Here is a 72089-nt window from a genome sequence, read left to right on the forward strand (position 1 = left end):
GTATATACACCTGAATCTGAATCCTAATTTTGAACTCAGACAACCAATGGCAGGATCAGGACAGAACTAAAGAAAGCAGAGTTACTGCACTGCAGCTGAAGCGAAACTAGAAAACCAAGACTATGGGGAAAGAAAATGAATGATCTCAACATTCTGCTGTTTAATAAAATAAAATGAAAAATGCAACAGCCAACTCTCCATCCTCCTCAAAGCTGAATGTTTTGGTATCCACAGGCCACAGTTCATTCACTGGGTAGAAAAAGTTGTAATTAGGCATTCAGTAAAAAATAGTAGGAGCATTCTAGATGGTAGAGAAAATGTGGTCTTAGTCATGCCCCAAAGAAATTACAGAGTTTGTAATAATCATACAGCAACTGGAAAATGAAAAATGCACTATCTGGGAAACTGGAAAACTGAGGGTCCCAGTCATAAACTCACATGATTAGTCAGTGCTGCTACCTCTGAATACAGAAAATCAGGGTGTTACAGTAGTTTACCATCGTGCAGATGCACTGTTACAGAATTCTGATAATAATTTTAGATTTCCAACACCGCTTTTATTCTCTATATTGAAGAAAATCACAACTCACATAACCCCTATTTACTGACTATATAAATATACACATGCACAGTCTAGTGACCTACACTGTTTCCCTACAAGAGTCTGTAACTTTTGCAACAGAAGGGATGGAGGTTACACATGAACACTGTTTAAAAGGGAACTGACTTCAACCTATATTAAATGTGGCATGAAGACATTGTTTCTGACCATGTATTGAAAACTCCACAAGTGTGGCCACCAGTCTTGTTTAAGACTGGCCCAGGAGTGTCCCACTGCAGAGCTGTGGTTCAAGGCTTCACATTCAACAGCAACTATTTCCAACGGTCTGATCCTCACCTGCCATAAAGAGGTACTGAAGTAAATAGTGATGTGTTGATTTAAAAGAGATGTAGATTTTTTTCTTGTCAGTGAAATATTTTACATAAAAGTTAACATAATAATAAGCAAAATCTGTAAGGTTGCTATTAAATATGCTTTTAAAATATTTTATACAAGTTTATAGACAAAAAAAAGATAATGACCAAAATTATAAATGTTGACTTTTTTGCAGGGGTTTGTTTTTTGGTTGTTTTGGGGTTTTTTTTGCATAGCATAGCATGCTGCTAAGATGCTATCTGCATTGAGGATAATTTTAACTTGGCTATGCGACAAGTTCAGTACACAATATGCTCATGCTTTGCACAAATGACTATATAATGTTTCATTAAGGACTGTAAATACCCATCAACCTAATCACAGAAATGCTGTTTCAGTGATTTTAGGGCCATTTAATCTGGGCTATGATGACAGGGATGAATAGCTTTATTTTATTAACAGTTGCCGTTGCAATTACACTGAGAAAAATATTTTTGTGGAAAAATTAAGCAGCCTTTCCTTTTGCCCTGATGCTTTTGAGCAATATGAGTATCTTTCTATAAAGAGTCCTTGCAACTATCATAGGAGTGCTTTCCTTCAGATAGCTTTCTATATCAGTTTTCTGATCTGATCAAGAAAACAAGATCAGTTCCAACCATGTCATGCTGTTTTTTCACCTCTTGTTTGTATCTCTTCTTGCCTTTTTTGTGATGACCAAATTCCCTTCCCAAGACTATTCTCTGTCATGGGATTAGTTCATTCTGGCATTACCAGTCAAAGACAAACTTGGCTAGTCCTTAATCATCTTGGAAGAATGGACAAATTGAGGCTGCAGGTAGGTTAATTATTTTGACACCTGAGATTTCTTATCTCTCTTAGAAATGTTGCCATTTCGATCAACTCTGTCACTCATATAAAACCATTGTTCATCATACAAATCCTTGTGGGAAACATGCTGAAGCAGGAAAAATGAAATTTTGCTTTTGAATAAAAAAAGAAGAAAAAAATCATACTAGGAATAACTTCCAGGCACAACATCCTCCACAGATTAGAACATGCATATGAACAACAGAAAGGTGAATGGAGAAGGGTGCATCATCAAAGGAGATCAGGCACCCTTGGACATTTTTGGTTACACTTTCTGCACACATGGTCCTGACTTTGGCTTTTAAGGAGATTTTTATCATTTCCAAAGAATGATACATTTAGGTCTGAATTTCAATCCTACAACAATTCTAAAAATGGCCACAAAATATGTTTTGAGAGGTTTAATTTGAAAATTAGGAGAAAGGAATCATTATCAGGGTGCATTAGCTTTGGAACAGGCTTTCAAGAGAGGTGTGAAATTTATGTCCTTGGAAGTTCTCACAAATTGCCCAGACAAACCTATGACTGACAAGTCTAGTGTTGGCAATAGTTGTACTTCAAATGGCAGGCTGCATTAGATGGTATCTGGAAGTTCCTTGGAACCTACATTTCTACGATTCCATGCCCTAAGTCCTTTCTTTGTAGCTTGTATCCATATTTAGTAGGACAAATTCAACTCTTATTTGAAAACATTACTTAGCATTTGATGTAGCTCTTCTGTTTTTAACAGAACTGTGGCATTGAACTTGGTAACAAAGTATAGGGTTTTAAATAATTTCAATAATAATCATAGTTATTAAAAAGTAGAGTTGGAAGAAACCTCATGCAAGCATCCAAATATCAATTGCCCATCCACTAAGGATGTTATATACCTATAACACTCATGACATTTTTTTTTTCCTAGCCTTATCTCCTTTAAATCTCCTTTAATCTCAAATTCTCCTTCAAAAGGAAAAGAGCTTGGTGTTTTATGTGCTCTCTTTGCAGAAGAGGGAATAAATTGCCTAATGAAGTGTTTAGGTCCAATGACATAGCATCATGTAGAATAAACTCCTTCAGCACCACTTTAAAAAATATCTCCTTGTTCTGATATTCATTGAATTCATAGGGAGTTTTTTAGGCTGATTTCAATAGGTAATGGATGTGGTTATGAATGTCTTGAACATATGCACAGCTCTAATTACCCTAAAGTTTGGTATCAGACATATGTTGATTTAGAAATACAAAGTGCTTTTAAAATAATTACTCTATAAAACTACAGTAATTCTTATACTGCACAGATAGGAAGATATTAATGTACACACACAATGTTAACAAAAAACTATATGGTGGCTAAGAATATGGGACTAAGAAGTTTTTTGAAAATACAATCGGACCTAAGAATATGATACTGACACTTTATCCTTTAAAGAAGACAAGTTTAAAGACTTGTGACCACAAGTGGTATTACTGATAACTTTGGCTGCATTTTTAATAAAGACAAATCTGTATATGGCAGTGTAATCAAAGCAAAGGGATACAGCATATTGATCTTACTTTGAAAGAGCTAATGGAGACAAGTAATGCCAAGAGTGAAAATGTCCCAAGAAGCAGTGGGGCAACTCTGTATCATATTAACAAGAAAACCCTTACACAGTCACACATCTTGGGTACATCAGGGAAATGTTCATACACATTGAATGAAATCTCTTGGGAGGGTAATAAATCCTACACAACAAATTATATACTAACAGGTTCCTAGGGGAATTGAAATAAATCCTCACAACCGCTTAGTGGGTAACCTACAGATCAGATTCCCATTCCTCTTTAGAGGAAAATAATATATTGCTTCTTATACTCTCTGCCAGCCAAATGCTATATATCAAAGATATGAATGTAGTCGAAATATTGATCGTGAGCCAAAGCAAAACTAAAGGAAAGTTTAATACATCCGCCTATTAAAAAAAAAAACAAACCACAAACCAAAACCAAAACAAAAACCAACCAAACCCACCCCAAACTGAGGCAGAAAATACTAAAAGTATAACTTCTGGTCAAAGGAAATCTAGACAAAAATGGAAATTAAAATAGGAAACAGGGTACACCCCTTGCCACTTATATTCCTGCAAGGTGGAGAATAAAAGCTAAGAGCTTGATTATTCTACATAAACAGCAATAACAAGAACTAAAAGATGCAGAAAAGATTGTTGCAAGGGTGAGAAATTCAATGTTGTACACAAATGTGTTTAACAAAGAATTCTTTGAAAAGGAAAGTAGGAGACTCACATTAACTGGCTGCAATACAAGTTGGCAAACACAATAACTGGAGAGAAGGGCAGTACTGACTCTTGAAGGCAAGCTCAGAAAGTGAAAAGTTATACACAAGAATGATGTTTTGCTGCATAAAGCTTGTTAACTCATTCAAAGAGAAAGGTTTCCCTGTTGGAGGTATTGCAGCAGCCATCCAACAAAAATTGGATGTTCTAATGAAAACCATCACACAAATACCAAGTGCAAGTTCTAGACAAGACTTGACTAATTAGCTAGCTTGGCATACTGGCTTAGAGATTTAGGTCAGGTTCTCACCAGCATCATTCCCTGGATAAGGATAACAGAGGCAAACGTGGTGATAAGTTATGTTCAACCTCTCCATGTAGGTCGGCCCTTGATTTATTTCAAGTTTTATCTTATGCTTCCCCTGATGGCCTGCAAGGTTTTGTAAAGAGAGTGCTACTGTGCAGTGCTCTTTGGTGATAGCCCTAGGCTGGTGGTAGGGAGCAGAAGTATTTTAACCTTTGGGTTAGCTTTATGTTACACATGGGGTATTCTCTGAGGGCAAATTAAGCCTGTTCTTAGATTTCAAAATAGAATAAAAAAGTCTTAGAGTTACTGAAAAGCAAGGCCAAAATATCCACAAAAAAACATTGTCTTGCCAGGAGACTAAATACTACATGATAAAAGTGCATGTTTTAAAGTTGAGCATTAACAGCTTTTAAAAGCAAACAGCTGTTTCACCATTCTGCAGCAAAACTGCTGTCAGTGTGTCTGTCTCTGTGGGGTTAACTGGAAACAAAACAAGTTGTCGCAGTAACAGAGCTTGTGCTTGGGAAAGGAGAGCATGCATCTTTCCCCCATGCTGTACAAAGTTTTTCACTTTAGAGAAAACTGCTGATCTGTTCTCATGCAAAGAATTATGGTGGAAATAAAGGACTTGCCTACAGCAGAAAAGAATTAAGAAATGGATTTCAAAGGGAATAAATAAGATTCAGTATGAGTGAGGGAACCCTCTGTGATATCTTAGCACTTTGCTTACTAACAAGAAGGGAAGTTTCTAAAGATGCTGAAGGGTAAAATGAAAGTAGGATAATCCCCTAATTGAACTATAGGATAAAAGAGGAAAGAAGGAAGGAAGGAAGGAAGGAAGGAAGGAAGGAAGGAAGGAAGGAAGGAAGGAAGGAAGGAAGGAAGGAAGGAAGGAAGGAAGGAAGGAAGGAAGGAAGGAAGGAAGGAAGGAAGGAAGGAAAGAGAGAAAGAGAGAAAGAGAGAAAGAGAGAAAGAAAGAAAGAAAGAAAGAAAGAAAGAGAGAAAGAAAGAAAGAAAGAAAGAAAGAAAGAGAGAAAGAAAGAAAGAGAGAAAGAAAGAAAGAAAGAAAGAAAGAAAGAAAGAAAGAAAGAAAGAAAGAAAGAAAGAAAGAAAGAAAGAAAGAAAGAAAGAAAGAAAGAAAGAAAGAAAGAAAGAAAGAAAGAAAGAAAGGAAGAAATACATGAGCATGAATCACAACCCTTCAGGAAATTTGGAATCAAAATATTGCTCAAATAGTGCATACTTTAGGCTCTCCAGAGAGGAACTGAGCAGAGCCACAGTTTGAAAACTTCTATGTATGAATAGGACTTTGGGCTTTGGATTTAATCTGGCCAACCAAATCAGAAGCTACAGAGCAAAGGGGGGCAGAAATTAGCCCCAGAGTCTGGGAGAAATTTAGCTCCAGAAGCTTATTATTACCTAACTTATTTTTGGGTGATTTTCAGGAAGGTGATTTAAGTTCATATATGAAAGGAAGGAAAGTTTTGTGGAAATATTTTGAGGCTAAATAGTGCAAGATTTCTTGTCACTGAAGAATTTTTAAAGAAAATATAGAAACAACAATGAAAAGAAAGTTAGGCAGTAGAAAGCCTGTTTCTATAATGTGAAAATAAATAGAAATAATCTTGTCATCAGCATCTTTTAGAGGGCCAGGAGATTCACGGGGAAGAAAATTTTCAAATTTGGTTCAGTGTGTAATGGAAAGAGTAAATGCTGGATTAGAACCTTGATTGTGGTACAGACTTCCTCTAAGTCATTTCAGTCCAGCTAACATGATTCATAGCCTCAAGTTAACTAAAAGATGACAGGGGTGTTGGTGATGCCCAGATGTTTATTTAGCAAGCCAAGAAGACCTCTCAGCTGTCACCCATAACTTTAATCCCACTAGTCCTAAAAAACTGCAGTGGAGGAATCTGATAGAGACAGAATTGGCTTTCTGCAGTTGTGAAGACAATAGTTGTCATCATAGTGATTCTCAGAAGTCCAGTAAAAGATGATTTACTCCTATTTCTAATGTCTGCAGCTACTGTTTCCAATGGGCAGCAAAAGGGTGACAGATTAATATATTTAAGTCCCTTTCTCTGCCCTTATAATTCTACTGGCCTTTGACAGACCAAATATAAAAATAATTCAGAAATAGTTTTCATTTGGATAGTTTACTTGAGGCTCTGGATAGGTCTGTGTGTTGTAATTTCTATAATGTATTCATTTCCTACTATCTAGCTTTTTCAAAAGTTTATTCACATCAACCTTCAAACTACCTTTATGGACAATTATTGCAGTGTTATCTCAGTTGAGAGAATTTAAAGTACTCCTCTGTCAGCTTAACTCTGAAGACCTACAGTTCTAAGAGATTAATACATTTTAGAAAATCAAATTTTCCTATTTTCTTTCTTTCCTCTTCTTAGATGGTCATGATATACAAATAAGAATAATAGCACTAATTTTCTTTTCTGTTCATCTAGGTAAAATTTAAGAGTTAGAATCATTCAGTTACTGGGGATAGGTAGTCATAAACCACATCTGGAGTATTATGGAGTTTCATGTTACTCTTAAAAATGTTCTAGAATTCCAGGCCTTTTAAACCAAGGAGTCTGGGGGTTTTTGGATTTGGCAGGTTTTTGTATATAAGGGGTTGAGTGCGCACATCTGTATTGTGTGTTATCTACATATGTAGGTAAAAGAATTGTGCTGTTGTTCACTTGTAAGTCATTATTATCCATCCTTTTTCTGCCTCTTTAATTTCTGTTCCTTACATTCACTAATGAATCATGTTCATAACTCCTTCAGTGTCTCACCTAGCCATTCTCCCTAAGCAAAAAGAGAGAATAATGACAGATGATCTGAATGCACATCAACCCTTCGTCATGGTTTAATCCTGGCCGGCACCACCCAGCAGGATGGGTGAGAGAATTGGAATGGGTAAATGTGAGATAACTCATGGGTTGAGATAAAGACAGTTTAATATGCTTAATAGGTTTAATAAAAGCTGTGTATGCTAGCAAAGCAAAATAAGGAATTCATTCACTACTTCCATCAGCAGGCAGGTGTTCAGCCATCTCCAGGAAAGCAGGCCTCCATCAAGCATAATGATTACTTGGGAAAAGAAATGCCATAACTCCAAACATCTCCCCCTTCCTCCTTCTTCCCCCATATTTATATGCTGAGCATGATGTAATCTGGTATGGAATATCCCTTGGGTCAGTTGGGGTCAGCTGTCCCAGCTGTGTCCCCTCCCAAATTCTTGTGCACCCCTAGCCTACTCACTGGCGGGGTGGGCTGAGAAGCAGAAAAGGCCGTTGACTCTGTGTAAGCACTGCTCAGCAGTAACGAAAACATGGGTGTGTTATCAACACTGTTTTCAGCACAAATCCAAAACATAGCTCCATACAAGCTACTATGAAGAATTTCAGCTCTATCCTGGCCAAAACCAGTACACCCTTCTGAAGAGATCCCTGGTGCAACAGAGTTCAGTTGTTATGACAGTAACACAATGAAAGTGAAAATTTTATATTTTTTAACAAATGGGGGTCGACCAGGACTCACAGAAGAGTAGCAAAAGCAAATCCTGAAGATGCATTCTCCACTGTCAGAATTAGATGAGAGTACCAAAATAATGCTACAAAAATTGCCTCACCAGTCTTTGCATTGCTGCTGTGACTTATTCAGTTCAAAATAGAGCTGAAGATAAGTCTCTCGAGATTTCTAGTTGGCAAAAATAACATTGGTGAGACTAAATACATGACTATTCAGCAACAATTTGTTATGGTCTGCCCTCTAATGGCTACAAGCCTGAAATGGGCAGTAGGCAGTGAAATCATGACTGCAAGCTACTAAAGTTGTGGAACTAAAATTGTGGAAGCACCCTTTGGTTCAAATACCCAAATGCAGCACTCATGGAGTAACTGGACTCCAAAGAGAGAAAAAATGCTGATATAAGACTTGCAACCCAAAGCAATGGGTTACTGATCATGGCAGTTTAAAGTGCTGTATCTTTGTTAAGAAATGTAAAGTACTTGCATAAGCTCAGTTCCATGATATCATTGTTCCCTGGGCAGAATTTTCTGCCTTTTTGCAAACTGTGTGTTCTTTGATCCAGTCGTAGATTTAAAAAGTCTAGTCAAGTGAGTGAAACCCTTTTAAGGTCCCTGAGTGCATCCGACGGCAGTCTGAAGGACCTCTTGTCAGATATAAGGCTCTTCTTAGTTGTGAAAGGAGCTGAAACAGCCTCAGGCTGCCCCAAAACTGGATTGTGTGTATAAAAAGCTGTCATATCATCACCTTTTGCCCTCCTCGACTCATCCCCTGAAGAAATAAATGTTTAACCACAGAAAGAATCTAGCCTACTGCATAGTCCTTTTTGATGTCTCTTATGAACATGAAGGCAATGCTAGAAGGAAAGCTTATGCTATCCTAGTCAGAGAAAAGTCTATGAAAAAATACCTTTTGCCATGAATTAACTGCTTTAAATGATTCTTTCTTACTTCACTAAACAAAAGGTAGAAAATGGCCATCCAGATGAGTATCAGTAAACTGATACATTTCCTACAAGTGGCCTTATCTGAAAAAATAGTGAATGTCTGTAGAAGCTCAAAAATCCCCCCAAAAACCCAAGATGAAACACATATGTATAAGCAAGATTTTTCTCTGTGACCAGAAAAGGTAAGAACAAATGTTAGCAGCCTAAGAAACCAAAGATCAGACAGACTTTCCTGATTATTGTCAAGGCAAACAGGATGTAGACAAAAGGTGTGGCATTTTTCATTCCAAACTGAGACAATTCAAAGGATACGAACAGCATCATAGACAATGCACAGACTAGAGAAATTTTACGTGATGATCTAAAGAAGGGATGCCTGCTTGTACTTTGCTGAAAGCAGATGCATTTCCAGGAGCCTTAATTACACTGAAAATATTTTAAGTAGGTTGTTTATTTTTATTTCTATTAATTACTATTTTTTGAAATTATATTATAGCAAACTGACATGTGTCATCAAAATTCAGAGACATGCAAGAAGTGAAGGTTCACACCATTTGATATCACATAATACATACATACAAATATATGCATATATACATACATATACATGTAGCATTTTACCCTGAAATTAGCTTTAATAAAGATGCACTAACAGTGACAAATACCATGATTATGTAATCAAAAGGAAACCCTATCACAAAAATATAATTTGTGTTGTTGCATTCTAGAGAACTCAATCTTGTTGGTGGTCATGAAATTTTACACTGGTATCTTATTCCTGTTTTGGCTTGCATCAGACTAGAAGGGTAGTATCTTTGTGGAAGGAAATTAAACATAAGTCATTTCACACCATACACACTGACACAGGATACTGCAAAAACCTGAATTTAGAAGAAGTCAGCTTAAGGCAAATCATGAATTTTCCATCTTGCCTTTTTTTGTAACAAGTACTGTGGCAAATTACAAGCACTGGAGATTTCTAAGATCAAGAAAACTTTAAGATAAGTAGAGGGGAGTGAGTGACAGGAGTAAAGTGATATACTGGAAAAAATAAATTCAAGGTACACTTTTTACAGTGGCTTATTTAGGCTGAAATTTTGTGGTTTTGGTTATGAAAATAATGTGCATTTGGATTTTTAATGCATATTTGTTTTTCTGATCATGACAAACACACAGTGAAAACTCATCTCCATGCACATGTTTCTGTAGAGGATCCAGACATTTTCTGCTAACTCTGAACCCTTTTATTCTTGGTCAACCATTTAGCTGAAAATTATTTAGAAATCTTGGTGTCCACGTAGGAAGTAGATAGCCAAGTAACATAGTAAGACTCACAGCTACAGGTAGCTGTTCTGTTTTGTATTGGGGTTTGGAGGGGACACACTTTTACAGGAGTCACTCCTTTAGGCAAAAACTTACGGTGCTAAAGACCCTGGAATACCTTTGGCATTAGGCAGGGATGAACTGGATTGTATGTTCCTGACAAATATATTTGTCTCAGATCATCATCTATAAAAGAGAGATAAAATAAAAGATATATTTGGCAAGCACATTATGTGGATAAATGAATATCAGTTGTGGTATTAATATGCAAACTGTCATCACAGAAATATTAAAGCCAAAATGGACTACTGTGATTGTAGTCTGAGCTTCTGCATGACACATGCCATTGGACTTTTATGATTTAATTTCTCCTTTCAGCTCAGTAATTCTGTTTGAATCAGAGTAAACACTTTAGAAAAGTGTTCGCATTTGATTTTAAATTCCCCAGTGAGGCTCTCCCACCTTCCACAATGAGTCGCTGCCACCAATAGCTAATTAACCTTTTGGCAGAAGTTTGCAGTTTATTTCTTGCTCTAGTTCAAAGTACTTACAAATTATGCTTTTGTTATCCTTGAAATTCTCTATAATTTACTGAACAAAGTGGACTGCTTCATGACCTTACTATAAGGCACGTTTTCTCTTCCTGTGACCATTCTCAAGGCTCTTCTGTGCAGCAGCATTCACATCAGAAGAAAGCAAAGACAGTTCTCTACTCCTTCTCTGGGTTCCTCTTCTAAGGACCACATACATCTCTCTACCACTGTTTCAAACTAGGAATTTATGTTAAGCTGGCTAGCTCCCACAGCCCCCAAGTCCTTTTTTTGACTAACAGCTTTCCACGAAGGAGTCCTGCATTCAGGGGATATGAACTCTGTTTACTGTTTTAATACAACATTATGTTTGCATATACAGAAATGCATATAATTTGTTTATGCTGTCTAACAAGCAAGTATCGATGATATCTTCTCTGTTATTTGCCACTTAACCTAATTTTGTGTCAGCTACGGTTGCTGCTGATGAGGACTTTATGGTTTGTTACATGTCACCGGTTAAAAAAAATATGCTTAATAATAAAAAAGAGTAGGGTCAAAAACTAATTAGTCTGCAAATTGCAAAAACACACCAGTATGATAACTCCCTATTGTGTGGCTGGTTAGCAATTAATCCATATGGTTTACAAATAGCTTATGTTGATTTAGTATTGTTCTGGTTTCCTTGTGCAGCACTATATCCAAAGACTTGCAGAAGCTTGACAGCATCCTATCAACCAAAGCTGAATCTTTCCAATATCTTATTTGAAGCCCTTTTGGTGAGATCTGCTTTCCATAGATATATATTGATTGGCACTGATTGCATTGAAGTACTGCAAAGATGAATGCAAAGGGCTATTAGAAAATTCTGTGTTCAGGGTAGCTGGTTGATAATGAGATCACATCGCCTGGTGGTGTTGGTATTCCCCTATTGACAAAGAAACCAGAACAAAACTAAGTCAACATATTTGCAAATGTAAATGTGGTTTCTTTTCATGATCCTACATGAAGCTGTGAAATTCACTTTCCTCATACCAGCACAGATGTGTTGTAAAGCTGGAAAGTGACAATGAATAAGATATAAACACAGCCAGAATAAAGTCATTACAGTGTGAGCAAATCATCTGAAACAAGATGCAAGACCTGACAAGGCTAGACAAGCTCTCTGTAAAACTGCTGTCACTTCACATTCCCAATTGCAAACTGAAATGCTGAACCAGATTTTGAGATGCTGAAATTTGGTGCAACTCCACTGAAGCCATCCAATTTAGGACAGAAGTGCTAACTCAAAGACAATACAGAACCTTTTCCAGTTGTAACGCAGCCTTTACGACAGTCATAATCAGATCTGAGAATACAAAGTTGGGAGAAAGAACAGAAACCTTCCTCATACAGAACAGAAAATATTGTTGTCATGTTTTCTAGTCAAGGATACAGAAGAATTAAGAGCAATTCTTGTTTCCAATGAAGTAGAAGAATATTTATTAAATAGTTTGGAAGGAAAATAGAAAAAAAATTAAAAGAAGTTAGATGTAGATAGCCAACCAACCAAAATTTTTATTTGTATTAAAGGAGAGTGACAATAAATTAGAAATAAAGGAACAAGTTCTTCAAATAATTAAAGCTGTGGTCTCCTTTCTCTTGGTTCAATGAGAGCTCTTGCTCCTCAGCACGAGTAGGGTGCTGTAACTGCTGAGACGTGTCCTTCTTGCTTTTTTGTCTGCCTTTGGCCCTTGGTGATCCATCTTAATAAGAGAGTTTGAGTGTATTGCTCCCTTTGCTCCTTTTCAGTTCTTCCCCACACCTTCTTTATAATCTGGTAGTGAGGGTATTCTTTTATAAAGTGGTAAACAGAAGTCTGATCCATCTCAGACTGAAGAGGAAATTGAGCTGTGGTCTAAAATAGCCTGGACAAGTACAAAGTCTATTAAGCCAAAGATAGGCAGCAAAAACTTCTCCAGCAAATGGGTTTTTTAAAACAGGATGAGTCCACACTTGGTAGGCTGCCTAAGTTGGACTAGGAATGGGAAGAAGCACCACATAAGTGGTCTTGAATCAAGTATCTCCGCTTTAAAGACAGGCTGAAGCTTGGCATGACACGCATTTCTGATTGACAGCTTTAAGAAACCTCTGCTCACCATCTACATTTTCCAGATTGTTTTTGATTGGACTTACCCCTTTCCACTGACTCTGAAGGGATGTGTAAGTATTTTAGATGTTCTGAGTCAACTTTCTGGGACTGAATTTTTGAGTATTGAGATTTCTAAGTTCAGGGTGCTAAAGCACAGATTATGATTATTTTCCTTTGGGCTGAAATAACTTCTGCATCTGGCATTTAGGTATTTAAACCATTTGAAATGATATTCATTAACTAAAATCATGGGTTTGAAATAGATTCTTTTAAAAATACCTATGAGTAAATTTTTTTGTAACTTCTTGTCTTCTAAAATACTTTTCCCATGATGGAGTTCAAAGTTGTTAGAGCAGCAAAATGAGCAAGATTTTCCTATTGCATGGGATCCAGTTCACTGGCCCAGCAGCTAGCAGGCCTGATGAAATCAACTTCTGCTATGTGCTGTTGCTTAGAGTGTTTATCAATATAGGACAAAGGATATAATTTCTGAAGAGCCTCAGTTGCTCTTAAACTATTTATTTTACAGTTAATGTCAAAATAATTAGTTTCTTTAAAGTCTTTGGTGACATCATGCATGTAAGGAAAAAGTGATTACAGTTGAGAGACAGTCCTTTGGAAAAATATCAAGGAGCGTTTCTTCCAGTGTAGTGTCAGCTACTCAAATTTCATTAAAGCTGATTCTATCTCCTGCAAAGGTTTATACAGAACTATGGCATGGCCAATGGTTACAAGAAAAGCAGCTGACAAAACTATTTAACTACAATACACTGTGCAGCTACTGGAACTGCCATTAAATGTTCACAATATTTCTTTGTCAACATCACTGCTCTTTTTTGCTTGTGACTTTTTTTCTGCCTGATGATCTTACTGAACTAGGGAACTTCGAGATTTTCTCATATATTTAAAATGGCCATCCTGGATTTTCTGACCATAACTATTCTATAGTACAGGGAGTTTTCTGGAGGGTTGAATTTTTTCTGGCTTTTTGTTTGCATTTTTTTGTATTGCTACAAAAGCAACAGTCAACAAATGCATGTGTATATAGTACGTAGCGGCAATGAACAAAAAACTATTTTTTTTATCTCTCTTTCTTTCTAGTAGAATCATAGGCCCTTGAAAAACCAATGGCAAAATTTCATCAGTGTTAACTTGGGGCTGCTACTAATAGCCATAGAGAATTTACATTTGGAAAAATAAGCAAACAAACAAACAAACAAAAATCCGTTTCCTTCCTTCATCAATGAGAAGCAAAAAGTGTTTGTCTTTCACTCAACTGTAGCCTATCTGCATTGTATCTAGTGACTCTTAAGAGGTCCTTATAAGCCTACATAAAGTTGGACTTTTGGACGGGAGAGATTTTCTCAGGGAAACTTGAGGAGGAGATGAAACAATGATGTGCAAAGAAGGAAACTTTCGAAGAGATGTACGCTATTCAACAATCCCTTCTATTGGTGTAAGGGACTCTTTCCTGAAAACAGATGTAAAGGACAAGAATAGAGCTCAATGGAAACTTGTGGACCTTTCTATCAGCCCTTTAACCCCAAAGCTTAGTAAGGCATTGGTCCTCCCAGGAAAATTTGACAGATATTTCAAGGTCAGACACCCAAATTATACAATCTTGCTATTCATGTGAAACCATTGCTACTTTTACCTCAAAGAGTGGAAAGAACAAATTATAAGACATTCATTCTCATAAAATGGGAAGGGAATTAAACAGACAGTTGTGAAACTACCTGGACAAGGGGTGTGTTATTTATTTTCTACATATCCTTTTTGCATTTTTCAAGGTTATTAATTTTTCATTAAGAAGGATTTGTAAATAATTATTGAGTACTTGAGAGTTTGGAGACTTCTACAGAAGAATGGGTGTTGAATTCTGGACTGGAACTTGAACTACCTTGTCGTTTCTCAAGAGGCTCTAGCTAAACTGCAGAGAGTTTGTCTTCCAGTCATTAATATCCAAGGCCACGGACATCAGATTGATATTGACCTTAACACATGCACAGTCTATGTTTGCAAAAAGCATTTTTTTAGTCCCTTGGGATTTTTATATGAAATCTTACCGGAATTTTACAGGGAAGCACAAAGATTTTTAAATGAAAAAATAACTTTTGTATATTCTCTGTTGAGGTGGTGTTACATATGTATCCAGTGTTGCTTCCTTTCACACTGCAAAACACAATTTCTGCTCTTGCTTGATCACATGTTTTTAGAACTTTAGTCTATACGAGACTGAAGACCTTCTTTGACCTTACTTAAAGAGACCTTTCCTTTCCTAATGTAATGCCATTACTTCTTCAAATGTTTGCATTCACAATTTAGGACATTTTAATAACATAATGTGTGGCAATGTTGAAAACAAGGCTCCAGTTCAAATCTAGTTAATTAATTAGTATATAGCATGGACATATTGCAACACTAAATCCATAGAAGCCTGAAGAAGAGCAAAAGGCAGAACATTCCCTATTTCATTCCCAAGAAGTAGATGATGAAATAATTTAAATTTCCAGAAATAAAACTATAAGAATGTAAGTGGAAAATATTTTAGGAAAAATTCAAATCTTTGATTTTTTTTCCAAACACGAGATGTTTAATGGCTGTCTTTGGTTCTCTTTAATCTCTGAGGTTTTTTGGCTCTCATTCTTGGTCATTGCTTTTACTTAGGTTTGCAACTGGCCCTTTGGCATTTTTTCACTATGCTTCATTAGCTACATTATAGTAATTAACTACCTTGAACTCCTTGAACTCTACATATTGCTGCCACAGGGTAGCTGTGAAAGAACCCATGAAGGAGCTACCAAAGAAGATGAACTTGAAGTCAACAACCTGATGGCATGGCTGTTTCAACAGTGTCACATGGAACAAGATTTTATCATTCAGTAGACTCCTCTCTTGCTTTGGAATATTCCAAAGGTCTATTATAAGGCTGCTCCTCCCCACATTTCCATCAATAAGCTGTACTGAATATAGCAGACAACTAGTCTTAAAAATGAGTCTCAGAGGACATCACTACTCACTACCAGAACCAGGAATATTATTTTTTGACTGTCAGTCACAATGACAAATCATATCTCCCCAGTCTCTCTTTACTGCATTTTTATAACACTTCTTTTTCCATGTAATTCATAAATCCTTACTTTCTGGTAAGTCTTTTATGTGACACTTATCAAGTGCCATTTTATGAGTCTGATAATATAACCCATATCTTTGATTCCCTTCTTTAGGTATTTCTGTGACAGTAGATTGTTTTATTTATTTTCAAATATTTATTTATTTATTTATTTTCAAAAAATAAGCTAAACATGTTGTAAAACAATGGGAAAAGGGGAAGGGGAAGGATAAGAAAGGGACAAATTTCAATAGTGGGAACCCCAAGGGTATGAACAACACACACAAGTTGTAGATGAATTCATAAAAGGAATCCTTTGAAAAATCATCCTGCACATGTTATGACATTCAGAACTAGGTTGAAGAAGCAGATATTCATATTCAGGACAGTTGTAAAAAAGTGAAGTTTTGGGGTTAAATGGGAAATGCAATAAAGGCTCTCATTTTGGTTAAAGGCTTGATAGAGCTGACATTGTGCAAATGTGCAGGGATTTCTACAGCAGTCAGAGTAGAACTGTAACCATTTCTAGATTTTCATCCAAGTGCTAAATCAAAATACTGAACAAGAGGGGGCTTCAGACACATGGATTAAAAGCTGGATGCAGCCACTATGTTGGGAGGAATGAGTAGTGTTGTGCCACTCTCAAGCTTCTTTTTTGTCATTTGTCCTGGAGAGCATCAGTTGCACCCAAACAGTGCTATAAGAGGCCGTACTGCCACCTTGGCGTGCCAATATGTATGCACCCATCTAAATTCAATCTGGCTTCAAAGGGATTTGAACTCAAGCTTCTGTTTTGCTATCTGCTTTGTTCTAAAAGTATAATTATTCTTATTTTTTATTTCATTGTCATTTTGAGGTACTATTTAAGCTGTATCACTCAGAACTGTTCAGGGGCCTGCAGAGATCACCAGGAAGATGGTCCTCTCTCTTGGAAGATACAAATTTCTTGCAAAGTCAATATTGAAAGGAGGCACTAGTTTGAGAAGACAAATTTCTAACTGAGGAAAGTGTGAAGGAGGAGACACAGACAACTTTAAGAAACAAAAACGAGCAACAATGCCTGTGGAGAGGACTTGGAAGGAAAAAAAAAACACTAAGAAATAGAGACAGCCTGAGAAGAAGAGGCTTTCTTGCTAATACTGAGCCAATTTAAGATATTTTTACTACTTTACTTGACACCTTTCCTCTGTGGGAGTGCTAAGGTAGCAATAACAATGTTTTAGGATTATTCCATTTGATCATAACAAACGGGGTTGTTTGAAAGAGAAAGGCAATTAAACAAACATATGCTTATTTATATTAATACAACTCTTCTCCTTGTCAAATAATCTTAGTTAAGTCAGCTAAATGATTTCATAGCTGTGTATTGGCTTTTTGAAAAAAAAAACAGAGAAAGTCTGCTTCCTAAAATTAATGCATCTAACAATCGATATCTTTGGCTGAAGCCAGGCAAATTGCCAGCAGGTACTGCATAAATTTCTCTGACTTCTCCCAGGAAGGTCTCCAATTTGTAACATGCCTGTTTTTCAGGTGGTGATCTCCAGAGGCTGCTAATCATGCTGTATCATGGGCACACAGACATCCTCAGGGCGACTGCAAGACACATTCACATGACTTAGAGAAACAGCATAGACCCAGTGTGGTTATAAAGGCAGACTGAGAACACAGGTAGGCAGAAGCAGTTTTCTGCTCCTCTGTAGAGCTGCACTAAGAGGAAGGGAGGAAAAGCTGAGTGGTTGTCCTGGTTTCGGCTGGGATAGAGTTAATTTTCTTCCTAGTAGCAGGCATAGTGCTGTGTTTTGGATTTAGTAGAAGAATGTTGATAACACGCTGATGTTTTAGCTGTTGCTGAGTACTGCTTATGCCAGTCAAGGACTATTCAGCTTCCCATGCTCTGCCAGGTGCACAAGAAACAGGGAGGGGGCACAGCCAGAATAGTTGATCCAAACAGACCAAAGGGCTATTCCATACCATATGGCGTCATGCTCAGTATAGAAACTGGGGGGGGGTTGGCCGGGGAGCAGCGATCGCTGCTCGGGAACTGTCTGGGTATCGGTCGGCGGGTGGTGAGCAATTGCATTGTGCATCACTTGCTTTGTATATCATTATTATTATTATCATTATTATACTGTTACTATTATCATGACTATTTTACTTTATTTCAATTATTAAACTGTTCTTCTCTCAACCCAGGAGTGTTTCTCACTCTTACTCCTCCGATTCTCTCCCCCATCCCATCGGGGCAGGGGAAGTGAGCGAGCGACTGCGTGGTGCTTGGTTGCTGGCTGGGGCTAAACCACAACAGTGGTGAGTAAGAAATGCAAGTGAAAGGGACTGCAGGCGGACACTGCCGAGTACTGCATTTGCTTTTCCTACACCTGTGCATGCACACTGTGACAGAGACAAGGCACTCCACCACCTTCCTAGAAGAAAAGGTTGTGCTGGGGAGCAGCAGCCCACATCCTTAGCACCCACTCTGGGTCGTGGGTCCTGGCATCCAAACCTACCCGTCATTTAAGTCCTCACATGTTTCTGACCCAAGACAGAGGTGTATCTTGGTCTCTTGAAACAAAGATCTGCCCTGGAGGTGTCAAGACAAATAGACTTTGAATATAATAGGTGAGGGCTTTCTGACCCTGTGTCTGCCACCCTTGTTGGCAGCGTTGAGAAAAATGATGAATGTGGTCATTTGCAAACAAAACAAGTTTTATTTGTTTTTAGCATAATTTTGCCACAGTTTAAAAAAAATACTTGATCGGTACATTGTAAGGTAATGGGTTAATAACTGATTCATCTTTATATGGCAGGTAAACAAGAATCACAAGACTTTTTTTAGAATCGGTGTAAATATTGCTTTAATCAAGCTGCTGAATTTTTGGTTTCCAATGATTTTTAAAAAAAAAAAATTAAAATAATTTTTAAATGGAACCTTAAGATATAATACAATCACAAAATCGATGTGAAAGGATAGAATTTGTTCTTTAATAATGAGTTTGAATAATATTCCAAAATCAGCTAGTGGACCACAGTACAAGTACCAAGACAGATCAGGTGGGTAAAGAAAGGAAGAGAGCAAAAGTAACATGAAACCTATAAAGGGAGAAAGGAGGAGTGGTGCGCTTTTTTTGAGGGTTTTTTTTTTTGAGATCTGCCTGTTTGTGCTCATATACAGCACACACTTTATAAGAAACTCTCTTCACCTTCCCCAAAGAAAAGGCCCAATATTAAATGCAATTAGATAATGTGACAGAAAAGTAGTATATAAAATCCTCAGTTCTTACAAAAGAAAAGAAAATGCTTCAAATAGGCAAGAAAAACTACAGCACAACTTCAAACTTCTCTTTGCTAAATTTCAGTTATTTCTAGAAGAACCTGTTACAATCCCCTTTCTCACATATTACTATACCAACAATGCCAAATGATTTCAGTGGAGTAACTATTGCAATATGGCACTGCCCAGAGTGATTTAGTGCAGAAGTGGGTCCTAACTAGTTTGCAACAAACATCAGGGAAATGCCACAGGCATATCAACTGCAACTCATTCTGAAAGGTCTGGCAGAGTGTGGCCTCAAACATGACAGGAGCTCCTAATTGTTCTCAAGACATTTCTTTAGGAAGAAAGACTAAAAGCACCCTTTGGTGAGGGTTAGTTTAGCAGCAGCATCAGAAGAAAAATGAACTTTCCTGAAAAAACCCACCTCATCCCAACTTTGAATATTTGATTCTGGGGAGAAAGATTTTAATTTTTCTTCTTGTTAAAAGAAAAAAAAAAAAGATTAAAAGAAAAGGTAGCAAAAGAGAATAAGTGATTTGAAAAATATGCAAAAATAGTCAAGTGGATGTGCTTCCAAGCTTGTATATGTACCCTCAGCTAAGAATGATTTTACAGCCAGATTACAAAGACCCTGACAATAGGGCTTAACAACGACAATGCATGCATAACCCTATCCATGGCAGCTTGACTGGCATTTCAGCATTACTATATGCAACTGAGAGCCTTCCAATCAGCCAGAACAGTAGGATCCACTGAGGAATCATGATCAAGTAGCTATTAGGCCAAACGGTATTGTCAGAATTCCTCAATTTATGCAGCTTCTTTCAGAGAACAGAGTCCTAAAGCTTCCAAATATCAAAAGGGTTCAATATCGAATAGAACATGTATTTAAGGGAAATTGGCCCCCAAATTACTATGGTATTGTCATTTGTTCTTTTCCAGTTCACTTAAAGGGTAAAGTGGAGACTATTTTTAAAATTCAATATGAAAAAAATTACAACTGAAGTTTCTTTAGAAAAAAAGTTCATTTAACCAGCTGCATCTCTCTTTTGTACTCCGTTCAGATGTTAACTTGAATTATAGCTTCCATGTTTCTCATGCTTTTTTGTTGTCTGCCATTTACGTTTTGGAAAACTTAGCACAATTTTAGGTTTGAACTGATTTGTACTCCTTTGGCCAAGCCTGAGGCCCTCCAAACTCTACTGGAAAAGTACTGCATTCACAATCACTCTGGCAAAGGTCTGCCTGGATTCCTTTCAAGTAACACAAAAGCTGTGCAGCACGTTATTTAATGCCTTATCCTTTTCTCACTGAAGTCTGCTGCAGAGCTCCAATTGACTTTGCTGGGAGCAAAAAAGAACCCCAAATGCCAAACTGATTTGGCTACTGCTTTAATAAGGGGATTTTGCAGCGTGCAGTATAATCCATCTTTGTACAAGCTCAGCGCTGGGACGACCATGCACTCTGACGGTCTGCTTGTCTCCTGTTCAGCTGGCCCATTCCTGCTGGCCAGTGCATCCAGGAGGAAGTCAACACTCCGTTTCTCTGTCTGCAGCACTGCAAGTGCTTTGGACCACAGTGAGGAAAAGGCTCTTGGATCTGAGAAAGACAACAATGTCTAACGTGAGAGTAAATGAGTATCCCACACACAAGGTTTGCATTTCTCATCTGGGCACTCATGTAAAAGCTTGTCACGATCTGCTGCTTGAACATTAAGGGAAAAGAATTGAGCAGTTTTTACAACCCAAATTACAAATTGTATTGTTCAAACTGGAGCTTTATTTGGCAGAGGAGAGTTATAAGCTGTTCATGATACAATCTATATTTTGGCTTATAAATTATCTACAAGAACAGAAAGACGAAAGGACCACATTTCGGGAGGGTACAAGTTACATTTCTCACATTTATATAGCTTGCCTGGGAATTCACTGATCCCACCAGGAAAGAGGCCCAGTGAAAGATAGAAGCAGTCTCCTTCTTGCATGGATCCATTTATATCTGTATGAACGTGAGTGCTAGTGAAGGTAGAACGCCAAAGAGTCGAGCAAGTGGATAGGAGTGCCTAGAGCTGGACCCTTTGTTCCCCCATCTGCAAGCCTGGCACCTTCAACATAAGGAATCTGCGGGAAGAGATGTGAGTCAGGAGGATGGAGTCAGAGGGAAGGCACTCTCATTCTCAAGAACCCCGCTATGGCTGTAGAGGCTTGCTGCAATAGAGCTGCAATGTAAAGAAACTCAATAAACAGAAAACAATAGCAACCTCTTCAGTTGCCAGTTGGCTAAAAGGAAGAAGAAAATCAGTTTAATTTTGGACTTCCTGTAATGGAAAGCTAAATTTTTTTCATGAAAATAAGCAACAATATTGAAAAAATTTTCCCATAGGAGCAGATCATTTTTACAGAATATTTCAATTATTTATGGCACTCAGCACCTTTGAATTTCACACCTAGAATGCTGTGACAAAGTGACTATATTCTGGCTTCCCATAAGGTCACATGAATTATCATCATCTAATAATAAGAACAACTGTAATCTTACACAGATTTTCACTCTCGCTAATGAAACAACTGTAATTTCTCTAAGAAAATACACATAACACAATTCCTTTCCAGACAGTTTTAACTATTCAGTCAAAGAACCCTTCCCCCCAGAAATACCTTACCCCTTTGCAAAGCAATACAGTTATTGTAAATGATACAGCTTTACTGAGGGTTATCAAGACCCCCAAATGCTGTACAAATGTTACACTAACTCAGCATGATAATTAATAATTGTATTTGTGAAGTACTATTCTAACATGAATGATGTTTGGGGTGCTGTAAGGCACATTTCCAAAACAGACCTTAAAATTAGCCAGATTGCTTCTGCAAGGGAAGATCAGTGGAACATTCCCATCTTTCCACCCCAGGGAATGTTCCCATCACAGTTTGCAATCTGGAACCGCCAGGGTTTCCTCTTTGGGAAAAAAAAAAAAAGAAATCAATTAGTAATGATTACAAAAAGACAAAAAGAAAGTTGTTGCACCTTTTCACAAAATAAAAGAACCCAGAGAGGAATTCTGATTAAAAAACAGTTCCAAGTGGAATCATCACTTTTTTTATTGACAATTACTATATAGATATGTTCAAAGCAGTTTCACATTAAGACTCCCAGAACTATCACAAAAGAGGTATCACTTCCAGTGGTAACTTAATGTATTGCAGCATTGTGGTCATGACGGTTATGCCATCAGTTACAGAAATCTTGTCTGCAAAGGGTGTTATATCAATTGTCTTGTTTTCTTTATTAGCCTCATGCAAATATGAAATCAGAGACTGCTCATCCAGAGCTACTAAGGCCCATCACTTTCCCAAATGTGCAATAAAACCTACTTTAATTAATTTTATTGTCTGTCTCCTAGAGACAAGATGAAAGGGTTAGAAAAATGTGGGCACCTCCAGTTAAAGAAGCATTTGCATGTATACAGGGAGCAACACAACCTGATAACTGCTGCCTCAGTGAGCTTGAATCAGCCATAAACTGTGTTGTGCTCGCTCATATTGCTGCAAGCTGTATTAACTAGTGGCAGCGGAGAAGAGTGACAGCCACAGGTAGCGCTGACTGGCGAGGAGCAAAGGCGGACTGTGGATTTGGGATCCACTTACTATGTTTTAAAATAATTCTTCTTCAGTGAAGACATCATCTTCAAAATAATCTTCCCTTCAGTGGGATTTGCTTTGTCTCTCCTCCAGTGAAGACAGAGGTAGGTGACAACATTTTTGGGAACAGTTTTGGTCTATTAACAAACAGAATGAAAAGGAAATATCACAAATGAGAATGCTAATTTCGACCAGCTGTGCTGTTGGTCACAAATTCATTGCAAGAGGTATGATGCTATTGATACTCATGCAGAGACACTCAAAGGAGAGACGGCCAATCAGTGTGATTAAAGTGGATGAAGAAAGTAGCCATTACTTTTATCCATAATCATTGGTGTAAACAGCAGGAAGAAAGGACAATGCTCAGAAGAGGAAAATACACAAAAGAAGACTCATGGAAAGAAATTAAATAATTGACAATTTGTAAATACTTATACTAAGGTTTTTTTTCTGATCAAAACTCTTAGTTGCAGATTCATGTGGGTGCTGATCGATATATATGTGTACACAAAGTACCGCTTTCGCTAATGTATGTGGATATTTCCTAAACTCAGTGGCAGAGGTTCCATCATATGTGTCATTTCAAAATGAGAAAAAAATTATCAAAAGAATTATTAACTTCATTTTTCAAAGGACGTTACAGTAACTTTTCTTTTATTATTGTAGGTGTAATGTTCCAGTCTCTTCTTGCAACTTTGTCTTGATCTCCCAGCAGAAGAGCGTGATGTGTAACTATGGTGGCAATACTGGTTTGCATAAAACTAAAGCTAAATTATTTTCTGGCCTCTCTCTTAGATGAACTCAAATAAAGTTTAATTTTATGAATAGAGGAGAAGTAGAGATTGGAAGTAAAAGTACTGTTTGGTTTAGTCACATAGTTCGAATGTCACACTCTGTTCACTACTCACTAGTTTAAAAGAAAGTGTAAGCAGATGAAGAAACAAAAAACAATTGGGCCTATTGATTTTCATAGTGAACCACAGTGGAAAAAAGGAGCAGTTAAATTCCCTAACTCAATAAGAATCAACTTTTCTTGTATGGAAGAGATTTATTTATTGAAAAAATGAAATAAACAATGAAGATAAAATAACAGATCCTCAGATAGTGTTAGATGTTGACTTCAAGAGAACTTACAGCTAAGGATCTGGGTGAAGAAGTCCTGTTCTGTCTCCATTTTAATTAATATGATGTTATTCAATATTTCTTTTTGCCTTTGAATGGTCTCTTCCAAAAATATCAGCTACCTGTAAATAAAAGTAAGTTACCGCACTGCTGAAACATTAGAGAATACGAAGATTAAAGTAGGATACCCAAACAAGGGTCACAACAAGGTCGTTGTGTGCTGTGCCATACAGCAATTTGTGCTGCTATATTGGTCCACCCTTATTCTTGTGACTTGTTCCAGTAATTTCACTGAAAATACATATGAAGCAAGAAATACGACTTAGTATCTGCAAGTATTGAAAAGTATGTCATGTAGTGATTAGAAATAATCTTTTCTATCTCCAATTAGCCAGATACAATATTTTAGCATATCCTGAACAGGACTGTATTTGGCAATGTGCAGAGCCTGTTTGAAATGTCTCAACAAGTCTCCAGTACAGAGCCTGAGAGATGATAAAAATCTCCCACAAAATTATTTATCTGTACTGCACAGACTGAAGAAAGCTTTGTCCTTTTTATTTGGGAAAATTTAATCAGATGTCTTTGAATATGCTGGATAGAATAAAGTAAGCTTAATAAACATGCACTGGCTGAAAACTTCTTTGTAATAGCTCAATATTTGTTTCCCTTTCTTTTCTTAATGCCTTTGAAAGAAACCATTTGAAGCTCTATGGTGTCTGAACTTCTCCTGCACTGAAGTGCATATGGAGATGAGAAGAAAAGCCAAGCTGACTATTGTGATCATGCTTTTCTTTTTGGCTTGAGAGATAAGGCTCCACAGAAATCTGCCATGTGGTACTGAATTTAAGAAGATGAGCAAAGCAATGGCATGAAGCTTCAGGCTTTCGATAATGCTGCTATATTTATGTGAAGATACAATAATAGTAAGGAAAAAGCCTCTGCCCCAGTAAAAAATAGAGGGACTAATCCTGTACCACTGAGTACAATGGGAGTTTTGTTATTTACCTCAGAATATAGCACAGAGAATTCTATACTATACTAAGTTCAGTACACTCAGATACAAAGGTTAAAAAGACAGTGTCAATGCCTCTAATGCTCATATATTGAGATTTGGTAGGTTTTTTTATGCCACTTTTTCCTTTATCTCTACAGTTTAAAAATCTAAACTAAGCAAAAATAGTCAGGCCCTGGGTTTTTTTTCAAATTAACCAAATTCTGATTTTGCTTACATTTAGTAAGTCATTCCTAACCATGACTTTACTAAAGTAAATACTTTTACCTACATTTAAAAAAAAATTGCCCAATATATATAGGTGCATATATATATGCACCTATATATATGTACACATATAGCTTTATTTTTATGTATACAGTTATATACATATACATAAACTAGATATTGAAAGTGAAATTGTCTTATACACGTTGCCCACATTTTAAGTTTTTTAACCTGTGATACAGTCACAGGCAGTATTTTAGAAATAAACATGTTCTAGCTATAAAGAGATGTTAGTTTTCAGGTCTAAATGAATATTTTAACAATTTAATAATTCATAAAATAGTAAGCAGTCAATGAGTCAGCAGCAATTCCTTTTCCACATTGTTTGAATGATTTTGGTCAAATCCAGGGATGGAAAAACATACTAAAAAGGGCTAAAGTACCATACAGAACAACTTGAACTCAAATCACTTTTCAGTCCTGTCTGTGTTGTCTTAAAAATTTAACCTAAGAAATCAACAAATAAAATATTACCAAACAATAGATAATTTAAAATTCTTCTTTATAAGCATTCTATCAATTTTGAATTACCACTGTATGACTCATTTTTTGTTTTAATGCAAATTGATACTGCAAAACACACACTGGCTTTAATGTTTCTTCACAAAATTATGACAGAAGCATATACAAATAACACAGCAATAGAAAGGGGTTAGTTTTCCACTTAGTAAATAGTCTAGTTTTGTTTAGCTACTCCTTAAGATTTCTAACTCTAGATGTATTTCCTGAAATATAGGAAATTACATTTAAACACAAGAAAAAACTTTTTTACTGTAAGGGTAATTGAGTTCTGGAACTGGGTGCTCAGATGGGTTCTGGAGTCTCCAACCTTGGAGATCTCAAAACCCATCTGGACAAGGTCCTGAGCAACCCACTCTAGCTGACCTTGCCTGAAGCTGTGGCATTGGACTAGAGAATTTCCTGAGGTCCCTGCCAACCTCAGCCATTCTGTGATGTTTCCAAATCACCCTGGTGTGATTCATAGCATTGAATGAAAACAAACACCTTTGCTGTCTTTTGGATGGGATACATCTACTGTCATCTGAGTGTCAAGATATGAAAGTCAAAGCTAGTCACCACAGTTCACTTCCTGGAGAGAAACAGGCAATTCATTATATCCAAAGATGATAGCAGACTGGTTAGGTGAATAAAGATGCACTCCAGAGGTGTCTGTTTCTCTTACTAATCCTAAAATCTGACACGAAATCAGGTGAGCTCCAGCCATTTTCAGTGGGGTTTAGTTACAAGTCAAAAAGAAACTCTGTAGTCAACAAGAAGTGAACCAAACCACAGCTTCTAAAACTCTAGGCAAAACAAAATTTTGAACAGCCAAGGGGAAAAAGAAAAAAAAACCAACCCAAAACCAACAAGGAAAACCAAATGAAAATGGGTCACAAACACAAAATTTGTGTCTCCCTTGGCTGTATATTCGACGTTGTTGCTATTACTAGTGTATTAATGTGTACAGGACATGTTTGTGGGGTTGGAAGTAGGAAGATGATTGGAATGATTTTATTTCATCATCTCAACATCAGGATGATATTAACAACCAACACTATATTGCATTTTCATGCATGCAGTCTGCAACCCGTAACCTACCCCCTTGTGAAATTAGTAGTCAAATTACACAGGTTCTGAGGATGCAAGTTTTACACAGCAAGACAACTAGTGAGGTTAGAAGAAATATGTTTATAGAGTTTCAGAAAATGGGGGAGGGATGCTTTGTTGAGAAAGAGGTGCACAACTGGTTTGTGGAAGCAGGCTCTCTATTTCAGCAATCAGGTATACAGGAAGTGGGAAGTATCCAGGGGATATGAGGCTAAGCTTACTTCAGAGCTCCTCCCCTGAATTCATGGTGGCTTTATATGCAGAAAAATGAGTCCTAAAATAAACTTCCCCTTATATCACATGCAGAGTTGTACATTCTTTAGTTTTGTTTAAAGGAGACATTAGAAGGTTGTTGGGGTGGTTGTGTATAAACCACATGTAGTGTATATGAAACTAATGCAAATAAGAACTGAATGTATGATTTTAAAACGTGAACAAAATCAGACTGAATCACTACTTCCTGCTGACAGATTTCTTGTCTGATTGAATTTGTTTTTCATGACCTATCCAAGAAGTTTTACATTTTTCATGAACCATGCAAATATAGTTTGATTCCTGTGTGCTGATTCCAATATCCATAAGCCAAGTAACACCTTACCATATAAATGGTCCCACTACAATGGATTATTAGCAGAGCACAATGTTATAAGAATATCTATGTTACAATCTGAACATTTGACATAGAATCATAGAATTGTTTAGGTTGGAAAAGACCTTTAAGATCATCAAGCCCAACGCAAGCACTGCCATGTCCACCACTAAACCATGTCCCTAAGCACCATATCTACACGTCTTTTAAATACCTCCAGGGATGGTGACTCTTCCACTTCCCTGGGCAGCCTGTTCCAATGCTTGACAAGATGCAGTCAATGATCTTTAATCCTGGGGTTTTTTGATGCAGAATCATAAATGGGTGCAGTTTTCATCTCAGTCAAGAGTGGGCAGAAGACTCTTTCTGTTAGAATCAGCCAGACCACATAAAACCAGAGTTTATGCTCATTTTATGTGCATTGTGGAACAACAAATAGTACCTGATTTGCCACAAAATTATAATAGTAAGGACAGACTACTACACTTAATCTCACCCATGTTCTTCTGATAAAAAGTAAACATTTTCTTATTAACAACTCTGAATAAAAAAAAGGAACTCGTACGATGTGAATACACATGCAGATATGTATGTTAATCTTGGACCCTAAAATTGTATTTATTATACTACTGAGCACCAGTCTGTTTGTAAGCTGCCAACACAACTCAGCCAGAGCGGACACTGCTGCCCAAGGAAAAGAGGATGAAGGTGGGAGATGAGAGAAGGTCTGAGCTGTACCTGCAGCGACCACCTCGGTTACGCTTCCTCAAGCTACCATCCTATTTTAGCTTAGCCCTTTCTGAATCAGAATCTGACTTTATTTGCTGTTGATTGTCAGGGCTGAGGGTGCCCATAGGTGTCCCTGTCCCTGCCCAGCCCCCTGGGCCTTCCCCCAGCCCACCCATGGCCCAGGACCCCATTTTAGACCCCCAGAACTGCCTGTCCCCGCTGCGGGTCTCAGGTTCCCCGCAGCCCTGCCCTGCCTGGCCATGGGCCCTGCCGAGCTGAGCCAACCTGTGGGCCAACAGCCCAGCCGGGGCTGGCCCAGCCCTGTCCCAGAGGAAATGCGGGATGCGGGATGCCTGGGGCTGGGGCTGCCCCCACTGCCCGCCAGCTGCCCTGCTTCTGGCTGGGGCTGCCACGGTCCCTGCCTGCCAGGCCCTCTGAACGCATTGCTCTCCATGCACTGCTCATGAAGTGCTCACTTCTTGTTACTTCTTATTTGTGGTCATCAAAGGTGCATGGCATCGTTGCTCCTTTATGCCTGGGTGACAAACTAAACAGAACAAGGTTTGTCATTAAAAAAAGAGAGAAAACAAATCTTAAATACACCCTTCTTGCACATGAATAATGCCTTTGGCATACAAACAGCCACCGTCCATACAGAGACTCACCTGACCTCAAGTAGTCACATTGGGAAAATAATGTGAAAATAAGCACAGAGAAGAGCAACCCAGGTGGTTGAACCAGAACAACTCTTTGACACATACCAAAGCACCCGCTCCGTGGGGCAGTGCGGCACCAGCACAGGAGCAGCACCCACAGGCCAGCGGCTCATGTAGCAAAAAGCATCTGTCCCGAGGGCAGCCAGTCACTGCTTTTCTATAAAGCATGTTTGTACAAGATATATTGAGTATACCACTTCAGGTCCTTAAGCTCTGTCTCTGCTCACAGAATTGCTTTCTGTATCTACAGAGAAAGAAAGGATATTTTGACTGCCAAGATGTGTAAGATGTTTGGTAAATAAGGAGCATTTTTTACCTCCATCTACGCTGGCACTTTACACACAGAAGTTTTAGAACAAAAATCCTTTTTAAAAGGGAATATCCAGTGAATATTTACAAGGAAAAGAGAACGTTTGCTAAATGTGTTTTCAAATGTTTTTAATGAGGCTACATAAACCACTCATGTTTTCAGCAAGGCAAATATATCTGATGGTACATAGAACTTATAAACACTGAAAATGATCAGGAAATTCCAAACTGAAAGAAACATCCGTTTCCTTGCAGGTGAAGCCAAAGAAGTAAGTTTTAGGCATGTTTATAGTACCCTCTGATGGAAGTAAGAAGCATTACAACTCCTACAAAACATTTATTGCCTTAAATGTAAAGATAGCAAAGATACATTTTGGTACCTTTTGCAACTTCATACACAGTTGAAATAAAAATTGTTTTTTAAAAAGCCTAGAAGCTTAGTACACACACACACACACACACATACACAAAAATTAGCCAATAGAATAACCTTTTATTTAGGTCTGGCTTCCTCAAAAAAACAAACAAAACACAACATGACTTCTTTCCAGCTGATCAGGAAGAAAGCTTCCCAAAGATACAAAGTTTTGTTATTTTTGTTTTATGCCATACCAATCTTTATTTCTGTTTCATAAGAATTAGAAAAAACATGGTATTTTTAAAATTATGTTTATTAGATTACCTATCAGTATTCATCCCATTTGTTTGTTCAGCTGAATCATTAAAATCTCTCAGAAACAGGTCAAAATTGCAGAATGTCAAGGGATTTTTATGAAAATGTAAATAAAAATTATCAGAGAATTAGCTTTAACTATCAGTACTACTTTTAAGGTTTAAAATATCAGAGCAAATTTGCCATCATTTCTTTTTTCCTTCTCACTGACTCATAAAACACTTCAAAAATAACTTTCATCACTAACTGGCAGGTCATTGGGAAAGTATTTTACATACTGACACTAGAAGGGTGAATATTTTTGAACTCTGACTGAAAGTCCATTTCAGTGTTTAGCAAAACTTTCTTTACAAGAAAGTCAGTGCATTACCTTTACTTGATTGTGGTGGATAGGCCCTATCCCACAAAGCATTCAAGCTGTTGCCTAAATCTTTGTTCTCTAAGAAAATATCATAATCAGATGACTAAATATCACTAAACCATTGACAGTTATGAGCAACAGAAACTTTAAATACATTTCTAATTGTTATTGAATTAGGAACTTGTTATACTTATGACAAAAAGTAAATTTTTTAAATCCAATTCAAGACTAGTTGGAGTGAAGGAAATAATTTGCTTTTGATTTGAGCTCATACCTCTTCCATAAAGCACTGGTATAGTTATTACATTGAGAAATGTACATCTATTTACCCACAAGACACTGAAAGAAAGCAAAAATCATGTATTTTACTCACATTCATATATTTCAGCTTGATAGTGAGCAATCATTTGAATTGAAAGAATGACTTGTATACCATCATTTAGAGTGAGACTTCAGATAAAGTTAAGATAACAGTTTTAGTTTTCTGGCCACAACTACATACTGTTGGCCAGGATGTCCCTCCCACTCTTGCCTGAAAAATAATGAAGAAAATCTACCTCAGGATTTTCTAAAGGTACTCATTGCATTACTGAGATGATCTAATAGCTCATCACTGTTTAGTACGACAATTTGGCTGATCTCTCAGTAAGCAGATACACGAAAATGACTATTTTTAAATTGTCATGTGTTGGTTTTCTGCTGGCTTAGTGAGCAGACTCAGCTCCTCCAGGAACCTGACAAGCACCAGGAATGGTGCAAGGGAAGAAGTGGAAGTCTGTGCCTAAAAGTAGGGGAGAGGGCAGTAGCCAGGCACTAGCACAGGAGTGAGCTGTTAGATCGGCCAAAACGCATTGTTAAATTCACCCTAACAGAGAATTGCCCATCAGCATATATTCACCTCCATGTTTATATTGCAAAGATTACACTGCAAGATCCATGAGAGGAGAGATCAATCAAAATATACATCCTACATGCTCACCTAATCCATTTGTAGGTCAGCAGAAAAAGGGAAAGGCACTAAGGATTTACTTTACATTATTAAGCACAGTTCCATGAAAAATACTGTGACAGAAAATAAAGTGAGTGAGTGATCAAGTTCTTTAGGAAGTGGTCAGCAAAATTTCATTAACAGGAACAGCTATATTAGAATTAATGAAAACTGAGTATGCAGAAACCCTGGGAGCTCTGGAGTTCCTCAAAAAGGTAGAACTGTGACTTTATTCAGTCAAGCTCAAGTCATTTAATCTTGGTTATGAGTTTATCACCATAGAATGTACATGTCTGGAAAATTAAATGAAAGAGATACATCGTCTGTGGAAGGGCTTGTAAAGATCTTAGCAGAGCTAACCCACTGAAATCTATGAGTAGAAATATTTGGAAGGGTTCATCATTTTCAGTTATATAATAAGCATGTAAGAAAAGGGGTTACTATACTGAAATGCCATCTAGGCTAGAGAATAGACCTGTTGTTCCTCTTATATATTTCAGTTATGAATGTGTGTGGAAGCCACAATTATCTGTGAAGTTCCATTATTTTAGGTCCTGTACAAACACATCATGGACTTGAAGAATGTGAAGCATTAATAAGCAAGAAGTTATAAAACTGGGACAAAGGAAGCATTTTCCCCATTTTACAGATAGGGGAATAAAGTAGGCAGTTTGAATGATTTGTTCAAGGTTGCAAAAGATACCTGTGGCAAAGCTAGGGATTTTATCATAAATTCATGAGAATCAATAAAGTGAATCTTATGTTACAGTTTATTACAAACATGTTATATATGTAATTTCTTTTTTAATAGTAAATTCCTTTCATGTTGCAGTTCTACCCTGAGTAAGAATAAAGGAAGTATTCCTAATAAGCTCGATAATATTTAGATCAGTCTGTTGAAAAGTCCACCAGTAAAAACATACTCTCTTCATTTCACAGATTGCTAGAGAACAGTTTCATTGCCATGCATTGAAATTGCAATCTAAATAATGGATAAAGGCACAAGTAGTTCTAAGACTGTTGTTAAAAGAAAACCATTCGTAGGCATTTACAGTGGAGAACGGAGTTTTATGAAATTGATTAACAGGTGTGCTGCTTCTAAAATAAGTGCCACAGTTTATAATATATCCCTTAAAATTTTCATGTAATGTACTGTGCATAAAATCAAAATGAATATATACCATTACGGTGTATTCCGCTGGCTCTTGGTGTTGGTATGCTGCTGTAACTGGCATCCTCCAGTTCCCACCAAAAATGCCAGTTAAAACTGTCTTGGAGAAATAGTTATGTAACACTTAAACTTTTACAACTCAGAAATCAAAAGATGATTACTTCTTTATCTGAAGAAAAGGATCAGTTTTAGCTACCCAGCTAACAAGTGACAGTTTTTTTCTCCTAAGATCTGAGAAAATTCTAGGTCCAGGCTTTTAGACTGGATGCTCACAAGTCACCTACATCACATAATGAAACATAGAGATGGCCATTTGTTACAGCAAGGACATGCAAGGGAAAATTCTTTAAAAGGACCAATTCTTGAAACGTAGTTGTCTAGAATTTGGAAGTGATGTTAATCTCCAATACAGGTCCCTTCTTTTTGTTATCCACATTTGAAAATTTAGGCTAAACTGTAACATATGGTTACATTGTGTTACCAAAAACATATGTGCAAACCAAAAGAAGTCTTGGAAAATAAACCAAGGCACTGTTGCAGCCAGTGAAAAGGGAAGAGGGAGGAAATGATTACTTTTGGCTAATAATAGAAAAAAACCTCATTGAAATAATACGTACAAAATTGGATCATAAAAAACATTTGTAGGCTCCATCTATACCAGTAAACTGAACAAGACAAGAACACAAACCACAAACTCATGCATGGACAGGTCATCATCCGTAGTTTTAAACTGCCAGCATGTTTCCTGGCTTGGTTTTGGCCTGCACGAGCTGGTGCTCTGCACGGCAATGCATGGGCACAAGTCAGGAGAGAAAGATCACAGACAGGTAACTGTATAGAATGGTGATACATGGAGATTTATCTAGAGACAGATTATTCTGACTCATGAATTATTTTTGGCCAGAGTTTTTAGGTTGTCTGTTTGTTTTGTTTTTGCTTTTAATCTTATATGATATGTATAAATAGCGATATTATCAGAAACCTATGCTGCTGGTAAAGAAAACTAAATTGGGTCTATTCCCAAGCTTGTTTCTAGAGCGCAAGTTTAGACTGGCCTAAGCATTTTGAGAAGAAAATAGATAGGCACCAAAAGCGCAGAGTTGCATGTAGCTGTTTGCATTATTTGTGTTCAAGATTTTGCTTTCCATTTACAGCAACATCTTCTGACATGTGGAGTGCCAGTCAGATCTTAGACTTTCTCTTTTCTTTCCAACACTAGAAATGGGATAAAGAGTCTTGCTGACCTCCGGAAATAATTGTGAAATCTATCTCTGGCAAACTGTTTATGCCACATACAGTAAGATGCTCAGTTTGGAGCTAGGCTGCTAGAAGGGAAACTGAATGAAGTTTCCCATACCACAGCAAATGTAACAGAATCCATTGGATCATAGGAGAACCTGCACAGATTAACAGAAGAACAACAAAGAAAGGAAGCTCAGAAAATGGAGTAACATGTATTCCACTCAAGAATCAGCTGAGAATACTTCTCTGTTTCACATACTTAACACTTTCTGCATGTTCTTTAAAATGTTGGGAGAACACATTAGATTAGCCTGCCGGGTACGTTTGTCTTGTGTGACCGGCACATAGGAAGCAACTAATCCAAGTCATATTGTTTTTCCTGCGTAAGACTGCTGATAAACTCTCCATTAGGATTGCAAACCCCTCTAGGCTCTGTCAGTCTCATTGTTATTTAATCCTAAATGAAGTATGTCTTATCAATTCATTCCATGCCATGACCCTGGTCAAGGTTAGATGACGGTCTAGCTATAAAAGAGCAGGAGGTAGCAAAAAGCATTCTTTTTCCTTGACAGACTAAGAAAGCAGTGATGTGCACGTACGTAAAAATTCTTCACTGCAAATACATTTCTCCAAATATGTTCCATTTACTCACTAAGAGAATATTTTCACTCTTCAATAACATTTAAAATGCTGGAACATCAGAGCAGGCTTTTTCTTTCCTGTACTTTTTAAAGATGAGATTAAAGCAAGGATTTTATCTTTTTTAGTAAATCCTGTTTATGGGAAATCTATTTAAATTAATGCCACTCTTTTTTCAAATGTCTTTTAGAGTCAAAGAAGAGAGTGAGTCACATGGCAAAATTATCCTGCATGTTATTATCAGTGGAGATGAGCCAGCCCTCCTACTGTTTGTTGATGCATCTGTCTAGTGAAGAGGGGAAAAAAAGAGAAGAAAAAATGCCTACTCTGGGGAGCTGATCAGATCACAATAATTTGTAAAAACCGAGAACTAGATAAAAGTTACTTCTTGGGAAGTTTGTAACAGTGCTGCAGCCCCAGTATATGCTTTCCCCTATGGCAATGAAAGTCTGATCAAATCTTCTCTGTTCATACGTTGTGCTTCCTGATTAATCAGCTATCAGGTGCAAAAAACCACCCACTATACTTGGGGTAAGCTGGTACACCACCCACGAAGTATAAGGCGGCCAGTAAACTGCTAAGCTGTTGCAACTTTTAAGAATACTGTCACTTTCTGCCACAGGGGAAAGCTACAACACATTTTATTTCATAGACTTCTGGGCTAAATTGCTACTTGAAAGCCCTGGGATTATGATCAAAGGTGTCAGCAGGATTTCACCGGGGTACCTACTTTGTGTTAAACTACCTTGTGCAACCTTGCTGACGTGCAACCAACCAGAAAACACAATAAAAGTTTTTTTTTGTTCAAGTGATGTTAGTTTTAAAGTCTCTTCTTAATTTAGGTTTAAGTTATGCTGTCCTTATTAACAATGAGGTAGGCTTGACAGGTGGGCTTCAGTACTCTTCATACCTAGTATAAGCTTCAATTTGTTGGTTGAATGCTGGCCAACAATATAATTTATTCTGTGCTCCTAAGTGACAAAGCTCTGTCAACAAGAAAAATGAAGAGAACTAAAAGAGAGAGGTCATGCTAGGAAAAATATCTAAAAAGAACATTTTGCCAAAGCTTATTCAGTTTGAACAACTACAGAGTTTAGAATCGTTATCTTAGCTGTTCTGGCAATGTCTTACTACCATGAACAAGTGGAAAATTATATCAGAATCAGAGCCCTGTGAATCAACCAGTCTTGCGAGTAAAGCAAAGCTTTCTACAATCTAATATTTGAATACCAAGTAGTTCATAAAAGAAGTGTTTCAAAAAAAAAAAAAATGTTTTGAAGGAAAAAAAAAACATCGAAAGGCACCAGGGGGTCATTGTAACTGATTCATTAGATCTTTGTGCTTCCGAAAAATCAACTAACAGGGTCAAAAAGCCTCTGCTTGTATTGGGCCTGTGACTGACCATGACATTCCTATTAGGGAGATTGGATCAAATTATAACTCCTTGTCCTCTGTCGTCCTTTCTTCTTCAATCCTTATTTACCAAGCCAACCAAATTTTGCCTCCAGACTCACTCTTTGATCACCTACTTTACAAAGAGGGCATGGAAGATCTGTTTAATCACGTTTCAGTGGTAGATCCCTATGTCATGGGAGGAAGCAGTGGAGAGTTCTGGACTGTTATGACCACATGGCACAACACAGCACCAGGTAGGCTCAACCAGTCTCAGCCAGGAAAACCCACAAGTGGCTTTCACACAATAGTCTGTTAGCAGGTTTTACTTTTACTTGGGGGCAACAACTAGTTCATGAAAAGGGAATGTCAGAGAGGGCACACTGGAGAAGGATGTTCCTCTTCGTCTGACACTCTGTTATCAAGAAATCTTCGTGTACATCTAGCTGCTTCCTAGGAAAGCTTATTTAGGGAAAAATAACTATCTATAACAACACACTGAAGTACAGGGCAGCCTCAGAGTTCAGAAACCCTATAAACCCTGTATTTGTTGACACATCATACTACAGCATAAAAACAGAAAGAAGAATTGCCACTACAGCAGTTAAATGCATATAAATACTTTATGTGTATATTGATTTATTGCAGGAGATTCTTGCACGTACGAATCAGAAATGGCCAGTTTAACGGAGGCCCAGGACTGGCAGAGCCAGAGGGCTTGCAGGGTGGGAAGGAACTGGAACAGCACTGTCAAGACCCAGTAGCGGGTCTTGCCTTCCTTCTACTTATCTGTCAGCAGCTTTATCAGCCTCTCATATACTCAAACACTTTAAAAAAATTAAAAAATTAAAATAAAAATATAAAATAAAGAAAAAAATGACTAATGAAAGTGAGTGTTCAATCAAGAAGTGGTTTTGATGTTGTGCGGTATCATATCATGATGAAACTATCAAAGCTGTTCTTTTTTTAAAAAAAAAAGAAAAATGTAAATTGCTCTATCTCAGCTCTTCAGACAAAAGCAGTGAGAAAGCAGTACACTAATGTCTGTGCTATGTAGAAGACAGCAATAATAGCAAGTCTGCTACTATCAATTTTTTCATTTAGTTATTTGGTACAATTCTTATTAAACCAGGAAAACAAGAAAATTTCTTTCCCCTCTCTTTTATTTATAAAACATTTAGTACTTTTTCACATCATTTAACTCATAGTATTCCCTTTCAAAATTATCCAGTATGGACAGTAAGATGAAATTATTTTACAAACATAATTAAATGAAGTCAAGTGTTCTGAAAATAATTGTTTTGAAGGAAAATAAAAAAGCTAAAAGCATCAGAGGGTCATAGTAATATCCTGCCTTGCTGCTACTTATCAAAATTCAGATTTTTTTTCCCTTGAAAGTACCTGTGCCCATGGTAGGCACACACACAGAGCAATAAACATTGCTATAAATGCTGCTTGCTTAGCCATAGGTGGACACATCTTTTGGCCTAGCTGCCTGATTTACTCACAAACGTTTTATACATGCATATGTAATTGGTATGACATCAAAATCTAAATTCTTCCATGCAAATGGATATCTACCTGAGTGAAATAAAAAAGTGCAACTATGAACAAAGTTTGATTCTAATATAATACACAAAATAGCTGTCTCTAAGGACAAAGATGTTGATTTACTAGAAACAGAAAACCAAAACTGCTTCTTTGTCTTTTAAACATACAGCATTACACAAGGGATGAATTAACTCTGTGTGCATATCTCTGTGTGTATATGTATGTAATTAACATTTAATAACGTGGAAGATGAGCTCTAGTGACTCTTGTTGCAACATTTTAGGAAATTACTGCCCATGCCTGTTCCAGAGCTATCCTGGAGGACACTACCCTAATTGCAGAGCCATCAGAAGAAAATATTTGCCTGTGCTGCAGGAGCTCTAGCACAAAGTCAGATGCCTTCAATCCCACCTTTATCAACAGTCTGTGTTACGATGCCGGAGTGGAAAGGTCCTGAGGCACACATACGTGCTCCTTTCCGCCAGCTCTCTTACGGAGACATAACCTGTGGCAGACGTGTGAGTATAGACAGCTGAGTTGAAAGACAGAAACAAAATTCTGTAAAGGTCTTTTACAATAGCCCTTAGAGGAAGTTTCAAAATATCACTCCCCCTTAAAGGTTAAGTCTAGATATATACATAAGAAGACATATAATAGTATTTTGAGAGAAAATACTATTTATTTTTAAGAAAAAAATTGCTCTCATTTCTTTCATAGATTGGATCCAGAGAACTCGTCTACACTGCACTCCGTATTTTCTGCTTAGTTGATTAGTTATTTATGGACAGCTCAGGTTGGCAGTTTTGTGTACATACAGCAGAAATAGTTGAAATTGCCATTGGTTAAACACACACAATTATTTCTAAATATAGCCCTAGAAAGTTAGTGGCTGAATGTTAGTGATGATATTAGTGGGTTTAGTTTCAAAATTTAGTCAAGTAAAGAGTATGATCTGATTTAAGACCAACATTAGAAATCCATAAAATTAAATACAAAGCCTGTAAGATGCCTAAATTTGAAGTACAGAAAAAGCAAATGAAATATAGATCAGTAAAAGACAGTAAGAAAAGTAGGAAAGTGAGAGCAATGCACAACCAGTGTTTGAGATTTTGGGTGGTTCATTAGCAAAAATGTTTGGGTTCTGTTTCTTTCTTTGGGTTTGCTAACCTCCAGCTGTCTGCAGAAGATCCAGTTTGCCACTCCAGCAAGTAGATTGTTACATGCTGTTTTCAAATGCTCATTTAGTGTATTTCAGCGTTCAGACAGTCTGTTCAGAGTAAAGTGTAAAGAACAGACAGGTAGATTCGTGATGTGGTACCCACAAATCAAAGTGAACCCTCCTTTCCAAATACCTCCCTTCATCTTTCATTCACTCATTACACTCAAGAATACCACTAGCACAAGGGAAATATATTTATTACCTACTTTATTTTAGAGAAGGATGTATGGGTAACATATAATATTAACTCTTAGACAAAACAAAGCTAATACTCTTTCTCTTCATTTCACATTATTAAAAGCTTAATAAGCTGGTAGAACAATTTCTCTCATCCCAGCTGCAGGCAAATGTAAAAAAATATTCTTTTCCCACATAGGTTAAGGTTTTTATCTTTCTTGAGTATTTTTTTTTACAAATAGCATCAACATATTTTTAAGAAAAAACCCCGCTATTTTCCATTTTCAGAATTTTAGCACACTTCCGGCAGGAATAGACTAATTTTAGATTTTAGCACTGGCAACAAAAAAATATGAAAATTTAAATTTTCCAACTTCAAGGTGCAGAATGCAGAAATTTCATATGAATCTCAACCCTTTAATAGGGATTGCTGCGTCTCAGCTGGGTGCAGCTGTTAGGAAATGAATTTCTATGGAGCTATTTTATACTAACAAGGCTCTGCAATGAGTTTGGAGTATTACTAAAGTTGCCTCAAGCAAACACTAATTAGAATTTCTTTAATTTTTCATTAATTTTCCTTAATTACTTTCATTTCTCCTTCTTCTGTTTCTTTTCTTTGTGCTTTACCTGCTGTCATATTGTAGTACTTTCTTCAGCTGTTTCCGTTAATAAATTTCTCATGTGAAATCAATAGCAAATACTGTTTTAAAAGCTTATATTGAAGAGAATCAGCAAACCTGACTGTTAATCACAAGCATGTTTTGATGAATCAGCATCTTCTAACCAAAATTGATCTAATTAAACACATGCAACTACTATTTTGCCAAGTTCTAAAGTAGAACAAAAAAGGGTATTGCAAGCTGCAGCTGCTACATGCTATTCCTTCTGTGCCATTGTGGCAAGTTTTGGTGTTTGTAAAGGTGGAAAGGCCTACCAGTAACAAAGGAAAAAATGGGAATGAGACACTGCAGCTAGTGAAAGCATAAGAAATTTGCAAACCACTGATATGCTCATTATTTATGTATTTAAAAATGTCCACATAAACCACCAAGTCATTTAAATGGGTCAAGGCAAAATGAGGAAGAATTCTGTATAGAAAAGAGTAAAACACCTAAACAATCTAAGATTATAAAATATATGTCAGAGAAGTATCTGTAGGAGGGGCTAATTCAGGTTAATTGAAATACATTTTATTAATCCTATATTGTCACTTAGCAGCAAGTGTGGGCTGCTCCAAAGGGAAGGTGAGCCAGAAGCCAAAGGTGACAGCAAATCAGGTAGGGGTAGTGTCCCACAAGACCCAAACAAGAACAACAGCAGGTCTGATGACAATCAGCTTCATCAACCAGTCCAGTGATCTCCAGACAAATTCTCCGGGATGAGGCAGGCCTGCAGTCAAGACAAGGCAAGTCAGCAAGGCAATGTCAGGATCAGCAAGGTGCAAGGCCAGGCATAGGCATACCTACAGCATAGCCCAAGCAAGGACCAAGCCTGACCTTAAAGCAGCTCCTGAGCCACGTGCAGGTGTTGCACGGGTGAAGATCCCAGATTAGTCTTCTCACAGATCTTTCTCACACAGCTCATGTCACAAAAGTCTGATCCAAGTTTACACAGTGGCACCATATCTGAGAAGACATTGAAGGCTACCAGCTAAACTGCTAGGAGTGGAGAAGAGGTTGTAGGGTCTGCTAGTGCACTCAGGGCCGTGGCACAAGTCCTGAAACTCCTGCTGCTGGGTATCATACTCCACGTTCAACATGTCACTATCTAAGACCCACTTGATTGGTAAGGTGCTATTTTGAGGCAACTGCAAGTGACTCCCCAGAGGCTCCCATACCACCAGCTGATACTCTTTGAAGTGTGCTGCTGACTTCACCAGCATTAAACCTGCTAGAGTTAGAGGCAAAAGTTGGTGAAAGGGTCCTACTGAGTTATGCCAAAACTCTGAAGACATTACTTTGCTACACAGACCCTTAATGAATTACAGCTTTTCTAAACTTAAATTTCTAAATGTATATCTCTACATTATTCCTGAAGGCAGGTTAAGAAAAGTTTATCTCTTGGTAATGCTATGTATCTAGAGATAGACCCTTGTAAAGTGATGGTGCAACACTGAATCGAGAGAGAGAGAATAAAGGGCAAATCACAGGTAGATAGAGATGGGAAAATAATAATTAATGTTATATATTCACATCTGAAAAATTATTCTCTCATCTCAGTTTCCACCTGTAGGTTTGTTTTGATTAAGAAATAAATTACAGGTGCATAAAGACTCTAGTTAGCGATAGGAGTAATTGGACATGCTTATTGCTCAGTGACTAGAAGAGCAAAATCAACATCTGCAGTCCTAGCTGGAAGCAACCTGAGCATAGCCAGGGTTCCAGTGTTCAATCAGGATCAACAAAGGAAGGCTGGCACATGGCCCTCAACACTGTTACCATTGACATATGTTTCTATTATAATGAACGTCAAGCTCATTTAGAAAAAAAATTACATCTATCAAAATCGAATGGCCAGCTGAATGTTCTCTTATAAATGGCCTTTGGGATAGATTTTGGACATTTAAATGTTACCAGTGAAATATCTACATATGTTAAATAGATTGAGTGGTCTCTCCTAAGTCTATGTCAGCAGTTATCCTACTTCCTTCCTTACTGAGGACCAGAATTGGAAAATGAAATAGGTAAGCCTGGGAACAGCACTGAGCTTATGAAGCTATGCTACTTGCAGCTCACAACAGGAGTCATAACACAGATTTTTTTATGTGGCATTGCACATAGCTGAGGAGGCCAAACACAAATTCTGCAGCAGGCAAATGCTGGGGTTTTTTTGAGGATCATTCCCTAGATATTAGTGAAATGCTCCAAAATTATGCCTTTTATCTTTCTTCTCATGTTCTCTGTGCTCCTTATCCAAATAAATAAAACACTTCAGTGCTTGTTACCAGATTAGTTTCATAGACTTCAATAGTAATATATAATGCTTAAGTTGAGCATGTGACTAAGTGTTTTTCTGAATTGAATCATAAGACTCTCTCCAGGGCAGATGAGCTGATTTTCTGTAAGCTCAAACCCCCATGTCATTGAGGGTCAAAATTCAGTCAACACACACAACAGTGTGTGTTAAGTACAAAATATTACAAAATATATAGCTTCCGAGTAAAACATCTGATTTTTATTTCAAGAATGCACAGAGAGAAAATATTTTGATCAGGCTTACTTGTACTATATAGGTAGTGATTTTTTTATTACTATTTTATCTTTTTTTTTTTTTTAAATCTTATATTTCTTATGCCTATACAGTCTCTGTCAAGAAGCTAGAGGTAATATGCTAATAAAATACTTCAGGATGGAGCATTAGGAGGAAGATGTTCATATCTAAAAGACTTTGAGTCTGGTCCACCATTTCCACATGGAATGTAGACCAGAAGCAACCTGCCAAGTCACAGATTTCTAACAATCACCTGCCTGCCCACTAACACATCTCTTACTATTTCTGTTTTTGCACAAAAAGTTTTCTTGTCACTCTAGTTATGACAGAATAAAAAATGGCAATATGATATTTAAATTTAAACCATGTAGATATTGCTCTACAAAAGTGCTTCAGAGAATTTTCAGCTCCTCATTTAGTATCTATATTAATTAAAATCAAACATTATCCAATTAAACAGTTTCCAAAAGCAATGAACAAAAGTAATGAAAAAGTCCAATTTCTTGTATAGCTACATTCTCTGAAAACAACAAAACAATAAATGAAGGTATACATGAAGTATTTCTATATATTTGCAACTGCTGAGAAACCAGACCATCATTTTTTTGTGAATTATTGAATTTGTGCACCATATTTGCTCAGGGAACTACTGCTGTTTTCCTTGGCCTTGTTCTCCCAGTCTTAGGTAATTAATCAAATAGCTATACTGCTAGACAAATAAGCAGAAAATTTGTTGAAACCCAATATTGAGATTTCTGAGTGAGCAATGACTGATTTTTATTATTTCTTCCCATGAGATACACTAAATTTCCTCAAATCAACAGAAAATATATAGATTTTGCCTAGTAAATATCACTTTTTACTCCTGTTGCTCAAAAGACTCGAACTTGAAAGAACAAGTCATAACTATGAATTTTTAGAAATTAAAGAGGACTACTTTTATCTATATATTTGGTTAGGAACTGAAAATGCCTTTATGCAAGGCTCAGCTACACCAGAGACTTTCCATATTACTCACACAGGAATAGGTGATTATATTTTCATAGTATGGCACAGTGTTGTTAAAGGCATTGAAGATCCATGAAGATTGGTGAGTTTTTATTCCTCCTATCAATAGTGAGGAATATAAAGACTAAATATAAAAGTACAGAGATCACCTATTTTAGGTAAGAGCTTTAATAACTGAGTCATCAAATTTCCTTAAGATGGATGAGATGATTTGAGCTTGTGTATTGGTCTACTTAGCTTATAGCACATGCACTGCTTTTATGAATGAAGAATTTCAGAGTGACTACATATAAAGGCATCTTTGGTAGGCCGCGATTTGAAAGGCTTTACTAGTGGTGCAGAAATTGGAATCAAATCACAAGACTGTGGAATGGAATCCAAATCTTCATCAGACAAAAGGCCTTAATCTGGTGCAATATATTTGATCCATACAAACACGTGATTTGCCTCTGGGAAAAAAAAAAAAAAAACACACCACAAATTTCTCTCAAGAAAAATTCATCTGCATTATAGCTTTATAATGCCCTCCATATTCACAGCAGCTGAACACAGTTTTCAGTAGTGTTAGTAAGAGCAAAGTCCCTATTGGACTTCAGGAAGTCTTCAGAACATCTTCCATGGGGTCATAACTCTGCGTGGGGAACATAGCTTTTGTGCTACAGCACATGCGTGAATAGAAAAATAGGATTTCCAACTACAGAATATCATATTTTGTTTAAGCTTTATCTGATCTCCTGCTTTCAGTAGGTTTTGGCTCCAGTTCTCTTTGATCCTGTAGAAAAAGGAGTTAATTAAAAGAACTCTGAGCACAAATAAGTTCAGAGTATTCTATCAGAAGTCAATGACTACAGCTTATGGCTGATCCTTAATTATCTGCATTTCCTGCTTAATGAAATAGCACACAGCGTGAATTCCAAAATAGCCAAAGACTCATTTTTTACAGTTCTGGAAATGAATGTTTTCAATTATTGACCAAAGACATAACAATTTACATATTTCTGATTTTTTATTTTGATATACATTTCTCAAAGGATTTTTCATCTAGAGAAGTTATTCACAAATGAAAAATAAGTGCCACACAGTCATACTGAGTTCTTTGAAAGACAGTTTAGCCGTGCACATTAGCATCTATGTATTCCTTGTCATTCACAGGCATTAAAGACAAATCAACTTCTACTTAGAATTCAAGGCTGGAAAACCCCTGCCCATCCAGTCACTGCACAGCTTCCAATCAGTAACCACTATGTGGAGTTCTGCTTTTCCTCTACATCTCGCTCTTGGTATACACATATAACACCAGTCACTCCCTGCTCGGGTCAGAGATCTGGAGTGATACTTCCCGTCTTTCAGAGATGCCCAATAAAGAGTCTAATTTTCAATACCTACAATAAATTACATGAAGATGTAGGCTATGGCTAGGCGTCACTTTTCCTGAAAATCAGTGTTTAAAAAAGCCATATTGTCTAAGATGCTTGCTCATCTTAGAAATTACAAAAATGCCTGTTTTTTGGATTGAGCTCCTAAAAGAAACTTGTATGCATTTGTCTGAAAACTTTCTAAGTGACTGGCTTAGTGGGCCAAGAAGGGAAAGAGGAATGTTAGGATAAAGAATAAAAAATTGACATCTATCTTCAGTAAGACACCTAACCCCTGAATGGTAAAAACCACTAGCCTCATACCATTTTTACCCAAAAGGTCAACTACATGCAGGATGCTAACCGTGTAATCAGCACACCCTGGCATTTAAAAGAAGTAGCAGAAAAAGGCTTCATTGTTATATTCTTCATAATGAAATCATGGAAAGGCATTAGTCCAAAAATGATTACAACTAAGCTTTGCTGAACCACTATAGGCACAGCGTTCCGCGTGTGGAGAGATTAAAGCCTTGTGCAATCACTGCCTAGAGACCGCATGTCATTTCACATCAATTGGCATGATGAATCTTTTACATAATGTGAATCACAGTCTAATTGTGAGTTTGATTGCATCTACTGTTGTTCTGATCACACAACCTCAGCACATAGAGGCGAACAGGGAACTAAGCTATTGTACAGAGTTAAAGGAAGAAAGAAAAGCTGTGTAGCATGAAATGAAAGTGACATCTCACAGGATATATATTACTAAAAGTTGCTGAGCAATTTAGCAGCTACATGCAATATATATATTGACATCATCAAAAAAGGCAATTAGAGGAGTATCTCTTCCACCAATAGAAATATATCATTTCTGAAATCAGCAGGCTGCTGCCAGGAGACTCAGACTGGAAGCCTTGTTGCCAGTGAAGATACATTTAAGACAATAAACTTTCCATTAGCTGCAATACAGGCAGAATGTAACTAACCCAGGATTCTCACAAGAGCTGGCAGAAAAAAATGGTACAATAAGCTTCAAAGATATTACTAAAGATCAGGTTCAGTCATGGATTTGTCATAAATCATATTGCAAAACAAAGCAAAAATCGATCCTCTATGGAAATTATATTGCTTCTATTACCGTAGTAGCTGAGACATACAAAATCTGTAATGCATTTATTCCCCAACACCATTACAACTATTGTCTTCACTTTATAAATGTAAAATAGGATATCAGTTAATTAAGAAACTTGTCCTAGTCCCTACAGGAAATCTACAGAATAGCAAGTGATGTTATCTAGAGAGTCAGGTAGCAATGCAGTACTCCAGTTACTGGATAGGTGCTGGACTGTAGCCCCTAATTGCTTGTCAGTGAACCATCTGGATATGGGGTACAGGGCACTATTACATTCATTACAGAACTATTCTATTTCTCAGTCTCAGACGAAGAAGATCTACCATCCAGGACTATCCAAACTTTTACTAGGGTCAAAAAGAGGTACGATCATCACAACTGAAACGGAGCCACTTGTTTCAGATTTTAGGTAGGATGCTTCACATCCAAAAGCATTTTAATATTAGTCTTTGGACTAAGGTGCAGAACCAAGGTTTGTGAATGACAGGAGAGTCAGCAAGACATTGCAGGGGAACAGCTGACAAATATGCCTAAGGTGGGTAAGAGGCATGCCCTGGAGACTTGTGACCATAAACCTGTTTTTCCTTGAGAGAAATTAACAAGACCGAAAACTGGCATCAAAATCAACTTTCACAGGGACATGTTTCTGATTTTACCATCAATTATAATGCCCAGGAAGGAATTCTTAGTCCCACAAGACCATTAATGACACTAAATTTGGCTGTTACCCTCTCATCATTTAGCTACATTATCTGTTTAAGGCAACAGAACTTTTTTTTGTTGTTTTTATCTCTTAGGGGTTTTCTACAAGGCAACCCACTTTTTCTCTCAAAGTCATTACAGCTAAAGACAAGGGAGTTGCTTCAAGCTTGGATTATGCGGAGGTGGTTGGTTATGTGTTTGCTTTGCTTCAGTTTGATTGTAGATAGATGAACATGTAAAGCATCTGAAATGTTTCTAAACCAAACAGATACCAATAGAAATAAATACAAGTCAAGGGCTGGCATATCAGTTGACATAAATCATAACTCCAATGATGGAACTATGCCATTCTACCTCTGCTAGACTACTGTTCCGAGGATCTGGGAAATAAACTAGCACTCAGTGCAAAAGTTTGCTATGCCAGCAAATTCTTCTCCTATGAAGTTGATAGCTTAGCTTGGGTTATTGGTTTATGCGACCAATAAATGTCTGCACTAAATTTATTTTTTTTTTAAAAAGGAACTCTGATTTAGGATCTTTCTGCTAGATGCCTCTACGAGGCATCTTTCTAGCCTGCATTTGAATGTTTTTGATGCGCTGACAGTCAACCATACTACTTTGCCCTTAACATTTTCTGACCCTCTACAGGGTATAATTTGGTGTAGCTCAGTTGTGTAGATCTGAGTATGGAATTACCATTGCTCCTTGGGGATTTGGGGTCTATTTGTTAACAGGAAATTAAAACTAGCACACCTCAGTAGTCACTACAGTGCACATTGATGTTTACTTGGAAACTATTTGGCAAGAAAAAGTACACTGAACTATATTTCATTGTTTAGAATGGAAATGTTTATCAGATGGAACATACAAAATCTTGTAGATAACTAGATTCTGAACTCTTTTTTTCTGAGGTACTTCAACAGAAATCAGAAATAAAGCTGATTACAGTGACGTCCTCCTCAGTTATCCTACGATGAGGACTTAAAACCCAGGAAAATGCATATAACAAAAAAAATCACAGGATCTGGTGAATGTGAAAAGCAGAATTTGGTCATGTAGACAGAGTTTAGAAAAAAATCTGGAACTGCGTGATAAGAATACCATATGAATTTCCCCTTACTTGACATCACAGATATCAAGCACCAGCTTGGGTACTGTGGTTTAGAGATACAAAAGGAATGTGGTTAAGGTAAAAAACATTGCTGGTAATGTGGATTTCATCAGGCCAACAGCATTTTTCCTCTATAATTTCATTGCCCCTGTCTTGCACGCATTCAGTATCATGATGAGAACTGGAAGCACAGTCTTTTATCAGGAACAGAACACAGAATAGGCTAATAGGCAGCATAAAAATATAGGTCTGCCAAAAGTAATGACCTGAACTTCTGGATTTTAAGAGAGCTCAAATTTCCCTGAGGCAGTCTCCACTCTCCTCATATTAATGAAAAACTTCACTACAAAAGACTCAGGGAATCATACAGGTATACCCTACAGAGCATTATCATACAGAAACATAATTTCTACAAAAGATATTATTATTTGTAAACACCATTTGACTTGTCAGGTATTAAAGGAAGATTCATACCTCCAGCTGTAAACAAAGACCACTCACTAACTAGTTTCCCAACACAAAATACAATGAGATGCAAACACAAGTCAGTGGCTCATGCCAGATGCCCAGGTAACAAATGGTAGAAGTGGACACATTTTGAACCATTACTGCTGGCATAAAAGCCATGGAGCTCCTGAGAGGTAGCCAGTCAACTCAGACAGACTCATTACTCCAAGCAGCATTAAGTTAAACAGTGGCATAAGGAGTCACACAATATCTCAAACTCTAACACATTGATAAGCTGATCACTTAAGCAAAATACTGCAGAGGGCTGTGTGTGCCAGTGTGCATGCATTTAAAGTACTACACATGCATAGGTCACTCAGATACTGCATTAAATTCAATAAATTAAACATGAATCATTGGGCACGTTAAATGAATTGCAACCCATAATCATCTAAGTAGCAACAAGGCATTCATTTAAACTGACCTAGATGGATTGTATAGAGAGTTATTAAATATAATGGGAATACAAATTACAAGTTAGAATCCCTGGAACTCTTTCTGGTTGAAGAGATTTTTATAAGAAGTCACTAACTGAAACTATGCATATGTCTGATATTTTGGGACCTCCTTCACTAGACACTGGTTTATTGGGGTAGTTTATATGCAAATAAGATAATGTGAGACTGTAAATAAGGTACCTGTGTGATGGTCCACTCTGAAATCCTGTGCCTTGTCTGGGACAATAGGGTGGTATAATACAGAACGGTATTGATGATGAGTATACAAAACAGTCACCTGAGTCTGGTATCTCCAGAATTTCAAAGAAGGCATATTTGGCATAACTAAGTGAAGCGGAAAAGGTTTATTTGAACTTATCCTGGAATGCACAGCAGTTACGTAGATTTGCTTTATCTTCTTATTCAGAATGATTTCATGGTCCAGAGAGAAAAGAAGTATTCCTTTAGTCAAAAGATTTAGGGTGGAATTCATCTGACTAAATGCAGAGGTCTGCTCTTCATCTGAATCATCCCAGTCTCCAGGTATAATCAGTAGAAATCTAGTCACTATAGACTGAAGTCTAAGACAGAATTCCTCTAACTTTAAAACAGACATTGTAAATACATCAGGTGGATTGAATCCTAAAAAGATCTATTTCTGTACAATGAATAAAAAGGGAGGTTCAGAAATAGCTGTCTGTGTTACATATGTCTTAAGGAAGATGAGGTGACTCCTATTCCTAGAATCTGCTCTTGGCTTTCCTGCTAACCTGCTACATGGTTCTGGAAGTCTAAATGCTATAAAAAAAATAAAGAATGCTATTTTAGACTTCATTACTCTATTGATGACATCTATTAGGCAATATCTGTACCTTTCAGACATCTATATTTACTCATGGTGACTCCCACCTTTCATCTTTTTGTGCCAGTGTTCTGCTTTCCCTTCTGTCTGGTTTGTATATTTAATGTATAGTCTTTAAACAAGAACTGTCACTTGTACATACAGGATGTAACAGGACAGAACCTCAGTATCAGATGTGCCTCTTGGCATAACACCACACAGGTAGTTAATAATGAATTTTAACTGTCATTGGCATCGTCTGAGGTTAGAAAATTGTTCTTACCAGCTAACATGAATAAGCCATGGGATTTAAAAAAAAACCTAGATTATTCTTCACAGTGGTATAAAAGAAAAATTCAGTGCCTCACCGTATATCCTCAGCTGTACTAGGGAGGTGACAGTGAATATAAATTTCATGGGCAGGTTACCTGAGGATAACAGAAAAAGGAATAATAGAAAAAACCTGCCAAAACTTACACTTGGAAAAGCATATTCTGAAGTGGATTGCTAAATTTACAAAAAAAAACCCCAAACCCACAGTGGAAAAATGGAGACTCTTAATTTAGTCATAATTTTCCAGTTGGTCACTAGTAATACTGTCCAGAAAATTAGAAAATTCAAGAGCCAGAATACCACTCTAGGTTGCATCTGTCTCAGACAACAGCACAGAGGTAGCCTGCTCCCTGCATACCTTTCCCGGCCTCTGGTGCTTGGCTAGTGTCAGAATTCTGCAAGCATTTTGCCTAACTGGCTGCTAACAGTGGCCACCTATGGTCCCTCCAGTGAAGTCTGGGAGTGTGGTGTGATCCTATCATCAGTAATAGAACAGATAAGAACCTACTGAAAGTAAAATTTTGGAGAATTTCAAATTAATCTAAATTATGTCCTAGCCAAAAAAGCTGCTTTTAAGATCATATCTTAAAAGAGATTAAGAAGTGTTTATTTTTAACTCATTTGCAAGAAAGTAAAGAAAATATGAATTATTAAATTTAGGTGAGTTACCTGAAATTGGTTATTGCGAATATAAAACACAAAAGGACGGACTGAAGATCAGTGAAGGAGCATATCTGTAAACTGGTTACTTTTTAATTTCTGTGACACCTTACAAGAACGTTTTTACTTTTATAAGTCCAATGAAAGGCCAAATTAATCTGCAAGGAAAAATCCCTGAATAAAAGAGAAAGCCGTTTTGTTACAGAGCAAAAACTAAGAGAGAGAGATACTTAATTTTCAAAACTGCCTACAGTTCTGCATCACTAAAACAATTTACATTACTAATGATTTAGAATTCGAATATAAACATATTTATAGAATCATAGAATCACAGAGTCATTCCAACCCCCTGCTGTGGGCAGGGCTATCTTTCACTAGATCAGGTTGTTCAGAGCCCCATCCAACCTGACCTTGAACCCTTCCAGGGATGGGGCATCCACAATTTCTCTGGGCAACCTGTTCCAGTGCTCACCACCCTCATAGTGAAGAATTTCTTCCTTATACCTGACTAAATCTACCCTCTTTCAGTTTACAGCCATTACCTCTTGTCCTATCACTACATGCCCTGGTAAAAAGTCCCTCTCCAGCTTTCTTGTAGGCCCCCTTCAGGTACTGGAAGGCTGCTATAAGGTGTCCCCGGAGTCTTCTTAATTAATAATAGAGAGGATTATAAAGAAAAGTTATCCAGAAGGGTATTCAGAAAGGTTACCAAACCCAAGCATGGTGGCAGAAGAAATGTTGTGGCAGTAACTGTAATGTTGCACGTTTAAGGCAAGAATGACTTTGACTATTTGAATGCACTATAAAATATGATTTAACAGAAGCCAGCCACGGTAATGAGCTACGTGTCACTGCATGACCTCAGTCACGTTCAAAGTCCATGCAAGCAAATGAAGCAATATTACACAATAAAAATGAAATAAAGATTATTATAATGTCATTATACTATGTACTTCTTTCATCAAAGTGGCCAGGATTTCACCAGCTGATTTCATTCTATATCCCTAGCACTAGTGCACAAGGAATAAATGCAAGGTTGCGTAGCACAGCTTGGTTACCAAATAGCATCCCATTTAAGTCAATGCTAAAACTTTTATTACCCAAAGTAAACTACTGCAGGTCTCCAAAATAGCCTATATTGTAGTCACCCTTCATGGCAGGATATTATTCTGAGCTAAATTCTGTGTTGCTGTGAAATTAGACTGGACTTACCCAAGGCGGGTAATTTAAAGCTATCTTGGGTGTCTTTTTATTACAAAATAGTTATCCTGCGTGGTACAGCTCATAGATTTAGACGTCTAAATTTAGATGTTTACATGCAAGCTAAGTTCCCATTACAATCAATAGAGATCTAATCAGATAAATATAGTGAAACCTAGAGATCTATTCAATCAACCCTAAAATAGACAGTTACTTTTGAGCAAATATTTTAGGCTATTCATAGAATTTTCCTCAGCATAATATGAGCACAGAGTTGCCTGTGCAATGCAGTCTCAGGACCCTTAGTCGGATGTTCCCTCATGTAATTCCAGTACTATCACTCTGTTATCTAGGCTTGGAAATTTCAGTCTTCATGGATTGAAGTGCTACGCTTTTAATTTATTACCTTGACTTGACTGCCATGTCGAACACTAGAAAGAGTTATATATGCAATGGTTATTAATTTCCACCCCAGTTTGAAACCTCAAACTTGAAGCTCGGTTTATGCCCAGGATATCAAGAGAAAGACAAACAAAAAGTGGGGAAATATAACACTCTTGCTTTTCTTTTTTTCTGACTAAGGGTTAGTTTCCACTAGGTGTGACATAGCCTCGTAAAATGTTTGGTGCATAAAAAAAAGCCTTACATTTAAGCTAGTACTTTACTCTCCTGGTTGTAGAAAAAAATGTAAATTCCCTCTTAGTTTTTCACAACAGACCAGGCTGCCCAGGACTTACTTTAAGGCTACCAGACTCGTCACAGCAAACACTAATACAGCTGCCTGTGTTTGGTTGACTGAGTTCTTATTGTACAGAAGGAAACTAAAAGATGGAAGAATAGTAAAACGGAACTAGAACTTAAATTGATAGGAAAGGAAAGGAAGCCATAATCCAAAATAAAGATTTCAGAACTTGCTCAGAACCTGCAAATTGGTGATATCATGTTGTCTCTTCACACCTTTTTTTTTTTTTGGCCCAGGAAAATGATGCAGAGATAATGGAAATCATGGTCATAGTAGTAATGTTATTAATATGTCCTACTGTATATGTGACATGTCGATCATGAAGATTAAATTAGATCTTCCACAACTGACCACCAGTGTGTATATATACTAACTGCCTTCTGTATTAAACATATCTAGATGTTGCTATAACAATGCTTAACCATCCTCTGGATCCATTAGACTTTCCAACAAATAGTGTCTTCTCTTGTGAAACACTTCTATCGCTTTCTACCTTCTCTGAAACCTCTTCAGCTTGTTGTAGAAAAAAGCTAGTTGAAACTTGAAGCTAGCAGCTTAAACATTAATAATAGCTAGAGTAGACAAAGCTAGCAGCTCAAATATGAGTAGCCAGAGTAAACAAGGCCTATAGATCGTGGTGTATGAACTTTAACAACCATATTACTACATGCCAAATAACTAACTACAGAATTGGCTGAAACCAACCTGGGAGGATGTGATATCGTATAAGACGATGACCACTTAACCATTTAGTAATGAAACAGCAAATAAATCAAACCAATAAAAAAGCTAGAAGACCCCAGAGCTTAATATTACTATTGGTCCAAACTATCGCATGAGGGGTGGGGAACTTAGATGGTAAGGGTATAATTGCCCAGGGATTTCTTTGCTTGGGGGCCCTTTTCAGAGTCACCCAGCTCGAGCTGTAGCACTCTTAATAAAAAGTACTTTCATGAAGGAACCTATCTTTTGGCTTATGTGGAAACCTAGAGTCAAACCCTGTTATGGTGGCTGGAATGCGTAATTTCCATAACAAGCTGTCAGTACAGTAGCACATGCACAGTATACCATGGGCAAATTCTCTGGAAGACTGTGCAAACCTTTATAGATCTGTAGCATCATCTATTGCACCATACAAACTGTTGGCTGGAAAAGCTATATCAAGGCATACTCCAGACAGATAAAAAAGTTACCTGGTAGCTTTAAAATAGTTTCTGTAATGTGGCTTATGGATGGTATGTGAATCTTTTGATCTACTTGCTCATTTTAAATAACTGACAGCATCAAATGCAAGTTTCTATGAAATCAGTGGCATAGAACTTTGTAGACACTGATAGGTGAATTAGATTCTAAATTTTACCTGTCAGAACAGTTTGGAATGACTGTGTGGTGGTCAGGGAGATTAAGTCATTATAAAAATTTGAGTCTGGAGAGAAGATCCTACTAACCTATGGCAAGAGTTTCAAAATTTATCCCAAATAGAGTATAACATTTTAATTTTAAAATGAACATTTTAATACCATGAAAACCACTTTTATGTGACATTTGAGAAGGAATAATTAGCTATTTGCCACTAAAATTTATTGTTCTCTAATATTACATATATATTTTACAGTTTAAAATAAAGTGCATTTTTCTTATATAAATATACCTACAAATAGTTTCTAGGTGATCATTTATTACAGCTAGTACATTTCACAGAATCTCAGAATCACAGTATAGTTGAGGTTGGTAGGGATCCCTCATGAGTGTGTAGTCCAACCCTGCTACTCATCACAGGGTCAACCAGAGCAGGTTGCTCAGGACCATGACCGGACAGCTTTTGAATATCTCCAAGGATGAAGACTTCACCACCTCCCTGGGCACCCTGTGCCAGTGCTCGGTCACCTTCACAGTGAAAAAGTGTTTCCTGAGGTTTAGGGGGAACCTCCTGTGTTTCAGTTGTTGTCCATTGCCTCTGGTCCTCTCACCGGGCCTGACTCCATCTTCTTTACACCCTACCTTCAGGTATTTATGTACATTGATAAGATCCCCCTGAGCCTTCTTTACTGAATGGAATTCTACTTAATATTAGCATCGAAGTTATACTTCTAGTCTAAGCAAGCCACATAGGCTCTGAGTACTTAGGCCTACTTTTCCCTGCTAATGTATTTCCTCAACAGGGCAAAAGCAAAGAAGCTGAAATGAGAAACTAAACAAGAAATAGTGACTGAGCACTTCATACAGGCTTGCAGCAGTTAGGAATGGTAAATGCCTGTCCATATTAATTTTGGAAGAAAATAATTTCATTCCTATAAATGCAATAACTCTACAATAAGATCAGTTTAAAAGAAAACCAATTTTGATAGCAGTTTTGAAGGCTACTGGAACCAGCAGACCAAAATCTATTTTCAATAAGCATGGGGATAAAAAAAATCTTATTTTGCTAGAATTTCCTTCTACATTTTACAAGAAAATTAGTTAGAGAAGTGACAAGTTATCAAGTGATTATAAGTTAGCAGGTGATTATCAGGTGAAGAGTTTTACCCAGTTAAGTCAAATGCGCATTTCTCTGATTGCATTTGAAGCAGCATATTGTGCATATGATTGCCTGCCAATGATTCTAGTGGTGGAAGGATCAAGTCCTAATTTGCTTCAGAGGGCTGCCAACAGGATGACAATCTAGCCTTGTGTTTTAGCATTGACTAGAAGATTAGCCTGCCACTAGAGAAAGGTATTTGACTAGCTACGTACAAATCATTTACAACGCATTTTAAGCCACGTTTATATATGCATTATATATTTTATCTCCCTGATTCATTCCTGCAGTTTCTCCTTGTTAGAAATCATGGCAGCATTTTGCCTCCATCAGGGAGAGCAGGTGAACAGCTCCAGCCATTCTATGCACCTGCATTAATGCTAAATCAGCTCTCATGAATTGTGCATGAGATCCAATATGTTATAGTCATTAACTCTGGCACAAAGTAAAAAAGCTTCTTTAGACAAGACTTTCCTTTACTGTGTCAGGCCAGAAATAAAAACTACAGAAAGCAGTGAATCAGACCCTAAAGATTTTTTCCTTTTACTTGTACTAAAAGAGGAACATGTTTGAATTAGGAAACATCAATTGCAGGCGAAAGGAGGAAAAGATGAAAACGTGACATATAAGCATTACCTGTGATTAGTTTAATATATAATTTGCTTGGTAGTCCATGATCCATAACAGTAACTGAAGTTTTAGAGTGCATTTATATCCATTACAAGAAGAATAAGCCTCATAACCTACATTCATTTCCTTAGTCCACTAATTGTGTTTTCCCCCTGAAAAATTTTAATGTTGCCACTAAATGAAAAAGAGTCCATCAGTACAGCGGCTGTTCTAGTTTTCTCTTCAGTGCCACCAACTGCTATAGCTCAGATAAGTGCTTCCCTCTAGTGTCCACATATATCACATACACTGAATTTTTAAAACCAGTGGGTATGAATTAAACTAGGTTAATTTTCAGTGGTGGTGATGTACTCATTTTACTCAATATCTGGGACTGAGGGTCCAGGTGAAGATAACATAGGATCAGTTTCATAGATTTAATTCTTCACCCACCAAACTGTAATGTAATATTTTTCCTTTCTCATATCTCAGTTGTTATATCAAAATTTAACCACTATTCATCTCTTCTCTTTGTTTTTTAATCATTTTGCTTCCTTTTTTTTTTTTGTTACTCCATTTTATTTTAGTGATGCCAGCCAGACAGGTGACATCTTCTCCCTTAATTCTTTTATAGTAAGTTTGTAGGGATCATTTAGTATGTAGTTACAGATACAATTAACATCATAGGCAACTTTATATAGCACAGTTAAGTGGTCAGATTATTAAACAGCCATGCTAACCAAAGTAGCAGGCCAATTTTCATTTCTCCTGATTGAGTATCTCCTCAGGCAAATCTGTATTATTCAGTTTCAGAAGAAAAAAAAAAAAAAAAAAAAAGCTTTGTTTCGGTTTATTGAATCGACCTGGAATTATTCATTTTGAGTCAGTTACATAACAAAATTATTTGCTCCATATTGGCACTTTATCTGAATTTTAGTTGGAAGTTCCATGTCCCACATTTTCCTATGCTTACTTACATCTTTTATTGAGCATCATGCAACTCAGAATGATATCTGTGTGCATTATTTCAGCTATCATTCTCCAGAAAGACTGGCCAACAGAGCCAGTCTGGAAGCACAGTTTATAGCAGCTCAAAGGCAGTTTGCTGACAGAGCAATGTAATTGATTCATGTATTTTGCAATTGTTTTCTCAAATCTAGTTATAATTAAATGCATTGGCTCAATTCAACAAGCTGAAAAATATTCTGAATTAGATCAACAAAGTCAAAGCAAATTTTTACATTTACACTTTTCCCTTAGAAAATAAAAAGCATCTGGAAATGAATACTTCTTCCCAGGCAGAAAATTTCAACTGTGTAAAATTATAATTTTCTGTTGAAAAATTTGCTTTGGCAAAATACGCCTGTGCACTTGAATACTACAATCCTCTCAGTAGCCATATATATTATGACCTCTTTTATGTTAATGATTATATAGCCTCCCAGGAGTTTTCAGTATGCATACTGAGGTTCTTTAGATCGTAGTGCTCCCAGATAGTCATAGTCTACAGATACCAAGTTTGTGCTGAATGTGTGTGTGGATGTGTGTGTGAGAAAGGGAGAAAGAGAGAGAGAGAATGTCTTTGAAAATCTGACTTGCCTTTAGGTAACACATTTCTGTCTTATTGGCCTTTCCTCTTTCTTTGTGTACTAGTCTGGGGATTTTATGAGGTCAGTATTTTCCTGTACTTGCTGAAATAGTGAAGTTTCAGAGCTTCATAAAACACAAATGCCATTGCAACTGAAAAATGGTGAAAATGGGTATAAGAGGCAAGGAATTTCAAGTCCCAGTTCAAGTACCTAAGTTTTATCTGCTCAAGGGTATGATGCTGTGAGAGATAGAGAGAATAAGGGGAAAAGACAGTTTACAACTTTAGGAAAGATTTTGCTTCTTAATGATTCAACTGAGTTTTAGAAATACCACCACAGGGTTAAGAGGATTCAGAACAGAATTTTTGCAGGGCTAATTTCAGTCACCTTTATAAACATTATGTTTCTATCTACAGCACAGTGCAAGGCGTGCTAGATGAAAAGCTATAAAAAAACTACTGCTCTTTTCCTATGGATATTCTTTGGGGGATTTTGGTTGTTTTGGTTGGTTGGTTGGTTCGTTGGTTGTTTTTGTTTTTAAAGCATCACTTGTTTCTTCCTCACTTCAGAAAATGAGGCTTATGTGATTGTACCGTGTGTCAGTCCATCTGTCCATGTGGTATTCCTCTGATAATCATTTCAAGTTTAATTTCAAACACACTGGGCAGGGAAAAGAGGCCTGAAAGATATAAAGAGCTTGCAAGCTTTCTAAAAAATCAGTGGCTTGGAGAGAGGAAAAACTGAATATCCTTGTAGAAGGAAAGACTTCTATGCATGAGACACATGAGATCATGAGTTCAAAATATATCTTCAAACAATCCAGATGTGCAACCCAGAGCTAAAGACAACATATATGCCTAGACAGTGCCTAGACAGTAGCTGTAGAATATGTGGGCAACTAGAGATATGGCAGAAACTGGAGGCACTACAGAATATTGGCAAGAAAGTGATGAGCATCATGGAAGAGCTCAGAGTAATTATGAAAAAGAAAATGCAAAAATCTGTAAAAGATCTTGTTTCCTTAAACCTGCTGCTCATGGAACAACTCATTAGCAATTTGCGCATTTCAGAGGAAGGCTCAATGGAGGATCCAGCTTGTAGTGTCATTCATACTGCTTTCTTAACTGAACAAAGGGGGGTTTTTTTTCATAGTCTTGAGAAAAAAAAATTAGGAATGTACCGAACCAAGTCTCATGAAGTCTGTTATACAAGAATAGATTTGACAGCCATTACTTTTGTTATCCTTTGTATGGAGCTGTGAAATTTCCTTCCCCTACCAGTGCCCATGCAGTCAAGGACAGGAGAAAGCCCAAGAAGTACAGCTCTGAAAATGAAAAGAACATAAGGAGAGAGGTCTGTGTGTGGGAAGAAGAGGTTTACTGCTTAACACGGGATGCAGAATCTGGGTTCAGTTTCCACATGACCTTGGGCAAGTCAAAAGTATCTAGGTACGTATTTCCTTTAGAATGGCAGCTAGTTACACTCCTGCAGTACCTTTCAGGAGCCATGATTAAGATACCCATCCCTAAAATCAGAATAGTAGCATTTCTCTCTATCACAGGAATCATGAAAAAAAAAAAAAAAAGTTGATGATGATGCAGCAATCAGATACTGCTGTAATCAGTACCTTAAATTGTATTTGGGATGGCTGATGTAGTCACTCCGGGGGCAAGCAACAAAGAACTGTGAAAGATGTTCTCTGTAAAAAATTATTTTTTAAAGCTACTGTTGGGTTTACTCAGGCAGGAGGTGATCTGAGTCTCAATTTCACACTACACATGCTTGCAAAGAAAGCCGTTATAGCCCAGTTTCCTGTTGATAAGCATATGATTTCCTATATCCCCTTCTCACTGCAGTAGCTCAAGTAACCTAGCTCCAGTTCTCCCAGGCTGTATGGACATTTACACAAAGCACTAGCTCTCTTCTGTGCCCCGCTGGCTGCTATGCACCCAGAGGCCAGTTCAGAGCTGTGCACACACTGAATGCCTGGCAAGCACACGTGGGCTGGGTGGTCACCTGGCAGGCTAAGGACGACACATACTTTTGTACCTCCTATATAATCCTCTTCTCACTGGGTATTATTGGTACTCTTCTCTCTTGTCATGTTTCTGAATTTCTAACCTGCAAGTTGAAATTCAAAAGCTAGTAAGGGAAGGTCCTTGTATCCCGGCAGCCCCATAAATATATCACTGCCATTGCTAGTAACAGGCTACAGGCCTTGAACTGGCTTTTGAAGGTCCCAGGACTGCGGCTCAGCAGGCTTTGTTTGAGCTTGGCCTGCCTGGACTTTTGTTTTAACTCGTTTAGATGTAACAGCAATTTTTTTACTTGAACAGGTTGCTATGCCTAATTAGTTTTATTTTTGCTTATCTTTTGACAGTACAATCACAGCTTTTCTATACATAGAGCAACAAGTAATTCCTCTGTGTAGAGTGAAATATTTACCACTCCAGCATAATGATGTATTGGTAGAGCAGCACAGGGACAGTATGACAGTGGTGGGAACACAGTGCAGAGCAGTGCAGGCATGGGGTGGTAAGGAAACGGCCACAGGGTAGCACCGGAGACCTCAGGGATGCAGACAATTCATCAACGGTCAGTTAAAGAAATAGACATATGGAGCTGGATAAAACTGGTTTTAGGGGTAACAAAGAGAGCAATGAAAAAGCATCTAAAATCTGTAAAATGGTTTACATACAAAATTTGAATGTAATATGATGTCACAGACGTTAACAAAGAACAGGGTGCAAATCTGTGTCAGAAAACATTAAAACAGTCCAAAGTGAACTAGAGTGAAGAAGAAGCCGTCAATGTGATAAATTCCCTGGCAAAGGGGAAGAAACACCACCACCACCATCACTCCTCCCAGCAAAGAACGTGGGACACTGAAACTTTCTGCAGCCCCTGCCCCCTGCCTTCTTTGGAAGAAAGACTGGACGCATTGGTTCAGGACACAGAAGGGCAGTGGAAGAGTGTGCATACCAATTTAAAGCATATTATTACTACTGAGACCTTTTTGTAGTAATATTAATTTCTTTTTTTTCTTCCTTTTTTTCTGCATGAATTGGATATAACAATTCTTTTGATGATTCTGTTGAGATTTCAGTTAATAAATTCTTGGCTTTATTTATAAGGTGTGTTTCTTTTTTGCATTGCAAGATTTTGAATTTAGCAGAGGGACAGACAAATTAATACAGTGATTACATAAACTCACTTTCTTTAGATGCCAGGCTTAGAACTGAAATCCAACTGCATCAACAAAGTATAGAATCCACTCTCTCTTATCTTCTTTTTTTTTTTTTTGGTCTTGATACAACTCTCTGCTACTTAAGTCTTTTGTCAAAGATTACAAGAGCTAAGCCTTCCTTTCACAGCATCAATGTGGATACTTTCACATCAACAGTCTAAATAGCAGCACTAATTCAGCAACAGAGTAAGAGGCTGGTGGGTTATTACAATTTATTTAAAACTGAATTAAGGGAGATTTACTTCAGAGTGTAAGAGAAACTTTCTAATGAAAAGAATAGCTAAGATTGGAATAGATTAGATGTGAATGTTGTAGAAAAGCTTTCTGATTTGAGCTTTTTAATTACAAGTTAACCAGGCTACTACGAATGAATAGTTCAAATGGAGTCAAGCCTGAGTTGGGGCAGCAGGATGGAACAGATGGTCTCTTCAACCCTCTTCCTGCTCTATTTTCTCAGATAATTCCTTACATAATGCATTAACATTTATTTGCTAGTTCACACTTTTCCCTTTGTTGTTGTGTCTTGGACTAAGGCTAGAAGTTTTTGCATTTTGTGGCACAGATTGCAAAAGAACACGCAAAACCACAGTGCCAGATACAGAAACTATCTCACTGAGTGAAAAGCAGCAGCTAATGCTTCTGTGAATGCCTAAAACAACCAACTACCCCTAGATGTATAATTTCTTCATTTCATTTCATAGGACCTGATGGACTGTAGAATTTTTATTATTTCTTTGAGACTCTGAGCATCCTCCTTGTAACGATGACACAGAGAAAGAACATATCACGGAGCTTCTTCTGCAGTGCTGAAATGCACAATGTAAGGTTATCTGGATTGTAAGGATATCCGGTTCAGAAAGGTATTTAGTTCATGGTTATCCAGGGTAGGAGACAAAGACAAGGAACAGAAAAAATTATAAATCGAAGACAGAGGTACACAAACCCTAAGGAACAGCAGATAACTGAGACAATAGCAAGGACCGGAACTCTCTCTGGTGGGCCGCTCAGGACCCACCTGCTCAGCTGCTGAAAGGCTCAGCTGGCACTTTGTAACAGATACAAAGGCAAAAAATATGATTAGGGGTCTCATAGAAAAGATCAAACTTCTTATGGGATATTTGAGGAGGTTTGCGGGACTGCATGAGACTTCTTATGGGGCATTTTGAGGGACTGTAGGAATGTATAGAGCTTACTATGGGATGTTTAGGGAAAAGGACAAAGGTAGTGGCAGGGATCAAGGTGGACTGGGGAGGAGCAGGCATGGAAAACTGAAGAGGAGGAGGGACTAAAAGGGAGCAGGTTACAGGCAAGCAGACTGCAGGTCAGCACTGTTGTGTGGCCAAGCCCTGTACCTAGCCTCTCCATTCAACTCTATTTCTACTTATTTTCTGTGCAAGCATGCTCTCTATTCTGTGTGTGACTGTGCATGTGTATGCTTGCGTGTGCATGTGCACATTGACTTCAGGGTGGACCACCTAGGAAATACAAGGTCAGCATCTGGACAGGCCCAAGGACTGAGCAGTTGACAGCATGAATTCCGGTGATGGAGCCAGTATATTTAGGGTTTAACTGTACTGGTGAAACAGCACAAAACAGCCACAAAATGTCCGAGCATCCTATAGGCCTCATATTAGTCTTTTCCTGCACTGAACATAAGCATCAGTGTAGTCAAAATACAGTATACAAAGAAGCTTGTAGAGAGTTACTAAAATTATGCATAAATCAATAGAAAGATGTTATATACTTCAGGCTTATGGCAATATCTTTAGTGTCTCTGCAGGCTCTACTTTGATCTGATTAAAAAAGGTTTGAAATAATATAAGAAAAGACTTAAAATATGCATAGCAGTAAAGCTATGGGAATAGGTTGTTACCTAGACGACTTGTCTCATCTGTGGTGCTAAAACCAAACATGAAGTCTGTCACAGCTGGAAGAGATGTGACCAATATCCTCTTAGGGTCACCTTTTAAGATTGACACTGAAAATGTAGGCTCTAGTTTTCAAACATGAAAACATGCAAAAAAAGAAGAATGGTCTGACAAGTGGGTAGGTAAAGAAGTAGTTTTTATATTTTATTTATAGAACTGTTAGCTTTTCTTTGAGAAATTTTGATGCTATAAATTGTATTTCCCTAGTACAACACCGTTTGTTTTTTGTTATTTTCAATTTGTCCTAAGACAAGGAAAAACCCTAAACACTTTTTTTACAAGTTACATGCTATTTTGAAATCCAGTCTTTTACACTTTACTTTTTACTTAGACTGAAAAGCTAAAAAATTTCTGTGAGAACAAAATACTCATCCAGGAACAAAAGACTCATGCAAACACAAAACGTCCATTATAAAGTATGAGGGTTCCCTCTGCTGGAATTTTATGTTATTCCAGTCCTGAGATAAAATGCACACAAAAGTTCACACTGTGTAGTTCAAACTATTTCTGAGGCATGCAGCAAAGAAATTAATGCTTTTACTAGTCTGATTACAGTCATCCTTAGATTGATTGAATGTGCATGGATATGGAAGACAATAAAATGTATCACAGACATTTCTGAGGAAAATATATCAACCATATTCATGTGCATTTAAGCTACTGTAAAGGCATCCAGATTTCAAATTCAGGAAAAGTTATACAAGTTGTAATACTTCTAAGCTACCATCTTCAAGGAATCCATGCGAGCTGAGCACTGAAGATACTCCAGTCAGAGATTCAGTATTCAATTTTTCACAGTGTTATAAAAGCCTATACAGAAAATCAGGCTCAGTCGCAAAATCTCCTTTAAAACTACTCAAAATCTTAATCTCAAATGGAATTTCAACATTATGATGCTAAATGAAACAGTTCTGACAATAAAATGAAAAAAAAAATTAAGAGAGTATGAAATGGTCAAATAGCAATCGTAACTAGAACACAGGTGTGTAAGAACATGCAGTCTTCAGAAAAGAATACAATTAAACAAAGTAAGATAACATGGTGTCGTGGTTTAGCCCTAGCCAGCAACTCAGCACCACGCAGCCACTCGCTCACTCCCCCTGCCCTGATGGGGTGGGGGAGAGAATCGGAGGAGTAAGAGGGAGAAACACTCCCGGGTTGAGATAAGAACAGTTTAATAATTGAAATAAGGTAAAATAGTAATGATAATAATAACAATATAATAATGATAATAATAATAATGATATACAAAGCAAGTGATGCACAATGCAATTGCTCACCACCCGCCAAACGATACCCAGACAGTTCCCGAGCAGCGATCGCTGCTCCCCAGCCAACCCCCCCCAGTTTCTATACTGAGCATGACGTCATATGGTATGGAATCGCCCTTTGGTCAGTTTGGATCAACTATTCTGGCTGTGCCCCCTCCCCGTTTCTTGTGCGCCTGGCAGAGCATGGGAAGCTGAAAAGTCCTTGACTAGCATAAGCAGTACTTAGCAACAACTAAAACATCAGTGTGTTATCAACATTCTTCTCCTACTAAATCCAAAACACAGCACTATGCCTGCTACTAGGAAGAAAATTAACTCTATCCCAGCCAAAACCAGGACACATGGGTAAAACCAATCTGTTTGTGTCAAAATTATTTTCTGAGCAGAATCGTAAAACAGATTCTCCTGGCACACACAGGACTGGATATAGACACAGAGAGATATCCTGCCCATAATGCTATCAAATAGGCAATTCTGCTGGGAATTGTGTCATGACTGGAGGCAAGAAGACATAATAGAAAGAATAAACCAAAGTAGTCAAGTAAATAAGATATTTATTTCCGAAGACAATTAGTTTATGGAATTAGCCAAACTATGGACTTCAGAGGCCTGAAGATGGAGTTATCTTGTAGTTTCTGGTAACTGTGATGAATATAATAGCAACAGATCCAGAAAAGCTGAGAGGTGCCAACTGCTACAGCATATGCTATCCAATGTCTAAGAGTAACACAGGTACAGCACAGAACCAACTGGCTCCATGTAGCAAGGGTCCTTTGCTAGCACTGACAAGTACCTGAAAGTGTACCTTGAATAAAAAAAATGAAAAGTATGTCCGTACTGGGACCAGTGCTGTTTAATATCTTCATCAATAATATAGACAGTGGGATTGAGTGCACCCTCAGCAAGTTTGCAGACAACACCAAGCTGAGTGGTGCGGCTGACACACCAGAAGGACAAGATGTCATCCAAAGGGACCTGGACAAGCTGGAGAGGTGGGCCTGTGTGACACTCATGAGGTTCAACAAGGCCAAGTGCAAGGTCCTGCACCTGGGACGAGGCAACCCCCGATATCAGTACAGGCTGGGGGATGAAGGGATTGAGAGCAGCCCTGCGGAGAAGGGCTTGGGGGTACTGGTGGACGAAAAGCTGGACATGAGCCGGCAATGTGCGCTTGCAGCCCATAAAGCCAACCGTATCCTGGGCTGCATCAAAAGCAGCGTGGCCAGCAGGTCGAGGGAGGGGATTCTGCCCCTCTGCTCTGCTCTGGTGAGACCCCACCTGCAGCACTGCGTCCAGCTCTGGGGCCCTCAGCACAAGGACATGGACCTGTTGGAGCGGGTCCAGAGGAGGCCACCAAAATGATCTGAGGGCTGGAGCACCTCTGCTACGAGGACAACCTGAGAGAGTTGGGGTTGTTCAGCCTGGAGAAGAGCAGGCTGCGGGGAGACCTTATTGGGGCCTTTCAGTGCTTAAAGGGGGCCTATAGGAAAGATGGGGGCAATCATTTTAGCAAGGGCTGTTGTGACAAGACAAGGAGTAATGGTTTTAAACTAAAGGAGGACAGATTTAGACTAGACATAAGGAAGAAGTTTTTTACAATGAGGGTGGTGAAGCACTGGAACAGGTTGCCCAGAGAGGTAGTGGCAGCCCCATCCCTGGCAACATTCAAGGTCAGGTTGGACGGGGCTGTGAGCAACCTGATCTGGTTAAAGCTGTCCCTGCTCACTGCAGGGGGGTTGGGCTAGATGACCTCTCAAGGGCCTTTCCAACCCAAAGCATTCTATGATTCTATGCATTTGAAGCAAAGAATCAAGAGGAATTCTTTAAACTGATCTGTGTATATGAGTTCTTCCAGATAGTGATAGTTCCTGAAGTGCTTCTCTACAAAAACCTACTGATCTAGAGTGTGTTGTGTATTCTCAATAAGTATTCACTGTAATAGGAACATCAGATTTCACCTGCATGTTTCAACTTACTAGGCTGAGGTTTTCCCTTTGTACATAAGGTCCATTCCATATATGTACAACTGCTTGAGTTTAATTTTCCTCATTTCATCCAGTCATTTCAGGGATAACCTGTTCTCCTTCAGAAACAGTTTGTGGTTTTCTATGTACTGTAACAAACGTGATGAAATATCTTACAAGGTCTCATTTCCTGTTGGATGTTGAATGTGTTATTCATTTCAGCTTGCACAGTTTATGCAAGAGAGACAAGTAGAAAGAAGGGATGAACAAAAAACCTGCTGGATGCAAAAGAAAAGCTCTCACTTAAGATCTGGACTTAACACCATAATTCAGTACCACTTTGATGTGTTTTTAATGAGTTGTTAACATCACATCAATCTGTTACCAACAGAGATTTGTTTCTAGGAGTTATGGTGCATGTGAAGAATTCTGTCACTGATAGCACAGTCTTAGAGAAAATGCCATTTAAGCACAGCCTGTTGTTTAAAAAAAAAAACATTTTCCCTGCTTCTTATTCAGCAAGAAAATGTCCTCTATTCCCTTTTTCTTTTTCAGTCTAGGGCAGCTAGACAAAAGATTTGTATTTAAGTGGGAATCTTTGTAGAAAAAAATAGCTTGGACAAGTCTCTAGGTCAGTACATACTATGTCTAGGGTGTGCAATACAGGACTAGTTTAGAGAATAAGAAACCTTATTTCCTGGAGCATTTCACAGAATGTCAAAAGGAACATATCGCAGAAACAGTCTTGGTTGTTCGCTGGGCTTATTTGGACTATTATCAGCGTACCTGCTGAGGTTTACTGCAAGTTATTTCTTTTCCCACATATGTATAATATGAGTTTTACAATATTCAGAAAGACTATTTCATACTACAGACCACTCCAACTTATTAGACAGAGTATATTCTTTATTATACCTATTCAGAAATATTCCTGAAGTTATTTTAAAACAAACAAACAAAAAACAAACAAACCAACCAACCTCTAAAAGATAGAGAAAAGTAAGTTTTAAGTACCACTTCAGGTATTATATATTTGATCTTTCTTATGGGTTAGTGGTTACATATGTGAGTTTACAGCTATGTAGGGCAGGGCTGGTATGTTTTTCTAGACAGAGAAAGAAAATTGTCAAATCTTGGCCTTCTAGGGTTAAGAATATCAAGTAAGAGCAGGAGGCATGCCCGTCCACAATAAACTATCACTCACATGGGGCCTGCTAATGTCCCTGCACCAACAGGGCAAATGAATGTAGTTTTGAGGCGTGCTGGATCCTCAGCTGGCCTTTAATGCTGTTTTGGCTTCTGTGAATGCATTTTCTTCAAATGGGAACAAGAGTTCTGAAACAGGAAGGGAAATGGTGTTGCCTCATTCCAGCACAGATTCACTTCTTGTTCCAATATGGTCAGGGTGCGCACTAAGAGGTAATAGCAAGTAATTACTCTGAGATGTCTGAACACAGCCTAAGAGAAACAAGAGTACAAGTTCCATGGAAAATTTATCCATGTGAAGTATAGAATAGGCCTCATAAATACTAAATCTTTTCCTTGTGAATTCGATCTTGTAGTCCTTGTTAATCTGAGGACCTTTACTGAAACACATGGGAAGTTATGTTTTTAATTAATTAAATATATGAATAAGAATATCCCAGCATGGTGAGATTCAAGACCTAATTCACTACATCCATATATAAAAGAAAATTATTTCCTGACTGAAACTACTGTGCACTCACCTGGAATGCGTATTCCACCTTAAACATATTCAGAGAAGGGAAAACAGTTGTTATATAAAAGTGTATAACACTCAGAGTAAATATTGGGAGCTGCAAGATAGGTATGAAGATGAATCATCGGGAATGTTATGCTGAGCCTTTGTAGTTGTATTCCTATTTATCTAGAGCACTCAAATGGCAAAAACCACAATGACCATGTGATAGTTTCAGACTCTGGCCAGTTCCGTTCAAAGTTAAACATTTGACCTCCTATTCTGTAGCGCTCTCATTACACTGTTGGTCCTGCAGAGGCTCAAACCTTTGACTAAAAAATGTTTCTCCATGCTTCTGTAACTTGGTCAACTAATTTTAACATCTTAGCGAGGCTTTTTACATGGTCTCCCAAAGTATCCTAATAGTCAAATTGGTGAAATACAGTTTCAAAACATGGGCTATGAGTGGAAAATTGGCTGGGCAGGGTCAAAGGGTTGTAATCAACAGCATAAAGGCCAACTGATAGTGAGTTCCCAACAGCATTCCTCAGGAGTTTATGCTGGGGCCTGTACTTTTAACATCTTTTTTAATGACCTGAAAAATGGAAGTGAATATACTCCCAGAAGGTTTGTAGAGAATATCAAACTGGGAGGAAGGGGCCAGTACACTGGAGGGTGGAGGAATTTCACTCAGAGGAATTTCAACAGATGGATATGGAGAGATATAGACGGATCTCCTCAAGTTCAACAAAGGTAAATGGAAAAGTCTTGTACTTTGGATGGAATAACCACACTCAACTGCACAGTCTGAGTGCTACAGGCTAGAAAGCAGCTTTGCAAAAAGGACCTGTGGTCCTGGTAGGCATGAAAATGAGTCAACATTGCACCCTTGCAGTGAAGAAGACATACTGGCCTCTTGGCCAGTTGGTAAGTGGGTCCAAGGAAATTATTATTCTCTTCTATTCATCACTTGTGAGAGCTCATCTGGAGTACTTTGTCCAGTGTTGAGCTTCCCATCACAAAAAAGATATTGTCATACTGGAGGAAGTTCAGCAAGAGGGTCACCAAGATGATTAGGGGGCTGGAGCACAAGATATGTAAGTAGAGGCTGAGAGAACTGGGTTTGTAAGCCTGAAAGAAAGAAATCTAAGGGGAGATGTACAGCTACTTAAAGAGATGATATAGAGAATATAGAGTCAGATGCCTCTTAGAGATTCAGAGTGACAGGACAATTGGCAATGGACACATATTGCAATAAATGAAATTCTGACTAGTAAGAAAAAAAACAACCACAATAAGGGTAATCAAAAATTGAAAAAGGGTACCCAGAGAGGTTGTTATCTCTTCATACTGGAGATATTAAAAACTCAGCTGGACACCCCTGTGAAACCTACCCTAAGGCTGGCCCTACTTTGAGCAGGAAGTTGGACCAGACGACCTCCAGAGGTCTTTCACCATCTATTTTATTATATTAAGAAGACAGATTCCTCTATAGACCAATTTATTCCATCTGTTCTGGGATGAAGTCACGTACCCTAAAACATTTCCCTTTCCATTGCCTAGAGAAGAAGCATCAAAAACTGCTTGTATAACTGCTAACTTGTAGATGGTAATTATTACACAAAATAAATTCATCCTTTAGTACACTTCATCCAGGAAATTGCTTACAAAAAAACCCTATTCAACTAGCTTGTTAAGTTATTTAATGCCCAGAACAACCTGTGAACTTAAAAGAGAAATCCTGGAGAAAACCAAACTAATCCTTAGATGAGAAATATGAAAATTAGGAAAATGAAGTAGTAGTAATTCTATAAAAATACACTTTCTTGTTTACAAAATTCATTTTAGATATACAAATCCATAGGCTAATAAAAATCACAAGCTACAGTCCTTAGTCTATATACCGGAAATTATAAGTGTGTTACAGAACCACTCAACAATGATTTCTTTAGACACTTAAGCTTTTAAATAGATCCATTAGGAGATGGCTTTGGCTAAAAAACCTCAAATGCTTGACAGCTGAGATTGATCAAAGAAAATTATGTTGATCAATTTGAGAATAATAGATTTATTTTAACTGTTAAGGTGATCTTTTTTTGGAGCAACTAAATAAGATACTTGAAGCACACAGATTATCATTTATATATTCGTAAGTTGGATACTAGCCCAAAGCTACAATTTTAGCTGTTAGACATCTAAGTCCGAGCTACTAATTGTAGATTCCTTTTACATTGATAAACAAATAAACATTTCAAGTCATCAAACCTGAGAGAGTGTCTAAGTGCCAATAAATCACACTCTGGAGTTCCCTGTTTACCTTCATTGATTGTTAAAGAAACCTCAGATGACTAACTCAGACAAAGGGCATATTAGTGTTTTGGGTCAGGAGCATGTTTCTAAAACAAATCTCCTGATTGTTAAGTGGGGACAATGCTTTCATCTGCATCACAGAGTCATCTTGCAGCATGTGAAATGAATTCCTTTGAGAAGAAAGTAAACCAGAAGATGCATTCCACGATTGCAACTGAATGAATACTTCTTTGCTTATTATTTGACAGCATGAGACTAGAGTTAATCAGGAATAAACCCCCCAACACTTGCATAGTGTGGATGTCCACTGCTCAGAATCAATCATTTTGGTTCTACAGACTCATTCCTATTGCTTGCATCATTTTCTAATGAAGACATAGCCCATGACAGAATTTTAGACCAACAAGTTTAACAGAGATTAATCTCATTTTAGGAATCCAGTCACTAACAACTAATTCATGTTTAAGACTACTCATTTATTTCACTATGAGGGTACAGCTTACCATCTGGTTTTCAGAATCAAATGTCACTAAAGCTCTCAATCAATTTTGTGATTTAGAAATTGTCTGCATTTATTGACTTAAAGGAAGAAATATTGACATAAAAAGTTTTATCTGTAAATATTACTGGAGGTACAGAGGCCTTCTGCTGCATTTGGAACGTCCCCATGAATGTCTTATTAACATAGGCTTTAAGAGACCGTTGCTTCCCAGAGGACACTTGGGGAAGCAGTATTTTTTCTGTTTTTCTTCTCAAGAGTTCTTAGTTGTCCTGTCTCCCACTGTACAGGGAATTTGAAAACAAAGTAACTTTCCTATGACAGACAACGCAGAAGACTATGATCTTTTCTAGCTCCCCATGTTCTTCAGTGAGATCCTGTCTTGTAGGCATGACAATAATTCTAATGAACTGTTAGACAGGTGATTAAGCTTCACATCAGGGAGGACCAGTCAATCAGGTCTACAAACTTGAAACAGAGTTTCAAAAGTCATAGACTCCTGGTATACAATTCTGATGAAAGTAAATGATAAATGAAAAGATTGAATCAAAATAATTTTACCTACTGGAAATATCACTGGTCGATCACAGGGATTTAGATGGGGGCAGAACTTACTGGTGATGAACTTAATAACTAATTTTCAGACAACTTTGTTGTATGTTCATATTTAAATTATTGCTTATATTTTTGTTATAATTTGCTTCATTTTTCCAAGGTTTATTCAAGTTTTGGTGTTCCTTTTACCTTCACTGTATCATAAATTTGTACAATAGAACAAAATAACTCCACTTATTAAAGATGTACTTAGTTTTGTCAGGTGACATTATTAGTTTAATCTTGCAGGACATAATTTAAAAATGTATTTTTTGCTACTTTTAGTATCCAGTGGAAATTATACACAGCAGTGGTGCTAGCCACTATAACAGTTTTTCTGTCAAACTAAATAGGCCAGTGAGAAAGCTATGCAAGTCCTGTGCCTGAGTAAAGTAAAAACTAAACGACTTATTTTTCAACTCAGTTATATACCAGAAATATGAAGACAGCCATCGACTGCAACTTGCAAGATCCCTCAAGATCAAGTGATAAACATCAGTCCTACATGAAAGACAGCATTTTGGAATGCAGCCTTGAAACCAGGTTTGAGATGATCAGTAGGTATTATGAGTACCTTGTAAAGCCACACCTTGCCACTCTTCCAAATCTATTGCTTCTCCTAATGTATTAAAAGACATTCTCTGGGGTCTTGAATCCCTCACAGACCAAATCAAGCAGCTGGCCTAAGGGTTACAAGGCTTTCTTCCAGGCTAAAAAGCCCAGTCCTTCCTACTGAACTTAGCATATAGCAAGGAAATGGCCAGGCGTACTCTGGAAGGAAACGAAAGTAAATCTGTCAGACTTTACCTCAATCTAGAGTCATGAAGTGAGGGGTAGCTGTGAAATTCCCCAAGTGTCACTGTTAAGTCATAGTCAGAGAAGTTCCACTTACTGCCAGGAAACCCACTAATGGAATTAAGTGGATAAAAAAAAAAAAAAACAATCTGGAATTGGCAGCCATGCAGCATACAAACAATTGTCCATTTCATGAAATAGAACTATAAAACAAAACAAAAACTGAGTTGGGCATTAAAAAGCTTCTGCAAGTTATTGTAAAGTGAGGTGTCTAATTTGTAGGAAAGGTGAAGAGTATTTTCCAGCCACTGGTTAGAGTGAAGTGAAACCATTCAGTGCTACTCTGAACAAGAAAAATGAAAGTTAGGAATTGAACATTATGATTTTGCACAATGAAAAATAAAGTCTGTTATGCAACTGGAACATTCTAAAGCATAAGAAATTAGAAATTTTGCTATATAAAATGTTTCAGTTATGTATATATAAGCAGATGGCATAAAACTATCCATGTCACAGTAGTACCACTGCTTTCAAAGCCCACAGTAAAGCTGACGAAACATTTATTATACAGGCATAAGTTTTTCTACTCAGAATTAAGGTTTTATTTTAAAAACTGGCAGCTTTTTCAACCTTGTTTATTGGTTTTCTTACCAGTTTCAGGCTGTATTTTTCAAGAAGCTATGACTTAACAATTTTTAAGATCTCATTTTCCTCTGTAGTTAAAAAAAACCCAATCACTATAGAAGTTTGGTTTAAAAAATTGTAACAAATGTCATTCTCCAGTCTTCTTGCAAATTACTTATTTTTTCTGTATAGTAAGTCAACAGTGCAACTAATATTTTTATGTATACTTATATATTTATATACATACACACCAGTTTAGAATAGCTCATAATTACATGTTCACCATTTAAAATATCTTCCTGAACTCTGGTAACAGCAAGAATGAAAATAAACATATCTCATTTTATCTTTGATTAAGAGATATGTAAATCTGCTACTTTATGCTGCTTTGAAAGATTCTGGGATTTGGGGAAAATTGTATTTGTAGTAAACTATGAAAATCATAAAGCTCTAAAAATACCTAATAATTAAATGCTATTTCAAATACCTCTTCTAAAAAATATTAACAACTTTGTGCTAAACATTTAAACTCACTGAAAGTACATTTGTTATATATTTTCTATTCAGAAAGTTTCATACTTTTAAGTTTCTAGACTGTGTGAA

The sequence above is a fragment of the Pelecanus crispus genome, chromosome 2 (genome assembly GCF_030463565.1).
Source record: "Pelecanus crispus isolate bPelCri1 chromosome 2, bPelCri1.pri, whole genome shotgun sequence".
NCBI lineage: Eukaryota > Metazoa > Chordata > Aves > Pelecaniformes > Pelecanidae > Pelecanus > Pelecanus crispus.